The 72,089-nt window shown below is 38.2% G+C and overlaps 2 protein-coding genes across 3 annotated transcripts in view; one reads left to right on the forward strand and one right to left on the reverse strand.

The window, feature by feature from the left end:
* Positions 1-29,194: 29,194 nt before the first annotated feature.
* On the reverse strand, positions 29,195-30,907 carry LOC104113858 (F-box protein At5g07610-like). The gene has a single exon (XM_009624170.4). It carries the CDS (start codon positions 30,800-30,802, stop codon positions 29,585-29,587), a length of 1,218 nt encoding a protein of 405 aa, XP_009622465.1. The 5' UTR covers positions 30,803-30,907; the 3' UTR covers positions 29,195-29,584.
* Positions 30,908-72,043: 41,136 nt separating this feature from the next.
* LOC104117614 (peptide deformylase 1A, chloroplastic) overlaps positions 72,044-72,089 on the forward strand; it is a 3,793-nt gene continuing 3,747 nt past the window's right edge. For both annotated transcript variants that reach the window (XM_009628686.4, XM_009628687.4), the window contains exon 1: positions 72,044-72,089. This exon is cut by the window's right edge and continues 110 nt beyond it. The gene's annotated coding sequence lies outside the window, so the exon portion shown is untranslated.

Below are 72,089 nucleotides of genomic sequence, written 5' to 3' on the forward strand. Positions count from 1 at the left end.
GTGCACCTCAACACATCACAAATAACATGGTTCCCAGGGATAATTGCCCTCAATTCCAAGTTTAGAAATATTACTTACCTCGAACAAGCCAAATTCAATACAGAACAAGCCAAACAATACTCTAGAACACCATCCCGTGTGAATCCACCTCCAAACAGCTCGAAACTACCCAAAACTAACTCAAAACATCAAATAATACTAATGGAAACGAACCCAAATGATAAAAGTCGAATCTTTAATCAAAACTCAAAGTCAACCCAAAACATTCAACTCGGGCCCACAGCTCGAAACCCGACAAAACTCACAAATTCTGCTAACTCTTTCAATTACGAGTCCAATCATACTAATTTCACTCAAATCCGAATCTGAATCAATGTTCAAATCTCAAATATTCACTTTAAAAATATTTAGACAAAACTCACAATTTCTCTTCTAAAATCATCAATCAAATGCTAAAATCGAAGATGGAATCACGGAATATAATCAAAATCGAGTCAAAAATACTTACCCCAATCCAAGTAGTAAAAGTCCCATCCAAAATCGCCCAAAATCGAGCTCCAAAAGCTTTTGAGAAAAAGTAACTAAATTCCGAAATAAGAAAAAAAAAATGCATTAGTTGTCCAAGCTCGAATTAGGTCCTAAATGATCCCGAAATTCATGTTTGATAAGCCCAACATGATTCTTGCGAGATTACACCCAAGATAGCATCTTGAATCACCCAATTTGGCCTTGTGAGGGAGATTTGATGTTCAGGGACATAGCATTTTCGTAATTATTTACACCAGGAAGAAAAACCAACAATAAGAAAATCTATCACCCAAAACTCATTCGAAACCTCCTGGATACAAATCATATATACATTTCAACAATAAAATACAATAAGAACATGCTCGCATACTCAAAATACCGAAAAGAGATCATCTTGACCCGATATTGACCATGGTCAAACTTTAAATCTTTAACTTAACTAGTTTCTCAACTAATGATCCAAAACATAGCCGAGCCCCTCGGAAACCCATCCAATCATGCCAACAAGTATAAATACATCATCCAAACTTATCCAAAGCCACAAACACTAACGGGAATATCACAACAAAGAATCGAGGCTCAAACCGAATAGACTTTCTCTTAAGTTGTTAAATCTTCATTCTTACAAAAGAGTGTATGAATCACACTTAAACACTTCGGATTACTTTCAAACTTCACACACAAGTTCAATTAAACTATATATATCTATTCAAAGTCTCAGAAACCCAATTGGAATCCAATAGCATCAAAGTCAACTCTTGGTCAAACTTATGAACTCTTAAGTTCTTCAAATTGCCAACTTTCAGCAAATTGTGTCGAATTCTTCTAGGAACCTCCGAAACCAAATCCGAACATACATACAATTCCAAAATTATCATACAAACTTATTGGAATAATCAAAACCCGATTCCAAGTCAGTTTACCCCATATTCAAACATCGGTCAACTCTTCCAACTTAAAGCTTCTAAATGAGAATCATTCTTCCAAATCAATACCGAACCGCTCGAAAATCGAAACCAATCATACATTCCAATAATAATACATACTATGAAGCTACTCAAATTCTCAAACCACTGAATGGAATGCTAAAGCTCAAAGCGACCGATCGGATCGTTACGTTCTCCCCCACTTATACATATGTTCCTCCTCGAACTTGCCAAGAGTCATTCCAAAGCTATCAAATCGATGTATAAACTTTCCATACAAATACCCATGAATGATCCCACATCACCTCACCCTATATAAGTCCGACAACATATTCTTACCAAAAATCATTTCCTAAATTGTAGCTCACAACTTTTAGAACATAATCTCCAACTTCTAGAATTCACTCTAATACCATATTCTCATATCTATATGTTGTACAAGTCTGAATCAACCTGCATCAAGCCATAACCATATCCCAAGTATGATCGCATGATATTCCACATACCCCAGATACACATAGCAATAGCTCCTAACCACAATAGCTGCTCAAATAGCAAACCCAGTACTGGTATCTAACCTCTAATCTATAAAAACCTAGTTCCAAATCTTCATACACTGCAAATAATGAAAGAAACTTGAGGACTTGAGGTCGTGGTTCAGACTGCAGCTTAGGCTCGGTGGGTTCGATTGAGTGAGTATGTGCTTTTGGACTCGTATATCCAGTAGTATCCCGACGAATGGGACTGATGTGTTAGTGAGTGGTTGGATCGATATATGATGAGTATGATGTAACTGCGGGATGTGTTCGGATGGCTTTGATGTGATGAGAAGTGTTGCTTGGGAAGCAAAAAGGAATATTGAGTGCTTGATTTCTGTCTTGATGTATTGTACAGTTTCGAGTTATGAGTGTGTAGAGGGATCTTTCATATTGTTCATTTTTGGGATGAAGTAGATTCTTATATTTTGTTGAAGAGTTTAGACTCGAGAAGATTAAGTGATTACATAGTGATTGTCCATGGTAGGGCGTAGGGGGATGCAAGTTTGAGGCTAATAAGGTGGGTTATCACTTGCGGGGTAGTCTACGGATGTGTGATCTCTATGATGTTTTTGCGAAGAGTTTTCTTTTACCAGTGGATTATATGTGTTGTAATTTGAGTTTGGATCTCTCGATGAAATTGGCTTGACTGTCACAAGGATGAATGTGAGTTTCGCAGATTATTTGAGGTATTGTATGATTAGTGCTACATGAATTCATGAAGGATTTGGCTGAATTATGGCTCAAGATCGTGGCATTTATGAAGTAAAGGTATTGTGGGTTATCGGATGATATAATCTATGGCTTTGAGCCAAGTAGGGGAGTCTGCTATCGAGGATCAGATTGCATAGTTATGTGTTGTATTGGTTTCGGTCTGAGACATGTTTGTGGATCAGTTATGACTGGAAGAGGTGGGTCTTATGGATAACTTGAGCAAGGAAATTTCAAGATGGATGATGTATTACACTTTATGAACATATAGAAATTCTGGAATGATTTGGGTTTGTTATTTGTGATGGATGTAATGTGCTAAGAAAATGGAGTCACTCAACTGCGTTTAGGTGAGGTTACTTCTTTGGGTATTGGTGTGCTAATGGAGCAGAAGTCGTTCGGCTTGTTTGGGCAGTGCATTTGAGATTAGAACATGGTGGATGACTCTCAAGAAGGTTCTAATGGGTTCAAGATTCATATGTGGTATGCGAAGAATTTCTGGATTTGTTGATGGCTAAGATATGAGATTTGCATTGGATGGTACCGAGACTCGCGGTATTTCTGTATCATTATTGATTGTACATTTCTGCATTTGAGAGGTTATAGAAACAGTTTCAAATTCATAGAAGGATTCTTCAAAGTGTGCATTTTGGTTGTGGTACTATTAGATACTTAAGAGGGAATATAGCAGCTTACTAGCTTTAAGATGATGTGGTATCATGCTAGGATCTCTTGTGGTGAGTTTTGGTTTGGACCGTGGTGTACTGGCAAAGAGAGGTGTTAACTTGAAGGCAATTCGGAAGGAACTCGAAGAAATGGTTCAGCTTGGTAGTGGTTTGGATCAGTGTAGCAATATAAATGATCGGATATTTTGGTTCTTATGATATGGTGATGTATTATTGGTGTTTTATGGAAACACACTTGGGTTAGACAGCTTGCGTGACTTGGTTGAGTTGGGAAAATTCAATTCTGATGGCTTGGTTATGTGAGGATGGGTTTCTAAGAGTTCTTGTAAGTGTTGACCACTTCTTGAGCCGGATGTCTGTTGCTGGCATAAGGAACATGTTGTGTGTTATGATCTTTTCTCCTATATGGGGACACGAGTTCTAGATAGCAAGGATGATTTCATATGCTTAGAAGGATGGTAGTATTATTTGATACCACCTGAAGAGGATGTGTACATCATAAGGCGCACTATGTTTCGACTTGCGGATGCCTGATTGGTATTACGGTAATTGCCTGATTGATCAACCGCTGATGTTCAGATTTTGCTATGTGGCACGAAGGAATTATGGAAGCATTTCTCGTGTACTGGTCATGTATGATAAATGTGTTAGTCATTTGAGTAGTGTAGTAGGGATCAGATATGGAGATTATGGTATTCTAAGGATCTGAAGACTAAGAAGATTCTCAGAGGCAGATTATTCCTCGGTTGCGGGTGGTGAAGGTATGTTAAGAGGTTGGAGACTGATGTTATGTGCTATAGATATGTTATTGTGGGCTTTTCAGAGGCTATCTAGCTATTTTAGAACGATCAGAATTGATTTGGAGGCCACTGGTAGGCCTAATGAGAATGTGTATTCTATATCGGGTTGAATTTGTTTACCCGGCACAGTTGATGTTAATGATGGTGTCATCGGTTAGAATTGATCTTATTCATTTTTATGTGTTCCGTGTGTTAATCTCCTATGCTATGATGAGTTGTGAAACTGTTGACTATTTGAACATATGATGCGGTACTATTTGGGCCTTGTGGAGGAATTCGAGCGAGGTGGCTCTTGGGGTGTTGCATAGTTGAATGCGCCTTGATTATGTTCTTCTGTTTGTGATATATAGTGATATTTGTTTCTCTGTGGTTATGCTCATGCGCTTCGTGTGTTTGATCTTGATATGCATGCGGTTGTTGATTGTGAGCCTCATGGCTCGACGTATTCCATATGGACCAGTGTCTGGATTTGGTCACGCATCGCAGTGGGGTTATGTTGGGATATGATCCTTGAGCGTATCCAGTATGTTTGTTTCTCCTTTTTTGATAGGTTCACAGCATTGCGCTTAGTGATGGTATCTGTTGAGCTGGCGGGACGGTTCTTCATTTCATTCTCTTTCCATCGTTGGGTATATCTGAGCTATTGTTCGCTGGTGCACGGATTGCATGGTATGTGACTCTAAATAGGATTGGTGTGCCAGGCTGGTAGAGCAGCTTGTACTGGATGGGGTGAGGTTATTCGACCTGGAATGTGTATTATTGGACTTGTTAAGGTATATTGGAAGGATAATGTCACTAGTCAGGGTAGATTTCGGCTAAGGTTCTTGTCGGGCAAGCGAGCTCCATGACTTGTTGATGTGATGGGTGGCTATGAGTTTCTTCATACTGGCCTATCAGCAAAACACAGAAAATGCATCTCGCACCTCATCCATGGAACCACAAGCCAACATCGCGCAACTGACACCGAGTGCTCCACATAACATTCGAATGAGTGGAAAGAATTCAAAAAAATTACGCTTCAAGTTGAATCAATCCGCACGATAAGGAAAGAAAGATAAGAGGTTTATCCTAGATGCCACGTAGCCTCTCGAAGATAGGTATGGATATCATCATACCGATCCGCAAGACTTTACTAGATATTTGTTCATGACCCGTAGAACCTATGAACCTAGAGCTCTGATACCAACTTATCACGATCCAAAATCTATCTATTCGTGATGGCTCCTAACCCAACCCGCTAGGTCAGCCCAGTAATAGTCAACACAACTCAAATGAGAATAATAAAGTAAATGGTTAAAAAAATCAAATTTCTGTACAATCTCTCAAGGATTGGTAATACAAGTCATGAGTTTCTAATACATAGAATTTACAAAGTTGATACAAAATAAATGCATCATCTGGTCAAATTATACATGAATAGATTCGCAGCTATAACCGAAACGCAGGTACATCTTCAATACCAGCTCCTGCCATACACAGTAACATCAGCTCCAAGATCTGCATGGAAGGTGCAGAATTTTAGTATGAGTACAACTGATCCCATGTACTCAATAAGTAACAAACCTAACCTCAGGTTGAAAGCAGTGACGAGCTCAGAAATGGTTAGGGTCCAACAACAATATCCAATATTAACTCATAATAATATAATGAAGGCAATAAAAGCAATAACTCAAAAGATATTATGCTCAGCTCGTTCATAATTACGAAAATGTAGACATGCTTTTCAAGTATAACAGTCAAGTCCAAATCCTACATCGGAAAATCAACTAAACATGAGTTTATCAAAAGAAATGTATTCCCAATTCACAACACTAGACAAGAATTTTCATTTACCAATTAGCATGAGGAAAGTACATCTCTATGCCTATATGTCAATATACATGTTAAGTAACCAATTATCATATACCATCTAGCATGAGAAAAATGCATCTTTACATGTTAAGTATGCATGTCAAATGAATGATTTCACAGTGATATCCTCAGGTACTCTCACTCTCAACATACTCAAGCTGTCTGTCTCAAATTCCCACTTCATCACACATACAAAATCACTCAGCACTATACGAATGTCTGACATCAATGCCCCTCACCAAAGCATATGTATGAATATAACCGTGTCTGCGCTCACTGCTGGTATGTCAGACTTCGGAGGGGCGGATCTTGCTCAAGCGCTAATCAAAAGTCAATAGACCTGCTACGGCATGCAGCCCAATTCACATAATAATAAAGGCAACAGAGCATGTTGCAGTGTGCAGCCCGATCCACAATAACACTCCCAACACGGCTCTAAGGCCCGCTGCAGTCATCAACCTCTTAAGTCTCAAGGGCTCTCAAATCTCATATCACTCAGCCAATAGCTCCACAAATGGAAAACCAATGATAACATGTGATGTAACAATGATGAACAGAGACTGAGATATGATACGCAAATGAAGAATCATGATTGACTGTATAATTAAAGTTAAATCATATAACTCAAAATAACAGAAATAGTCGCATCAGGTCTCAACCAAATAAGCATATAGCCTAAACATGATTTCTAACATGGATCACAGCTCAGGTAATCAATCAGGTAGGGGAAAACACGGATATAACAGGATATGATAGCAGGACAAGTCTCGTATTAGTCTAAAAGTCAACTTGAATAATGATTATCTCGGTGCACGCCCACACGCCAGTCACCTAGCATGTGTGTCACCTCAACACATTACAAATAACATAGTTCCCAGGGATAATTACCCTCATTTTCAAGTTTAGAAATGTTACTTACCTTAAACAAGCCAAATCTAATACCGAGCAAGCCAAACAATACTCTAGAATGTCATCCCGACAAATGGCTTGAAACTAGCCAATCGGCTCGAAACTAGCCAAAACTAACTCAAAAACATCAAATAATGCCAAAGGAAACAAACCCAAGCAATAAAGGTCGAATCTTTAATCAAAACTCAAAGTCAACCCAAAAAAGTCAACTCGGGCTCATACTTCGGAACCCGACAAAACTCACAAATTCTAATAACCCATTAAATTACGAGTTCAACCATACTAATTTCATTCAAATCTGACTCCAAATCGATGTTCAAATCTCAAATATTCACTTTACAAAAATATAGACAAAACCCTCAATTTCTCTTCTAAAGTTATCAATCAAATGCTAAAATCAAAGATGGAATTATGGAATATAACAAAACCGAGTCAGAAATACTTATCCCAATCCAAGTAGTAAAAATCCCCTCCAAAATCGTCCAAAACCGAGCTCCAAAATCTTTTGAAAAAAACAAAGTAACTAAATTCCGAAACAAGAAAAAAATTCAGCAACTGTCCCAACTCGAATCAGGTTCTAGATGATCTCGAAACTCACGTTTGATAAGCCCAACATGATCCTTGCGAGATTACACCCAAGATAGTCTCTTGAATCACCCGTTTTGGTCTTAAAATGAGGGAGATATGATGTTTTGAATTTTTAAAAGAAATCTGAAAATTTCATGGACATAAATGGCCTTTTCGTAATTATTTACACCAGAAAAAAAAAACCACCAAAATGAAAATCTTCGTTTTATCACCCAAAATTCATTAGGAACCTCCCGGATACAAACCATATATGTATTTTAAACATAAAATATGCTACGAACTTGCTCGCGCACTCAAAACACCAAAAAGAGGTCATCTTGACCCGATATAGACCATGGTCAAACTTCAAATCCCTAACTACTTTCTCAACCAATGATCCAAAAAATACCCCAGTCCCACGGGATCCCATTCAATCAGGCTAACAAGTAAAAATACATCATCCAAACTTATCGGCCTCAAAACACCAAGGGGAACATCACAACAAAGAATCGAGGCTCAAACCGAAAAGAATTTCTCTTAGGATTACTTTCAAACTTTGCACACAAGTTCAATTCAACTATATAGACTTATCCAAAGTCTCGGAATACCAATTAGAGTTCAATAATATCAAAGTCAACTCTTGGTCAAGCTTATGAACTCTTAAGTTTTTTAAATTGCCAACTTTCAACAAATAGTATCGAATTCTTCTAGGAACCTCCGAAACCAAATCCGAACATACATACAAGTCTAAAATCATTATATCAACTACCAAAATAATCAAAAGCCGATTCTGAGTCCGTTTACCCCAAAGTCAAACCTCGGTCAACTCTTCCAACTTAAAGCTTCTAAAATGAGAATAATTCTTCCAAATCAATACTGAACCGCTCGAAAACCGAAACCAATCATACATGCAAGTCATAATACATAATATGAAGCTAATCAAGGTCTCAAACCATCGAATAGAATGCTAAATCTCAAAATGATCGGTCGGATCGTTACATCAACCTATGGCTCTGATACCATAGAATAGCAGAAGAAAAATATTTATGGAGACCTTCTCCTAACCTAAGATCGATAACTATGATTGAAATATTAATCTAAAGAATAGGAAGCTTGAAAGGAGAAGAGAGATTTTAGATAGGAGAACTTGTTTAGGAAAAGGCAGCTTTCTTAATTTTTGACTTGGTTACAAATGCCTAAGGCCATACCTATTTATACTTCTCTAGGGATGGTTCTAGATTTTGTTCCAGAAACATGTACAAGGAAGAATCTACTTAACTATATTCTAACAATACTCTAGAACATCTAGATATTTCTTCAAAAACAATATTCAAGGACTACACAGGTCATTCTAGAATCTCTTCTAAATATTTATGATTTTTTACTTTCAAAATATCAACTTTAATTTTTCGCACTTATAAGCCAACACGCTCAAAATTTCCAAATCGCATGGAAGGATGAGCAAATTTTTTCAAAATTATAACTTTAAATTCGCATATATGTTGAAATAATTCATTTCTAGAAACGTCAAAATATTTATAATTTTCAGGATTACATGAAAGTATCTTTGTATTAGTCAATTCAACAAAAGAAAGAGGTCAATGGCTCAATTTTTAGTGATGTCTAATCTTTTACTACACAAAATAAGATCAGAAATCTTAAAACTCTATACGTAACGGAGATTAAGCTCGATCCATTGATGTTTACTACAAAATAAGGTTAAAAAGCAATGAAGCCATATTTATATATATGCAGTGGCAAGGGTTCGAACCCTTGATGTTCAGCGTTTGACTAGCTGGCCAAGCGATGCTTGTTGTCAAGCGGTGTCACTGACAAACTAACAGTACGATGCTTTTTATTTTGTATTTTCTTGGTATATATATTTTATTAAAATATTCAACAAACTGGTATCACGTGACACCGTTTGGATGAATGTAAATCTGCCCCTTGTCTCTATTTCTATTTAATTCTTATTTTACTCGTCACAAGTTGAACTCTTTCATGGTTTTGCAAAAAGATGAACATGTTAGGGGTAAATACTAAAAAACTAAAAGGACACAATGCAAGTAAAAACATAAAGAATTTAAGTAACATACACCATTATCATGTCATTCCAAGGATATCTATAGAAATCTTCTTAAAATGTGAGATCCCTAATCTTGAAATAGATTACGTGCTACGACATATAAAATGACTCGATGGTGTAAAATTTCCTTGGTTATATATAACCTAAACTCAAAAGTAAAACATATGTTAGTGTTGCGACATGCTAACAGTCCAGTATTTGAATATAAGAAAGGGAATCTTACAAAAAATATCACAAATAAGTTCCAACTTACTAACCTCTAGCCTTTAATCATAGACTTCCCAAAACTAGTCAAACACATATAAAAATTAAAAACCCAAATAAATAAGGTTCTTTCTCTCCAAGAATCACACGCAAAAATCTCCTTTCATATTTTTAAGTGTGATCAGCAACATTAGATGCAAGACGGGCAGACAAGGTGATGAAATACGAAAATATATATATATACGAAATTTCAAAAATCTATGAAAAAGGTCCCATTTCAATGGGTATGGATAAATTTTGATAACGTCATGATGAGCCAATATATAAATTTTGAGGAAGATTGGAGGTGATTTGGACTGATTTGATATCAAAATTCGTAGTTAAAATCGAGTAAAGTTCTTCTGCCACACATGTATCAAATATTTATCACGTATGTATCACACGCATAGGTATACATGGATATACATGGATACATATTTGATACGAATATAATATATATGTGATACGCATATGATATACAGTGTGATACACGTATCATGTTTTTCATGTTTCATCTTCTACTTCGTATGTTCAATTCAAACTTCCTCAAAACTTTGCCAAATTATCCAAAATTGAGATTTAAACTCCTTAAAATGTACTCAATCTAGTCTAACAACAGCCACTCAAAAGAAAGTAAAAATTTGACCTTTTTTGTTTTGCTACAAATAGCTAATTGTCTAATATTAGTAATATTTTATGAATTGAATAACTTTTGTAATAAGCTACTTATAAATGGACATAACTGGTAGTTTTTCTGAAATAAATATTAAGACAGACACATTTTATTATAATGCACATCGTGTCCATATTTCAATGGGATAATATATAATTACCCCATTGGTCTTTAACCACTTTGCCAGATACACCCTTTATCTTTGTTGGGGCTCTATGACCCCCTATACATGTTTGAAGTGATACTATAACCCCCAGTTTCACACAAATATGTGAAACACACACACCAACCCAGTGCTGCCATGTTATTTTAAACACTACTTTTTTATTCACTATTTTTTATTTTACCGTTTATGTCTTTTTTCTCTTTTTTTGTAATTGTTTTCTTTTTTCTTCTCATACAACTTCTATGAAAATGTTTCTGCCATAGCACCACCTTTATTGTCGTAGTCGTCACCCCTCCATTTTCTTTGCTTGACTTTATTGATTAGTTTACTGACTCACTCTGCATTTACTTCAAATTATACCCTTTTAGAAATTTGATAGACATTCTCACATTCGGACAAAATTTCTCTGACTATCTAAGGAATTAATTAAGCAAAAGCAAGAATTTATAGTAATATATATGGAGTGGGTAAATCAGTAGCAGCAGCCATCGCAGACTGTAACGACCTGACCTGTCGTTTTGAGCAGTTGCACTTCGCTCGGTAGTTTGAGGGTATGAGTAGCTCTGTATGATGTATTATGACTTGTGTGAGTCGTCGATTTTGATTTTTAGGTTATTCGGAATCGATTTGTAAGAGTGAATTTCATGATTGAAGTTTTAAGATTGGAAGAGTTCACCAAGTTTGACTTTTTAGTATTTGACCTCAGATTGGAGTTTTGATGGTTCCCTTAGATCAGGATGGTGATTTTGGACTGGGGTGTATGCCCGGATTTGCATTTAAATATTTCTAGAAGGTTTCGGCGCTAATTGGCAAAAGTTGAAAATTTAAAGGTTTGGAAAGTTCATAAGTTTGACCGAGAGTTGACTTTTTAGGATATTGGATTCGGATTGTGGTTCCAAGAATTAGAATAGCTTCATTTTGTTATTTGAGACTTGTGTGTAAAATTTGGGCTCATTTCGGGTGGATTTGATATGTTTCGGCACGGGTTTTGGAAGTTTAGAGATTCAAAGTTTATTGTGTTTGATTCGAGGTGTGATTTGTCATTTAGATATTTTTATGTGTTATTTGAGACCTCGAGTAAGTCCATGTTATGATATGGGATTTGTTCGGATGTCTGAACGTGGTCCCGAGGGGCTCGGGCGTGTTTTGGATCAAATTCGGGTCATTTTCCTTCATTTTGGCATTGGTGGTTCTGCTGAGCATCTGGTTTCCTTGTTCTCGATCGTGTAGGGTTACTTGCGATCGCGTAAAGTTATTTGTTGGCTAGGAAAAAGTTGTTCATCACGTTCGCGAGTCCTCAGACACGTTCGCGTAGGTTGGTACAGAGTGAGTATCGCGTTCGCGCTAGTGTACACGCGTTCGCGTAGTGATTTGGACTGAGCTGAACCGAGGCTGGTTTCTTCTTCGCGTTAGCAGTGATTATACTGCGATCACATATTTCAAATGCATGTGTTCATCGTGTTCGCATGGATAGCTACGCGATCACGTATGGTAATTGTTGGGAGGCCGTAATGGTTGTTCTTCGCTTTAGTGAAAGTTGATCCGCGATTGCGGAGAGTAATTATGGCCAGTGCATTTTTATTCTTCGTGATCGCGATGGTATTTCCATGATCGCGATTCACTAATTCGCCCAGTGATTATAAAGTACTCTATTTCGGAGGTTTCGGCCATTTTAGCATATTTGGAGCAATGGAGCTCGGATTGAGGCGATTTTCAAAGCAATTTTCACCACATGGATTGGGGTAAGTGTTATCTAAAACGTTTTGATTTTATTTCATGAATCTATCTTCATTTTTGAAATTTGATTAAGGATTTTATGAGAGAAATTGGGGGTTTTGTCTAAAGTTTTATAGGGTGAATTTTCGAGTTTTGAACATCGATTCGGAGTCGGATTTGAGTGAAACTAGTATGGTTGGACTCATAATTGAATGGGTTATCAGATTTTGTGTGTTTTGTCGGGTTCAGAGGCGCGGGCATGTGTTTGACTTTTTGGTTGACTTCGGGGTTTTGATTAAAGTTTTGACCTTTATCATTTGGAGTTGTTTTCTTTAGCATTATTTGATGTTCTTGAGTTTCTTTTGGCTAGTTTTGAGCCAGTCATTTGGTATGCACGGGATGGCATTTTTGGAGCATCGTATGGCTTGCTTGGCATTGGATTTGGCTTGTTCGAGGTAAGTAACACTTCTAAACTTGGTGTTGAGGGTATGAACTCCCCAAATTACTTGTTATATGATTGATCTTGAGGTGACGCGCATGCTAGGTGATGGCATGTGGGTGTGCAGCGTATGAATTGTGATTTAGTCGATTACATGGAACCGTGTAGATATCTTATCTGAACATTTTTATTGTACTCTATGTGTTAGAGCACCTGAGCTGTAATTTATGCTAGAAATCATGTTTAGGCTATATGTTGGTACTGTTGGAACCCACAGTGGTCGTTCTTTGAGTTATTTGCTTAATTGCAATTATGTACTCTGTTGCATTCATCATTACATATCATATCTCAGTCTCTCTTATCTTATATTATCACATCTCGTATCGTTGATTAGGGTTGCTTAGCATGAGTGTTGTGAGCCCGAGAGACTGGAGAGATTGATGACTGAGTGAGGCCGAGGGCATGTTGTGAGTGATATTTATAGGATCGGGTTGCACGTCGCAGCAGGCTTTATTGATTCATGCCAGGATTTGGCTTATTATAGCACTTGGGCTGGATCAGCCCCTCTGAAGTCTGCACATCCACAGTGGGCACGGTTGATTTTGATTTGTGGGCTTGATCTGCCCTGGATCTATTAATGTTTGGGTTGGATCTGCCATGTACAGTACTGACTGACTGAGAGTGCTGAGTATTTAACATAATGAGTGAGAATACGAGACAGTGAAATTTAGTACTCTGAGAGTGTGAGTACATGAGTCATAACTGAAGTGCATTGCATGTGACATGTGTACTAGAGATACAGGCATAGAGATGCATTTCCTCATGCAGCCTGGTTTTGGTGACATTCATGATTTCACTTGCATATTGACATGTAGGTGTAGAGATGTACTTTCTTCATGCTATCTAAAAATGAAACATCTTAATTATTGTTGAAAGATTTTTGGGGGGAAATTACAGTTTTTAGATATATTCATAACTCTGGTGATTTGCTGAAAAGAACTGAGTCTTACTGACATCTTTGAAAAACATGCCTATTTTTCCGTAACTGTGAACGAGTTGAGCATCGTACCTCTGAATTATTTCTTGTACTATTTTTATAATGTTGTTATGAACTGTTGTTGGCTATTGGTGTTAGACTCCGACCCTTGTTCCAGCTCATCACTACTTTCAACCTAAGGTTAGTTTTGTTACTTATTGAGTACGTGAGGTCGGTTGTACTCATACTACACTACTGCACCTTGCGTGTAGATGTTGGATATCGATGTTGCTGCGTATGACGGGAGATAGATCTAATGAAGTACTTGCGTTCCCATTATGGCTATCACTTGTCCTTGGTTGCATTAGATTCGAATTCTGTTCATTTATACTTTAAACAAATGTTGTAATTATTTTAGTTCAGTCTTGTAAAAAAATCTAAATCTTAGAAACTCATAATTTGTACTACCAGTCCTTGGGAAATTTTTTGTATAAAAGCATTTGTATTATCATTTCTTCTCTTAATAACAACAACAACAACAACAACAACAACAACAACAACAACAACAACAACAACAACAACAACAACAACAACAATAACAACAACAACAATAACAACAATAACAACAACCCAGTATAATCCCACTAGTGGGGTCAGGAGAGGGTAGTGTGTACGCAAACCTTACCCCTACTCTGGGAAGAGAGGCTGTTTCCGATAGACCCTCGGCTCCCTCCCTCCAAGAACTCCCCACCTTGCTCTTGGGGTGACTCGAACTCACAACCTTTTGGTTGGAAGTGGAGGGTGCTCACCACTAGAGCAACCTACTCTTGTCCATTTCTTCTCTTAATAAATCTCATTAAATTTGATAGTTGTTAATTGGCTTACCTAGAGGGTTGGTTTAGGTGTCATCACAACTAGTTGGATTTTGGATCGTGACAAGTTAGTATTAGAGCACTAGGTTCATAGGTTCAAGTCATGAGCAAGTGTCTAGTAGAGTCTTGCGGATCGGTATAGTGAGAATACACGGAAGAAAAATCTTATTAATTGATGTTAATTGTAATACAACGAACCTTATTTATAAGTACACATAATATATAATTTACTTCTATTCTATATGAGACTCGGACTAATTACATATATATTCACAAAGCTATTCTAACACTCCCCCTTAAGCTGGTTCATGCAAATCATATGTACCGAGCTTGTTATATATATAGCTAATACGAGGACCAATGAGAGACTTGGTGAAAAATATTTGCAAGCTGATCATTCGACTTCACAAACTCTTTAGTAATATCTCCTAAGAGTATCTTTTCTCTGACGAAGTGACAATCAATCTCAATATGCTTAGTTCTCTCATGGAACACCGGATTCGATGCAATGAAGGGCAGCTTGATTATCATATACAAGTTCCATTTGGCTGATCACACTAAATTTCCACTCCTTGAGCAACTGTTTGATCCAAACTAGCTCACATGTTGCTATAGCCATTGCTCGATATTCTGCTTCTGCACTAGACCGAGCAACGACATTTTGTTTCTTGCTCTTCCAAGACACCAAGTTACCTCCTACTAAAACACAATATCCAGACGTAGAACGTCTATCAGAAGGTGATCCTGCCCAATCAGCATTTTCCAACGATCTGCTCATAGCCTCGATCCTCAAATAATAGTCCTTTGCCTGGAGCTGATTTTATATACCGAAGAATGCGGACAACTGCATCCCAATGACTATTATAGGGAGAATCCATAAACTGGCTTATAACACTCACATGAAAGGAAATATCAGGTCTAGTCAATGTGAGGTAATTTAATTTACCAACCAGCCGCCTATATCTTGCAGGATCACTAAGAGGCTCCCCCTACACTGGCAGAAGTTTAGAATTCGGATCTATAGTAGTGTCAACAGGTCTACAACCTGTCATACCTGTCTCCTCAAGAATGTCTGAGGCATACTTCTGTTGTGAGATCACAATCCCTGAGCTAGACTGAGCGACCTCAATACCCAGAAAATACTTTAATCTGCCCAGATCCTTAGTCTGAAAGTGCTGAAAGAGATGTTGCTTCAACTTAGTAATACCACCCTGATCATTGTCGGTGATAACAATATCATCAACATAAACCACCAGATAAATACAGAGATTTGAAGCAGAATGCCGATAAAACACAGAGTGATCAGCTTCACTACGAGTCATGCCAAACTCCTGAATAACTATGCTGAACTTATTAAACCAGGCTCGAGGAGACTGCTTAAGACCATAGAGGGATCGGTGCAACCGACACACAAGGCCACTAGACTCCCCCTGAGTAATGGCGAATAACAGCCATGGATAGAAAAAGGCGGACTGATGCTATTTTAGCCACGAGAGATAAAGTATCATTGTAATCGAGCCCAAATATCTGAGTATACCCTTTGGCAACAAGACTAGCCATAAGTTGATCAACCTAACCATCTGGACCAAGTTTGACTGCATACACCCAGCGATAACCAACAGTCGATTTACCCGAAGGAAGAGGAGCAAGATCCCAAGTACCACTTGTATGTAAAGAATACATCTCGCCAATCATAGCTTGTCACCATCCTGGATAAGATAGTGCTTCACATGTATACTTAGGGATAGAAACATAAGACAAAGATGATACAAATGCACAGTGGGGTGATGACAGACGATGGTAACTTAAACCGACATAATGGGGATTAGGATTAAGTGTAGACCGTATACCTTTTCGTAGTGTAATCGGTTGACTAAGAGGAGACAAGTCTGTAGTATTAGCAGGGTCAGGTGTAGGACGTGAATTAGAATGGCCTGATGCTAGGCGTGGAGGACGATGATAAGTCAGGAGTGGTGAAGCTACAGAAGGTTGCATTGGACTAGGTGGTGGAGCTGCAGAAGGTTGAACTGGACTAGGTGGTGGAGCTGCAGCTATATAGGTGGTGGAGCTGCAACTGGAGCTATAGGTGATGAAGCTGGAGTTGTAGAGGAAGATGAATGGGAAATAGTGACTGAACCTCCAAAAGATGGAAATGGTAGTACCTTAGAAATATCTAAGTGATTACCTGTACCTATGAAGTATGATTGAATTTCAAAGAAGGTAACATCAGCGAACATAAGGTACCACTGGAGGTCAAGAGAATAGCATCGATACCTCTTTTGCGTTCTCGAGTAACCCAAAAATATGCACTTAAGAGCACGAGGAGCTAGCTTATTTTTTCCAGGAGTAAGGTTATGAACAAAACACATGCTCCTAAAGACACGGGGTGGAAGAGAGAACAAAGATAAGTGAGGAAATAGGATAGAGAATGGAACTTGATTCTGGATAGCTGAAGATGGCATACGATTAATAAGATAGCAAGATATAAGAACTGCATCCCTCCAAAATGCAACGGAACATGATAATGTATGAGTAGGGTACGAGAAGTTTCAATAAGATGTCTATTCTTTCTTTCAGCTACCCCATTTTGTTGAGATGTGTATGGACAAGATGTTTGATGAATAATCCCATAAGAGTTCATAAACTGCTGAAATGGGAAAGACGAATACTCTGGGGCATTATCACTATGAAATGTGCGGATAGAAACCCCAAAATGTTTTTGAATTTCAGTGTGGAAGGTTTGGAAAATAGAAAACAACTTAGATCGATTTTTCATCAAAAATATCCAAGTGCACCAGGAATAATCATCAATGAACCTGACAAAGTAGCAAAATCCCAAAGTAGAACTGACCCGACTCGGACCTCAAACATCTGAATGGACTAAATTAAAAGGTGACTCTACTCGATTATCAAGCATCGAAGGAAATGGGAGCGGGTATGGTTACCGAGATGACATGACTCACACTTTAGAGTAGAAAAGTGAGATAAGCCAGGTACCATTTTCTGACGTTTTGACAAACTGGGATGTTCCAACCGTTTATGTAATAAATCCGGTGAATCAGTAACAAGACAAGTTCTTGAAGGAAGACAAGATGTGAGTCCATGTGATTTTGCAAGGATAAGGTAATAAAGTCAATCTAATTCACACCCGGTACCAATGATCCCCCCTGTACTGCGTTCCTATATAAAAACAAGGTCATCAAGATATAAAACAGAGCATTTAAGTGATTTGGCTAAGCGAATAATGGTTATGATATTAAAAGGACTACTGAAAACATAAAGAACTAAATTTAGAGGTAATGAAGGAACTAGACTTGTTATTCTAGTTGCCATGTTTTGAGATCCGTTGGCCATTGTGACTGTTGGGAGAGATTGAGAATATAAAATAGTAGTAAAAAGAGATTTGTTACTAGAAATATAATCAGATGCACCTGAATTAATAACCCAAGACTTAGAGGTTGAAGATTGGGAGACACAAGTCACTCTATTGAACAACGAAAGCTATCCCTGAAGATGTCTGTTTACATGCTTTATATTGAAGGAACTCAATATAATCCGATAAAGAAACCATCTGGATTAGATTCAATGCATTGGATCCAACGAATTGTGAGTTAAAGGCTTAAAATATGAATGCCATTATAATGTTGCACCGGAAAAAGCAAAAAATTTCTTGAAATTATTATTCACGCCGGAAAAATCATTGTTCATGCCGGAAATATATAAAAGTGGTCGAAATTTGATTTTAATTGGATGGATAGGCTTAGATTTGTGAGGAAAAGACACTGTCCTGAAGAAGTTTTCCTAGCATCTGGCCGAAAACAACCTTACGCGTCGACGCGCTGGCGTCGGAACTTCGCCAGAGAAATTCTGCCGGACGCACATGGGGGCACGTGCAACTTTTTCTGCCGGAGATATTTTAATGGGTTGGTCGCCGAGCTCTGATCTATTTCCTGGTGGCATTGGTTTTTACACAACACTGACGGATACAATTGTTCTTGCGGACAGACCTATTTTTGCCAGAAAAATCACTTCCGGTTGATTGTTTTAAGTACACATAATATATAACAAACTCTTATTCCATACGGAACTTGGACTAATTACATATATATTCACAAAGTTATTCTAACAGGTATGATGATGTCCATACCTATCTTCAAGAGGCTACAGGGCATGTAGGATAAACTTTTCATCTTTCTTTCCTTATCGTGTGACATTAATTCGGCTTGAAGCGCAATTCTTTAAATTCCTTCCACGCACTTGTATGCGCATGTGAGCGCTCAGGATCAGTTGTAAATTGACGGCTTGTGACTCCATGGATGAGGTGCGAGATGAAATTTCTGTGTGCTGATGATGGGCCAGTCTGGAGGACTTGAGGCCGGGTTTTGACTATGGCTTGAGCATAGGGATTTTAGTGGTGTGAGCACGTGCTTTTGGATTTATAAGTCCGGTAGTGTCCCTATTAATGGAATTTGTGGCTCGATGAGTGGTTGGATGGCTATATGATAAGTAAGAAGTGACTGCGGGAAGTTTCCAGATAGTTTGAATATGATGAGAAGAGCTTGCTTGAGATGTAAAAAGGACTATTGGGTGCTTGATGTCTGTCTTGATGTGACATATAGTCTCGAGTTATGAGTGTTTTGGAGGTTCTTTCATGTTGTTTAACTGTGGAACGAATTAGATTCTTGTGTCTTATTTGATGGGTTCAGACTCAGGAAGATTAAGTGGTTGCATAGTAGTTGTGGTTGTGAAAGGGGAAGGAGAGACGTCAGTTTGAGGCTAAGCAGGTGGGTTATAACCTGCGAGGTAATCTACGGATGGATGATCCTTATGATGTTGTGTGGAGACTTTCTTTTCTACCAATGTGTTATATTTGTACGATTTGAAGTTGGATATGTTGTAATGGTTGACCTGACCATTACATGGATGAATGCGAGCTTAGTAGATGATTTGAGGCATTATATGGTTTGTGTTACCTGAGCTTAGGAAGGATTTGGTTGAATCTCACTAGGGCATTCTAGCAGTAATAGAGTGTGGGCATTGTGAGTTATAGAGTGTTTTGATCTATGGCTTTGAGCCAAGTGGGGGAGTCTACTATCGACGATTGGATTGCATGGTTATCTGTCGTACTGGTTTCGGTTAGAGGCATACTTGTGAATCAGTTATGACTTGAAGAGGTTGAGATCAAAGATGAGTCGAGTAAGGAAATTTCTGAATATGAGTTATATTACACTTTGTGGGTACATGGAAATCATGGAATGACTTAAGTTGTTATTCGTGACAGATATAGTGCGCATGGAGTAGGGATTTGCTCGGTTGCATTCAGGCAGGATTACTTCTTTAGGGTATTGTTGTGCTAATTAAGCCTAGGTCGCCCGACCCGTTTGGGCGGTGCAATTGAGATTTGAGCAAAGTGGATGACTCTCGGGGAGGTTATAAAGAATTTAAGATTCATATATGGAATTTGAGGATTTTCGATTTTGTATATGGCTAGAATCTGGTATTTACATTAGATGGTGTCGAGACTCTCGATATTTTTATATCATTATGGATTCTACATTTTTGTATCAGGAAGGTGAAGGAAACTGTAGTAGATTCACAAAAGGTCTCTTCAGAGTGGGTGTCTCGGTTGTGGTACTTTTAGGGTGCTTAAGAGGGAGTACATCGTCTTATGGACTTTAGGGAGATATGGTTTTATGCTAAGATCCCTTGTGATGAGCTTTGGGTAAGGATCATGTTGTTCTGGCAAGGAGAAGTGTCAACTTGAGGGTAATTCAGAAAGAACTCGGAGAAATAGGACAACTTGGTAGTAAGTTGGATCAACACGGTTATGGATATGATCGATTCTTTGGGTACTTATGTATGGTGAGTCTCTACGGGTATTTTTTGGAAATACTCTTGGGTTTGGTGACCTGCGTGGCTTGGTTGAGTTAAAGCGATTCAGCTCTGATGGCTTAGTTATGTGCAAATGGGTTTTGAAGATTTCTCGATGGTTTCTACCACGGTTTGAGATGGATATTTCCTACCGGCGTGAGGAGCATGTTGCGTATTGTGATTTTTCTTATAGATGGAATCAAGTGAAAGGTTCCTGGCTAATCGAGTATGTATTCTGCTTGTGACCCAGAGTTGATTGTGAGATTCTCGTACTTTTTATATGATGATATGATAGATGCAGTGTGTTGTGTGGTACTGAGGTTTGCATGTGCAAGGTCACAGTTTAGTTCTAAAAGGAGGGTCATGAATTCTTTGGCAACATTGACGCTTTTCGATGTTTCGATAAATTCTATAACTACTTAGTTTTGCCTGGGAAGGGTGCGCATCTCAGAAGGCACACTGTATTTTGACTTAAGGATGCTTCATGGAATTGTGGTACTTGCCTGGTTGATCGACTGTCGGTATTCAGATTCTGCTATGAGGCACGGAAAACTTATAGAAGTATTCCTCGAGGGATGATCGTATTGGAGATATGTGTTAGACATTCGGGCGGTGGAGTTGGGATTAGATATGGTGATTCGTGTGTTCAATGGATTTAAAGACCGGGAGTTCTCAGGAGCAGATCGATTCATGGTTATGGACTATGAAAATGTGACCAAACCTAGCTAGATAATGGTAAGCGTTATGGTTAGGTCATTGTGGACTTTCGGAGGGTTAATTATCTAATTGTGGATGATCGAGTAGATTTGGAGCCCGGACCAATGGGGATGTGTATTCTACACCAGGTTGAATTTGTTGACTCAGAACTATCTGTGTTGAGGGGTGTGGCATTCAATTAAGAGTTGAGCTAGTTCGTGTTCTGATATGTTCTATGAGTTACTCTTCTATAGAGGTTGTGGTTTGTTGGTTATATGCACATATGGTGTGGTTCTATTTGGGCCTTATAGCAGAATTTGAGCGTGATGGGAATTAGGGTGTTGAATGATTGATTGTGCATTGGTTATGTTCTTTCCGGACTGTAGTATTGTGATATTTTCTTCTCCGTGGTTATAGTCATGCACCGTGGATACTTGATGTCGAATTGCGCGCGATTGTTGATTCTGAGCATGGTGCCTTGAGGTATTTCATATGGACCCGTGTGTGAATGGGATCATGTATTGCAACTGGACTATGATACGACAAGATCCTTTGTGTTAGACTCGTGTGTTTTGCTTCTATTATGTGTGATGGATACTTATCATTGCATTGTGGGTGGTACTTGTTGAGCTTGCGGGATGGTTCTCTCATTTGAGTCATTTTCCATTTTTGGGTGCATTTTAATTGTTGCTTATTGGTGCACGGATTGCACAGGTTGTGATTCTAAGTATAATTAGTGTGGCATGTCAATGGAATAGTTCTGCTTGATGAGGTAAGGTCATTGGACCTATGATGGATACTATCGGATTTGATCACGGTATGTTTGGAAGAATAATATTGGAAGTCGGCTTAGGACTTGGCTTTGGTTCCTGTCGGACGAGACAGAGCTCCATGACTTATTGATCTGATGAGTGGTTAAGAGTTTCTGCATGTTTCTTTCATCATTGGCAGTGTACAAAGGTTCAGAACAAGATTTTAGTTGATATGAGGTTTGTTACCGGTATCGAGTTGGTTATCGAGCATCTATTGTGGTCGAAAGTTATTGCTATGAGTATTTGAGTTATGTGGTATATCATGTGATTGTGTCTTGGGTTATGGTTATGGCTTGATGCATCTTGCTCAGACTTATACAATGTGTAGATGCGAGATTCGGGTCTTATAGGAAATTTTAAATGTTGGAAATTGGGTTCCAAGGTTTATGGGCTAAGGTTAAATTAAGAATCTTCAGTTTGGTTGTGTTGCCGGGATTATATGAATTAGGGTGATGTGGGATCACCCCCGGGTATGTGCATGGTAAGGTTACACGGCGGTTTGATGGCTTTGGAACGACTCTCGGCACGTTCGAGGACGAACATATGTTTAAGTGGGGAAGGATGTAACGACCCGGTCGGTCGTTTTGAGCAGTTGCAGTTTGCTTGGTAGTTTGAGGGTATGAGTAGCTCCGTATGATATATTATGACTTGTGTGAATCGTCGGTTTTGGTTTTCAGGTTAGTTGCAATCGATTTGGAAGAATGAATTTCATGATTGATTCTTTAATATTGGAAGAGTTGACCAAGTTTGACTTTTTTAGTGTTTGACCTCGGATTGGATTTTTGATAGTTCCGTTAGGTCCGGATGGTGATTTTGGACTCGAGTATACGTCCGGATTTGCATTTGAATATTTCTAGAAGGCTTCGGCGCTAATTGGCGAAAGTTGAAAATTTGAAGGTTTGGAAAGTTTGACCAAGAGTTGACTTTGAGGATATCGGATTCAGATTGTGGTTCCGGAAATTGGAATAGCTTCATTTTTTCATTTGAGACTTGTGTGCAAAATTTGGGCTCATTCCGGATGGGTTTAATATGTTTCGGCACGAGTTTTGGAAGTTGAGAGATTCAAAGTTCATTGCATTTAATTCAAGGTGCGATTCGTTATTTCAATGTTGTTATGTGTGATTTGAGGACTTGAATAAGTCCATGTTATGATATGGGACTTGTTGGGATGTTCGGACATAGTCCTGAGGGGCTCGGGCATGTTTTGGATCGAATTCGGGTCATTTTCCTTCATTTGGGCATTGTTGGTTCTGCTGAGCATCTAGTTTCCTTAGTCGCCCCCACGTAGGGTTAATCGCAATCGCGTAGAGTTGTTTGGTGGCTGGGGAGAAGTTGTTCATCGCGTTCGCGAGTCCTTAGACGCGTTCGTGTAGGTTGTTGCAGAGTGAGTATCGCGTTTGCGCAAGTGTGCACGCGTTCGTGTAGTGATTTGGGTTGCGCTACTCTGAGGCTGGTTTCTTCTTCGCGTTAGCACTGATTGTGTTGCGATCGCATAGTTCATATGCATATGGTCATCGCGTTCGCATGGATAGTTACATGATGGCGTAGGTTAATTGTTGGGAGGCAGTGATGGTTATTCTCGCGTTAGCGAAGGTTGATCCGTGATCGCAGAGGGTAATTCTGGGCAGTGCATTTTTATTCTTCGCAATTGCGATGGTATTTCCACGATCGCGATTCATTAGTTCTCCTTGTGATTATAAAGCACTCTATTTTGGAGGTTTCGGCCATTTTAGCATATTTGGAGCTATGGAGCTCGAATTGAGGAGATTTTCGAAGAGATTTTCACCACATGGATTGGAGTAGGTGTTTTCTACTTGGTTTTAATTTTATTTCATGAATCTATCTCCGTTGGTATTTGATTAAGGATTTCAAGAGAGAAATTGGGGGTTTTTTGTCTAAAGTTTTCTAGGGTGCATTTTCGTGTTTTAAACATCGATTCGGAGTCGGATTTGAGTGAAACTAGTATGGTTGGACTCGTAATTGAATGGGTTGTCAGATTGTGCATTTCGTCGAGTTCCAAGGTGCGAGCCGGGTTTGACTTTTTGGTTGACTTTGGGGTTTTGATTAGAGATTCGACCTTTATCATTTGAAGTTGTTTCCTTTAGCAATATTTGATGTTCTTGAGTTGCTTTTGGTTAGTTTTGAGCCATTCAGAGGTTGGTAGGCACGAGATGCATTTTGGAGCATCGTTTTGGTTGCTCGGTGTTAGATTTAGCTTGTTCGAGGTAAGTAACACTTCTAAATTTGGTGCTGAGGGTATGAAATCCCGAATTATCTGTTACGTGATTGATGTTGAGGTGACGTGCATGCTAGGTGATAGGCGTGTGAATGTGCACCGTGTGAATTGTGATTTAGTCGATTCTATGGAACGGTGTAGCTACCTTATGTGAACAGTTTTACTCTACTCTATGTGTTAGAGAACCTGAGCTGCAATTTATGCAAGAAATCATGTTTAGGCTATATGCTGGTACTATTGGGACCCGCAATGGTCGTTCTTTATTGTTGAGTTATTTGCTTAGTTGCAGTTATGTACTCAGTCACATTAATCATTAGATATCATATCTCAATATCTGTTATCGTATATTGTCACATCTCGTATCATTGATTAGGGATGCTTAGCACGAGTGTTGTGAACCCGAGAGACTGGATAGATTGATGACTAGGTGAGGCCGAGGGCCTGTTGTGAGTGATATTTATGGATCGGGCTGCACGCCGTAGCAGGCTTTATTGATTCATGATAGGATTTGGCTTATTATAGCGTTTGGACTGGATCGGGCCCTCCGGAGTCTGCACATCCACCGTAGGCGCAGTTGATATTTATTTTTGGGCTGGATCTTCCCTGGATTCATTTGCATTTGGATGGATCTGCCCTGGATCTATTTATGTTTGGGTTGGATCTGCCCTGTACAGTACTGAGTGACTGAGAGTGCTGAGTATTTAGTAGGATGAGTGAGAATACAAGATAGTCAGATTTAGTACTCTGAGAGTGTGAGTACATGAGTCATAACTGAGGTGCATTACATGTGACATGCGTACTTGAGATACAGGCATAGAGATGTATTTCCTCATGCTACCCGATTTTGGTGACATTCATGATTTTACTTGCATATTGACATGTAGGTGTAGAGATGTACTTTCCTCATGCTATCTAAAAATAAAACATCTTAATTATTGTTGAAATATTTTTAGGGAAAAATTACAGTTTTTAGATTTATTCATAACTCTGGTGATTTGGTGAAAAGAACTGAGTTTTACTGACATCTTTGAAAAACATGCTTATTTTCCCGTAACTGTGAACGAGTTGAGCATCGTACCTCTGAATTATTTCTTGTACCATTTTTATCATGTTATTATGAACTATTGTTGGCTATTAGTGTTGGACTTCGACCCTTGTTCCAGCTCGTCACTACTTTCAACCTAAGGTTAGGTTTGTTACTTATTGAGTATATGGGGTCGGTTGTACTCATACAACACTTCTGCATCTTGCGTGCAGATGTTGGATGCTGATGTTGCTGCGTACGGCGAGAGCTGGATCTGAAGATGAACCTACGTTCTAGTTATGGCTATCACTTGTCCTTAGTACCATTAGATTCGAATTATGTTCATTTACATTTCAAACATATGTTGTAATTATTTAAGTTCAGTCTTGTAACGAAATCTAAATCTTAGAAGCTCGTGATTTGTACTACCAGTCCTTGAGAAATTCTTTGTATAAAAGCAGTTGTATTATTATTTTTTCTCTTAATAAATCTCATTAAGTTGGATAGTTGTTAATTGGCTTACCTAGCGGGTTGTATTAGGTGTCATCATGGCTAGTTAGATTTTGGGTCGATACACAGACGGCAAAGGATATCAACGGCGCCGCCGGAGGAGGAGTGATGCGAGAATGAAATGTGGAAAGCCATTGTTGTTCTTCAGGAGTAGTACAGGCCGCTTGTGGAGGAGTACCCGACCATTATATTTAGTTGGAGTTTAATTAAATAGGGAGTTTCAATTGTTACACTTTAGTCCTCTTAAGTTTATAGTTTATGTTTTATAGTATTTGCATTGAGTCTTAATTTCTGTACGATGGGCACTTTTGACCCTCGATAGTACTGTCAGCTGAGGAAGGGTACGACCTTATCTCTTAGTAGTGATCCTAGGGGAATATTTCTCTATATATTTGTAATTCCCTGCATTTTGGCTGAATCATCTATGAAAGTATCTTAGTTTAAACCCTAGAATAGCTTTTAACTTAGCTTTTTATCTCTATTTCCTCCGCCTCTTGTTACTGTTTTATTGCCTTTGGCATCAAGGAAGAGGAGGAGGGATGTTTGTAAAAGTAATGACCGATGAGCAAATGGAAGTCCTTCGTTCTTCCCTAACCTCCTTCTCTAGCGAATCACTCCCATTTCCAGCCCCGTTCTCCTTTTTCTCCAACTAAACCCATCACTGAATCAGTCCCCCTCCCCCCAAATTCGTCAATTTTAGTAAAGTTTTCATCTAATTTTAATACTCCATCATCTAATATGAAGGTGACGGATTGTATGTGGGAGAAGCAAAAGGACGAAAAAGAAAAAAAAATAAAAAAAATTTAAAATAAAGTGAAAAGTAGTATATTTTAATTTTGGAAAAGAAAAGATACGCTTAGATTATGCTCTCATGCGTTACCGTGAAGTGCAGAATATTCTCCATACCACATAAGCATAAAAGGGGGTAATAATATCACTTCAAACATGTATAAGGGGATTATAGGACCTCACAAAGATAAAGGGTGCATCTGGCAATGGTTAAACCTCAATGGGATAATTATGTGTTAGCCCTATTTCAATCTATAAAGAATTTTGTATCTTTCTCTCAAATATTCGAATTTCAAATTGAAATGAAAAAGTAGCAGCAAATGGAAATAAGTTGTCCGGAGCAAGATCTGAATCTACCTAAGAATTTTGTCTTTCTGCCAAATATTCCAACATCAAAGGGAATAAAATGGAAATAACAAATGAAACTTGTAGGGATCCGAATTTGAATCTACAAAAGATTCATTGTCTTTCTCCCAAACACTCCAATATCAAATTGAAATGAGAAATACAACAACAACAATAACAACAACAACAAAAAATTCAATGTATTCCCAACAGGTGAGATTTGGGGAGGATAGTTTGTACGCAGACCAAATTAAAATGAGAAATAGTTCAAAAAATAGAAATAACAAATGTAATTTGTCGGGATCAGGATTTGAATCCGGAGAAGAATTTTGTGTCTTTCTCCCAAACAGTGTTTTAAAAGGCGTATTCGGGGCGAACCCTAGAGCGAGGCGCACCAAAAATACCGTAAGGCGAGTGTGGGGCGAAAGTCTCAAGAGGCGTATGCCCAGGCATTCGGGGCATACGTTCTGGCATTTGAGGCGCATTTTTTTAGTGAGGCGTAAGCCCCAGAGACTTTTTTAAATTAAAACAAAATTTGTTGATTAAATCATTCATATAATACCCAAATTCTCAAAAGTCAGCTTGGTAATTACTCAAAAGTTTTATATGAACTGAAATATATTAAATTTAAAATTCAAGACCTTTTTTATTGATTGAAGCCCTAATTTATGGTCTTTCCCAATTCTTTATCTTATCCGCTAGTCAGCTAATATCTCCTAAAAGCAACGAAAATTTAATTTTTTTTACAAATACAAAGAGAACTACATTCTCCTTTATAGCAACAAGTTCAAAGTTTAAATTGCAGGTTAGTCATCCTTTTTGTTCCTGCATGTAGAAAACTTTATTCTTTTCGACTCAAGTTACCCGTGCTTCTAAGTAGCGTATAAAGATTGTTTTGACTAGTTTTTTATGGGGATGGAGCGCGCGCGCGCACACACAAGCATGCATATATATATATATATATATTCACATATTTATAACTTTCTTCAATTTTTATGCAATTTTACATGTTTATAAAATATTAAAAATTAAATTTTCTATGGGGCTTACGCCCCGTGCCTCGAGACTTACGCCTCGATGAGGCATATGTAAAATCCCTCGCTTTACGTCCACGCCTTTTAAAACTCTACCCCCAAATATCCCAATATCAATTTGATGAAAAATGCTTGGGCGGAGGGGGGAGGATTTGGAAAGAGAAAGTGACAATTGTCTGGAGCAGCATGTGGTAGATGAAATCTAGATCACTCCCCAACCATCATTTATCACCCCTTTTTTAAAAAAAAATATACCATCTCATTCATGCTGAAGCATAGGGTCTGCGTAATAGGGTAAATACCGAATTACCATATTGAAATAGTAAATTTTATGGTATGTATTTTGGTATTTGGTATAATATTTGGTTTTAAGTTTTAAAATAATTTGGTATAAGATATGGTATTTGATATTTAAAAAAATAATATCGAAATACTGATACCGTACCGAAATATATACTAAATCCACATTCCGGATATTATTGATTAGGCTACTTAGGCCAATCTTTTCCTTAAGGTTGCAGCAAATTTCTTAATGTTCCAAGATAATTCATTTATTTGTTAAAAGGAGATGAATCCTTGAGAATATAGAATCTATGGCAAGCTTGGAAATCTTTTTCTCCATTGAACAAGGGCATTGTGGTCAACATTTTTGTCAATATGTTTGGTCGATTCGATAGGTGTACGAGACAGACCTAACGACCATGTTCCTCTACATCACACTGCCTGTGTGACTTGAATAGAATATTTTACCTCTGAACAAGTCAAAGCCAATTCAACTTAATGGTTTCTGCATTTGTGAATAGAAGCTGTATTACCAGATTATATACAGTAGGGTGGATCCCCTGCCAGAAAACGTGAGATCCTACTAAGTCAAAAGTGCTTTTTGGCCAAAATTAAGAGTACATTTCGACATAAGAATTTTTTTATTTTTTTTCGAAATCTGGTCATTCCTTTTAGTGGTTTCTTTAATGGAGATGTAGGCAAGGGAACAGGATCATTCTTCTTTCCCTCTTAAGCCAAAGAAAAAGAAGAAAATTTTCCTCAATATTCTATTCCCCCTTTAATTTATTTCTCTTCTTTATCGCCTGCTTTCTGTTTGGATCACCAGTGACATCATGAAACTTGTGTGGAAATAGATTCATAGTACTCAACAAGTGTAAGAATGCAACCAAAGAAAATAACTCTCAGAATATGCAGCAAGCAAATCATAAATCATATACATCATCCACCTTGAAATTGACAATGTACACCAAGTCATTAACACTTCAACTACATCAGCAGGGAACTAGTAGTTTATCAAACATAGGTACTTTGCAAATGAAGAGAGCAACCACAGCTTTCAAATTATGTTCTTCGCGAAAGAAAACTTAAGACTGCAACAGATACTATTCTCTGATGTGCCGTGCGATGAGGCCATTAAGCAGAAAAAACCCAAGATTTATTTGCAGCAAATAGACCACAAACATCATATGCAGGCGTCTTCAGTGATTAGTGACCACATCATTTGGCATACATGAATGAGGTCCATCTATCACCAGCTCCTTTCTTTAAGTAAACGTATATACAAGAAGCCATAGCAGTATCAGACACAAGCCATTGTCTCAACATATTGGTGGGTGTCATACCATTCAAACACCGAAACATCTTCCCACATGACCGGGATCTTCGCTGTCCCTAAATCAGCAACCTCCTTGATAGTCATACGACGAGCATCATATTCAATAATAACCTCTGGCATGCTTACCAAAAATCTTGATGTCTGTTCCTTGTCATCGACAATAACAGATACAATATTGCACGTTCGACGATTCACATCTAGTAAATCAAGTTCTTCACTCAACATCAGTGGATATGCAATATGCAGAGCACTAAGATCAACACGATACTTCACAAACCACTGACGATAATCACTCCCCAACTCGAGAACTTCAAAATTCATTGAACTAAAATTTTGTACCTCAATAAGATGCAAATGTCCACCAGACTGCCCAAAATACCTTATATTCCTTTTCAACAAGCCATTAAGAATTACAGTGCTAGGCATAGTTTTAAAGCACAAAGAATCCAAATCGAACCTTATAAACAACCCACCTTCACTAACCCAATGCATACAGCCATTCAAGAACACACCCTGAGCTAAAAAGTATTGCTTTATATCCAATATCTCCTTAGAATCTTTCCAAATTCCAGATTGTGATGAATATACATAAAATTCATAAATCCCATTTGATTTCATCACACATACAATTCTATAACTATCAGAAACCATAGGATCAAAAGCCATATTCATTACCATAATCTCACAAGGCTTTGTATCTGGAAGTGGAATCAACCTATGCTGATTTGTACTGGGATTATAAACATAGCATACTTGATTTTCAGCACCCAAGTTGAAGTTAATACAGAACAATCCATTACAAGAATGTAAAGATTGAAGCTTTGAAGTTGTACACGTGGCAAGATTCTTGAATGCTAAAGGAATCATATTCATTTGTGTTTTAGGCATGCCATTGAAAGGGATGAACTCCAAATGGTCATTTCCATAAACCCACCAGCAGAAAAAGAGTCCATCAACTTTTCCGGAACTGTGTTTTCTCTGGCACTGAAGTCGTCGGAAACTTTGGCTTGAAATAAGGGAAAACCAGTATTTACAGACGGTTTGGGATCGCAAAAGGGATTTTGGGGGTAACCGGAGGAGAATCTCTGTCAAAAGATCAGCATTTCCGGTGATTTCGGTGCCTGATGCCGGAAAATCTACCGACCGATCACCGGAGATTCCATTTAAGGAAGTTTCCGACATTCTCCCGCCAGACCCGGCCTTAGGGAATGTGTTCTTGGTACGGTTTTCGGGTGAATCGTATAAATAGAAGGCGGAATTAGAGATTTTACGTATTTAGTCCGTGTGTTTTTAGCTATTTTAGTTGTGGTCCTGCTGTTTTGTTTTTAGCCAAGGTAGATATTTTCACCAACAATTTGAGCAAAGGTGTCAATAGCATTCTTTACCATCCAACTTAGAGAGTAATTTTCCTAAGATTCTTCCTTTGACAAAGTAATAGAAAACTTAGCTAAGTTATGTGTTAGTTTATCTACACTTTCAAGAATATAAACAAAGTAGACATGATCAAACAAAGTCGATAGCTTCCAAATATATTCACAAGTCACTTCTATAAAATTTTGCGTCTCATAAAATCTTCACCTTCTTTCAACCATTTGTAATTGCACGTTCAAGAGTCATTCTTATAACAAGCGCTTCAGCAATCATGACTTTTTCTACAAACTTGATTGAAGATCCATAAGCATGAAGCGGTTTCCAAGGCTATCCCAAACCACAATACCAATACTCACTTGTCTAGCGTCCACATGTAAACCTGCATCATTAAATAATAATATATCATCTTGCAGATTTGTTAATTGAGCCATACACCAATTTTCATTTTGAGAAAAATGTAGATGAGCAAGTAACTAAAATCTCTTTATAGTTATGATAATTAAATAGAGACCTATAAACGATATCATTTAGTTCAAACATATCTTGATTAAAATACAAAGCATTCCTAGCTTTTCAGATTTGCCACATAATATTAACACTTAAATTTATTAATTCTATCGTCTCACGATATTGTCTAGCATCTGCAACCATCTTATACCAAACCAAACCAAACTGAAAAATTATTAATATTTTCTAAATTAGGCCAGTTTATAAGACTTAGTTTTCACACAAGTTGAGAATGAGTATATCTAAATGTCATATGCTCAACATCCTCACCTTCAGTACCGCATATCTTACATATTCTCTCCACTTGATATTCTTTTAGCAAGATTTTATAACTTACAGGAAAGAAATTAAGAATATATTTCTTTAGAAAATGTTTAAGTTTATTTTTGTTGACCTCAGCGGTATAGATTTTGATGATTGACAAAGGAACGCATGCAAGAACCAGATCCATGGACACTATACATAGGGTACGGTCAGAATCAAGCAAAAGGCATGCACGTGTAAGGGATAAGTATAGGTGGTTATTTCTGATAATTCCTAAACGAAAAGATTGCATATTTGATAAGGAGCAGGACTCCTTACTTAAAGAGAACTATATCCAAGATAAGAAAAGAGTTAGAGGTTAAAGTTAACTAAAACTCTTCCACCCAAGGAAGAGTAAAGTATTAGACTTCTAGTTACTCCTTATTCTACTAACTCTATAAATATCAGTGTTATTCTCTTTTACATGTGACACACATGTACTGAAGTAAAAGCATAATTGAGAGAAAAATAGCAAGGCATTTTGTGAGCAATTCCTGTGAGATTCAAGAGTACGATCCTGAAGCTATATGAACCAAATTGAAGAATCAATTTCATAAAGAGTTTTATGTATCTGTCTTTATTTCTAGTTTAAAGTATAGTAGACGTTTTGAATTGTACCTTTCAGCTCTCTTTAGAAGCAAATTATACTAAGTACTCGAGTTGCATTATTCAAGTTAGAGTTAACTTTCAGTATTCGCAAAAGTCTGTGGCGTGTTGCTACAAGGATTAGAGTTTAATCCTTAGGTTTGCAACAGATTTGTAAACTTTATTGTTTGGGTCGGAGTTATAGTGAAGTGTTTGAGAAAATCGTACTGGAAAGTGGGTCGTGATTTTTTCACCTTTTGAGCTGGGTATTTTCGACGTAAAAATACTTATGTTCTTTACTGCGTTACTTATTCCGCAAAGGAACACATAAAAGAACCAGGTCCTTCTATAATCTAGTGCACGCAAAAATTGGACACCACACAAATCATCCCCATCCCCCTCTTGTGTGGTATTAAAGTATAAAACATCAATTGGCATCAGAGCAGGTTATCCTTGAAGAGGCTAACACCTTAGGAAAAGATCAAGATGAGTGTACTACCTGAAAACTGTAAAGAGCAATCCACTACTAGGCCACCACTATCCAATGCTCATTGCTATTCTTGGTGGAAGGAAAGAATATGAGATCACTCGCAGATAACTGATGGATGCTTCAAATGTAGTAAACAGTACCACATGATCAAGAACTGTCCTATGTGGGAAGTCGAATGGAAAAATGAGAGATCTAAAAGAAGGAACAAGTTCATGAAAAGAAGAACTACAATAAAGGGCCATCTAAAGCAATTATTGCTACTTAGGAAGATAATTTAAATGAGTACACTGATGATGGTGATGCTAAACGAGCTCTTATGGCAATTGGAGAATGTAAAGATGAACCTGATGAAGAATCTAAGATAAGTTTTCTGAACCTAAAGGATAAAAATTCCTTTCTAAAGAAAGACTATTAGAACGGTTGCTAATTATAGTTGATGAATCTAAGAATATAAGTTCTGAAAAAGAACAGTTTTCAAAAGAGTGTAACTTTTTAAAAGCAGAATGCAAAAACTTGGAAATAAAAGCTTGTAAAACTGAAAAGGAAAATACTGCTTTGAAGAACCACGTTCATGTACTTGATACAACCATTTTAGAACATAGATCTGAAAATCTGATGTTAAAGTTAGGAACATGTAAAGGAATAGCCAGTGATGAACAACTCGAACTAGAGGATGACTTAAGAAAGTTTAAAGATGAGTGATAAGTGTGGATTTTAATTACTTATTAGTACCTTCGTGCTTTAGTTTTCAGTCCGAAAGTAGTAATTTTTGTTTTCGAATCTAATGAAAATGTGTGAATTGCAGGCATGCCAGAGGATATAAGCTCAACGAAGAAATCTAACTCAAAAAGGAGACGTCCCAACTCAAATAGCCAAAGAGGAGAAATGCAAAGAATTGTGCGGTCCACAGAACTTTCTGCGGTCGCAGATGCAAGTTCGACCCGCAAAAAGAATAGTGCGGCCGTAGAGTAACCACTAAAGCTTTAAAGGCGCTTAGTAGCAGCGCGGTCCGCACACCAAATTGTGCAGCTGCAGAAGCTGCTCGCACTGACAAACTTGAAAAGATGAAATAAGATGCAAAAGACCAAGTCTGAAGCCTCGTTGAAGTGTGGTCCACAACCAAATTGTGCGACTGCACAAGCTGAAGTGCGCCGCAAAAGTTATCGTGCGGTTGCAAAATCCCAACTACTGCAAGAGCACCAGATGAAAGTGCGGACCGCAGTTGAAATATGCGGCCGCAGAACCTCCCGGATGGCATTTTTGTTAGTGAATTTTAGAGCACTATAAATAGATGAGAAACACTTTTTTATGGCAACTTTTGTACTGTAGCAGCTGGTAACGGTTAGACTTAGCAATTTTGGGAAATTTGTTATTAGAATTAGAGAAAACCCATTACTTTTACTCGTTAATTTTATCTTTATGTCTTCAATTAATTCTTCTTTTTTTATTTTCCATATCTTTGATTATGAATAACTAGATTTTATCTAGGGTTGTGACCCAACCCTAGTGTGTAAAACTTATGGGTATTTAATATTAATGCTTATTATTGATTGAGTATATGTTATTTAGCCTTGTTTATACTTTATATCGAGAATTAATGGTTGCAAACATTGATTCATTCCTGTTTGATTTAGTTCTTACTTGACAAAGAGGAACCCAGTCTAGGAAATCTTAGCTAATAAGAAATTAAACTAGTTGAAGTTTTGATTAGTTTAATTAAAGGATTTGAACTAGAGATAGGTATAATCCCACTTGGACTCATATCAATTGTTTAAATTACTACCCATTTGGTCTTAAGAAAGACAATTTGAGCATAATCACGCTTTGACTGAGAGGTATTGAGTGGGTACTTGAGAATTAAGAGTCATAACACGCCCCGATCTACCAAACAAGCATAGATTTACTCAAAAGTTTATAATTTAACTATTAGAATAATTACTCAACCCAAATTGGAAGATTCCTAAATTTCATCCTCAGACCCACATTCCCGGATTCCGAAAATATTTATAAATAAATGTTACCCATAACCTCACGAACACAAATATATAATTTTTACTCAATTTCATAATCATTTTCGTAGTCTAATCCCATTTTTATCAAAACCTAGGTTTTTCAATAAAATACTAAAATTTCTACAATTTCCATGTTAAAACCTACCCATAATCTATGTATTAAACTCACATTATGTAGAATACACTTACCTCAAGATGCTAGGTAAAATTTCCTCTCTAAAGAGCTCCAAAATCGGCCAAGAGATGTCTGGAAATGAAAGAAATGGCCCAATTCCCGATTTAAATTAAAACACTGCCCAGGCCTGCCTTCTACGCGATCGCGAACAAAATCTCACGATCGTGAAAGCAAAACTGTCCTAGCCCCTGAAAACCTCTTACGCGATCGTGAGAAAGCCTCCGTGAACGCAAAACACAAGCCCTGCCAACCTAAGCGAACGCAGCCAGCCCTTCGCGAACGCGAATGGCATTTAACCTGCCAGCCCCCAGGCTAAGCCTTCTTCACGAACGCGCGCGAACGCGATGGCTAGTGGCCTAGAGCCTTCGCGATTGCGAGCTCCTTTTCATAAATGCGTAGAAAAAAATCTCCCATGCCCAATTTCTTCATTGCGAACGTGAAGCCTTTTCCCTGTTCGCGAAGAAGGAAACCGGAACAGCAGATATCAGAAATTTGAACTTAACTCTGGGTGGTCCGAAACTCACGCGAGCCACCCGGGACCCCGTCCTATTGCACCAACAAGTTCATAAATATAATACGGACGTGATCAAACCCTCGGAAGGCATAAAACAACATCAAAACTAAGACTCACACCCCAAAACCAAATTGAATCAACTTTTGAACTTCAAACTTTTAAACTAGCTCCGAACGCGTCGAATCTTACTTAGACAACTCGGAATGACATCAAATTTTGTGTACAAGTCATAAATTACTATACAGACCTATTCCCGTGCTCGAAATCCCAAACGGACCTCGATAACATTGAAGTCTACTTCAAAACAAATTTGAAGAACTTGAAAATCATCAATGTGCCAACTTTCAATATTAAGCGCCAAAATGCTCCCGGATCACCCGAAATGCGACCCGAATACACACCCAAGTCTAAAATCATCATACGAACCTATTGGAACCATCAAATTCCGGTTCCGAGGTCGTTTACTTAAAATATTGACTCAAGTCAAACTTGGCCATCTTAGGCCACTATTAAGGAACCAAGTGTTCCGATTTCAACCTGAACCCTTCCAAACTCAAACCGACCATCCCCGCAAGTCATAAAACAGTAAAGGTATATACTAGGAGTCTTAATTAGAGAAACGAGGATCTAGAAAATAAAATAACCGGTCGGGTCATTACAGGCACATTATTTTGGCTCATGTCCTGTATCTTGGGCCACCAAAAAGCAAACTTTTGTGGCCTTATCTACTGCTGAAGCCGAATATATGATTGATGTCTCATGTTGTACTCAATTGATGTGGATTTAGCAGTGATTAATGGATTTTAGAATTGATGTAGGTTGTATCCCTATCTTTTGTGATAATACAAGTGCAATCAGTATGACCAAGAACTCGGTCCATCACAAAAGAACTATGCATGTAGATGTTAAGCATCATGTTCTAAGGGATAATTTTGAGAAGAGTTTGATTACTGTGGAATTCTATGCTACTAATAAGAAAATTGATGACATCTTCCCAAAAGCCTTGAGTAGGGATCACTTTGAAAAGAATAAGTTAGAATTAGGGATGATTAAGATCACCTAAAAGAAACCAGTTCTAACTCAATGATTGGTTAGATTATTTGTAAATTTTGTAAATAATTATATTAGATATTGCTCAATCTCATACTTTTATTAGTATACTCTTGTGCCATGTACTAAAATATTTTACTTATGTCTAATGATATTACCCTTACTTTCTTAAAAATGCGGTCTTACACAAGAGAACTTTCATTGAAGAACCTAGTTCATCGAGCTTATGAGGTATGTATTCTATACTCCGCATAAGTTGAAATAACTGCATATGAATCATGATCTGAAAAAGAGTCCACTTTATCCCAAACTCTTTTTAAACCAATCTATTATAAATGAACCAGTTTTACCCCAAGACCCACATGCCATAATTGCCAAAACTTTTGGGGAAGAGTCCAATGTCACTTTATACTGACACTCCCAAGGCGAAAAGACTTCTAACCTCCAAAAGTTATCATTATACACTCAAACTATTCTCATTTTAAATTGATTCGACTTTCTCTTCTTCTTTTATCCAAACCTTTAAAAGATCAAAACAACAAAACCCTAAATCTATCTCAAATTCTTTGAACCTTCTAAATAGATCGGATGGAAAACACAATTGAAAATACCAAGAATTCTCAAAATCCTTCTTCACCACCCAAAAAACATTCATCCACACCTTCAACCACCCAAACCCCCAATAAAAATATGTTAAAATGATGGCTCACAAAAGAGTAGCAAGCAGAGAACAAGCCAAGAAGTTGAATGAGAAATTGAAGGCTAGTCAAGCAGAAGAAGCACAAAACTCTAATAATTCTTTCTAGTATGCGACTGAGGGGGGAAGAACCAGTTTCATCTGAAACTGAACATGTAACTTCTGGATTAAAATCTTCTGTTGTTGCTTCTAAAATTGCAGAAAATCTTGAAACTAGGTTTGTGTTGATTGATTCTATTGCTGGCGTAGAAACTGTTGGTACTGAAAAAATTGGTGGTAAAAATAAATAAAAAAAAGAAAAATTGAGTGAGGGTATTGAAGCATATGTGAGGAGAAGGGAAGAAAAAAAAGTTACTGGATCTACTTCACCCACTCTTGTTTGTTTGAATGAAGAAACATGGGCAATGGTGTTATAGAGTGAAGAGAGCACTGATGAGGAAGGAATTGTTGGAAGAATATGAGGTAGTGGATCTAGTGATACCAATGCATTTGAAGTGTTGGTCAGGCTGAGGAAACGGTTTTAAGAGCCTATTCCTTCTAGGAAAGAACCACTTCATAACTTACTGTAGAAAGTGTGTGATAGCTACAACACTAAGAAGAAGAAAAGTTCTGGTGCTAAAACACCTGGAAAGGATATGGATGGCAAGAAAAGAAATGCTGCCTCTTCTATCCCTGTAGAGACTCCTCCTACAAGATCAAGAACTACAAGGAGCTAGAGGAAGCAGAGTGAGGCCAACTAGAAAAAGTCCTTAGCTGAGAGTGCCAAGAAGGCTACTGTAAAAGGGAAGAAGAAAGTTGGAGAAACGAGTGAGGAAATTCAGATAAAGGAGATGGACATGGTCCTTCAGGATGAGGATGAGGCAGAGGTGGTGGAGGTACTCACTCCCAGTGATAAGAAAAGAAATACTTATCAGAAGAAGTCTCAAGAAAAGGCTTATGACGTAGAAAACTCTATTTTGTAAAAAAAAAATAGGTTTGCTAGAAAAGCTAAGAATGTTCAAGTAGTGGATGAAGAAAGTGAAGAAGATACTAATGAGAAGGAAGATATGCAAGTGAAATTCCAGAAAAGAACTATTCTGATGGGTAGTCTTCTTCGAGATATGGAGGAAAAAGGAATGGTCTTGCTGCTGGAAAAATTGGAGTTACAAGGATTGAAGGATATGGTCCTTCAGTTGGAAGGAAGGTTGGCGAGGGATGAAATTGTGGAATTTTTGCCAACTGTGACATTGAAAATGGAAGGGTCACCAGTGAGGTAAAAGTAGTGAAAATAAGCTCTGATGACAAAGAGCTCGAGAAGATTCTAGGCATACCTGTTGAGGGGTATAATGACTACACAAAGTTGAAATGGCCTGGTCTAGATGATCTTCCCACCTCACTGGTTATCACCAAGAAGTTTGTTGATAGTGACTTGGAGAAAGAACCTAGAGTTGGGTACAAATATGAAATAAAGCTCTCTCACAAGGTGCTTTTTGAGTTTGTGAATAAGGTGGTTCTGCCCAAGAAGGAAAGAAGGCATGTGGCTACCTTCATGGACCTAGTTCTTGTGGAATTCTTCGATAGTGGGAAACAGATTAACTGGTCAGAGTTTATAATCCAACTCCTTCATAGGGTTGTTTGTGGCACCAAGACTCATGCCATCCCATATGGCTTTATCCTAACTGTCGTGCTTGCCTCCTTTAAGGTTCTCCTCAAGAAATGGGATGTTTGTACAAGTAAAGATTACTTTGGGGCCAGAACTTTGACTGATTGTGACTACCAAGTCCAAAATTTGCCCAAATAACCTGGTTCATCCAAGAGGGTACCTAAGAACAACAAGGTTAGAGAAATAGAGCAGGAGAGTGGGGCTAAGGATGCTAAGATTGAAAGGCTAAAGAAAAGGTTGACTAAAGTAGAAGATGAGAGAGACTCCCTCAAGTCTGATCTTGCAAAGGAGAAAGAGAAGCATGAGGGTACTCTTCAAGATATGTTGAAATTGCTTCAAGCCAAGAACCAAGAACTTGGTCCTTCCGAGTCCTAAACTCTTCCTAACCTAGTTTGTAACCAGTGACCCAAGTGGGATTTTTCTATTTTTTGCTCATGGTTGTATATTTTTATTTTGTCTTATGCTTTGTGGTAGGATCTTATCAATCAATGAAATTCACTGTTGTTGCTCTAATTGTTTGTTGATATTTCTTAGATGGCTAATATACTTAGATTAAAAAAGAGAAAATTAAGTATGTGATTGCATTTGAAGTAGCCACAGTGGCCATGAGTAATATCTGTTAAAATCTGGTTTACTTGACTTAATTATGCAACTTTTCGATGATGCCAAAAGGGGGAAGACAAGGTGTGCTTTTGCTTTGGACTGTAATGTTTATAACCTAATAAACCCAGTTCTTGATGATTTGTGACTTTAAATGGAAAGTATTCTGACATTATGTTTGATATTGAGCTAAGTTGAAACAAGTTCCATACTTCTAAAAAGCACAGATTGCTTCATCATAAAAAAATGGGGAAATTATTGACCTGAGTGGTATAGGTTTTGATGATTGACAAAGGAACGCGTGCATGAACCAGGGTCGTGGACACTGTACATAGGGTATGGTCAGAATCAAGCAAAATGAATGCACGTACAAGGGATAAGTATAAGTGATTATTTCTAATAATACCTGAACAAAAAGATTATATATTTGATAAGGAACATGACTCCTTACTTAAAGAGAACTCTATCCAAGATAAGGAAAGAGTTAGAGGTTAAAGTTAACTAGAAATCTTCTATCAAGGAAGAGTAAATCATTAGACTTCTAGTTACTCCTTATTTTACTAACTCTATAAATATCAGTGATGTTCTCTTCTACACACGATGCACATGTATGAAGTAAAATCAGAATTGATAGCAAAATAGCAAGGCATTTTGTGAGCAATTCCTGTGAGATTCAATAGTACGATCCTGAAGCTATATGAACCAGATTGAAGAACCAGTTTCATAAAGATTTTTATGTGTCTATCTTTATTTCTAGTTCAAAGTGTAGTAGACGTTTTGAATTGTACCTTTCAGCTTTTTTTAGAAGCAAATTGTACTAGGTACTCGAGTTGTATTATTCAAGTTAGAGTTAACTTGAAGTAGCCGCAACAGCCTGTGGCGTGTTGCTACAAGGATTATAGTTTAATCCTTAGGTTTGCAACAGATTTGTAAACTTGTGTTTGGGTCAGAGTTATAGTGAAGTGTTTGGGAAAATCCTACTGGAAAGTAGGTTGTGGTTTTTTCACCTTTTGAGCAGGGTATTTTTCACGTAAATATATTTGTGTTCTTTACTTTCTGTGTTATTTATTCCGCAAAGGAACGCACATAAGAGCCAGATCCTTTTATAATTTAGTGCACGCAAAAATTGAACACCACACAAATCACCCGTATGGTATTGAAGTATAGAACATCAACTTTTCACTTTCAACTTTCATAGTGAGTACCAAAACGATTTATGAAAGGAATGACATCTTGATTGCGCATCTGACGACTATTGAATTTTTCACTAAATATCTGCTTTGCTAAATGGTATTCTAATTTAACTTGATAATTTTTAAATTTATTATATTGTCATATTAATTTATCTACTGCTCCCGTGGTGGAAGTAGGAATAGATAATATACTATAAGTCATCTTACTCAAAATTTGTGAGGTGATCTTGTATTTTTCATGTAGACCCATCTTCATCAATTAAATAAGAAACTTTTAAATCTATATTCCTATTCACTTGGATAGGTTTTGGGATAAATCCATTATTATTCATGAATCCACGTGTCATTTTATACTCCTAAGTTCCTTCCTTCTAAAACTCTCTCCCCTTGATCAGTAAATCATGACCCCATAAAGTACTCCGCCATATCCAAGATATAGTAGAGGATGATGTCACAATAAGAAAGCGAAATCTAAAACATATTTACTTTTAAGCACTATCAAAAGTAGAAAATCCGGATGCATTAAAAATTTCTAGGCTTGTTCAGGTAATAAAGCTATATTAAAAGCTTTTTTTATCCCTAAAGCCTAATCCTCTCTAGATTTAGCATCACATTAACTGCTGATAGAGCTAGTTTTTTATATGCACTTGAACTTGCAAATTGCAATGTAGGCATCTTTATAAATTTGAAATTTAGTTTCCAACGTTCTTGGAGGAGGGGCTCTTCCTTTATCATATACCGCAAATGTGGTTCCGTATCTCTTGCCTCATATTTGCTAATTTTGTTTGAAATTTTTGTTCTATCATAAATGATAAGATTTTGCAACCACACAAATAATATGACATGTTTAATTCCACAAGGTTTCATGAGTGTTTCTTTCTTTGTAAGCTCTACGCTCAATTAAATTAAATTAAATTAAATTATATTAAATAAATTAAAATTGAAAAATATTTTATTTCTTAGCAAAATCATAATACAACTCATTTGTGAGGTGTAATGTATGCACTCTTTCTAATAAGCTCCTTATTGTTTGTTAAATATTTGTCTCTCTTGATATTAGTTTTTTTTTTTGCGAAATCATTAAAGTCTTTTAGCGAATCAAATTTAATTGACGATGTTGGAAAAATGTATGATAATATTGACCAGAAAAAAGAGAAACAAAAATAATTTATTGGATTAACGCTGCGTTGTGGCGTAAGCTACTGTCTTAAAAGCAACTTCGGCCCAATTAGTGTGTAAGTCATTCAAATCGGTCACTCCCTGAAGTTTGATAGCACTCCCAAATATATATGCACTCGTGGCTGAAATTTGGAGTTTGCACAAATATAATAGCGCATAAAATAATAGAAAAGAAAAAGAGAAAGAGAGGAATATTTTTTGTTTGGTTGTATGATAATTCACAAAGAGATTGTTTATATAGGCCAAGTTGTTGGACAATTATAGGAAAAAAAATTAAACCAGAGCAATTAAGTGTGTACTTGAATAGTTTTCTAGTAGGACGAATGTATCAAAATGTTGTAGCAAAATTATATTAACATTAGGCCTCATGTATATTTCTCCGCACAAATGCAATTATTGCCAAAAAATGATAGAGAAGAACTAGAGAAAGAGAGAATTTTTTTGTATGTACGATAATCCACGAAGAGGTTGCTTGTATAAGTCAAGTTGATGGACTGTTACTGTCACGATCCAACTCCCATAATAGATCGTGATAGCGCCCAACGATGTTGTTAGGCAAGCCAATGTACAGACCTCCAATTTAATTATCCATTTTAACTTTTAAAAACCAAGAATTTCATTAAATAGATGGAATTAAATCTCAAACTCATGGAATACATACGTTTCCAATTACCAAATTTATCGAGTATGAAGAATACATAAGACGAAATGATAATAAAATTAGGTATAACTGCAAACATTCACTAGAAACTCCCCAAAATCAAGTGTCACAAATGCACGAGGATCTACTAGAAACAATACAACACTACTATAACATCTGTCTTAAATAGAAATAGACAGAATATAGTACATGACTAGGACGGGGACTCCGTGTGCTGCCGATCGTAAAATAGAAGGCAGCTCACCACAAAGTCTCCTCAGCAGTTGCGCCTATGCGCCCAATTGACCATCAAATGTACCTTTCTCATTACCTGCACAATCAGTGAAGAAGTAATCAATGCATAACTAGTAAGTATCAAGCCTAACCCCGAAGAAGTAGTGACGAGGGGTTGACATCGACACTTTTTAGTGGTCCAATAAATCAGGTATAATAAAAGTAAGCAGGTATGAGGCATAGCAGGTAAAAGCAACGAAACAGATATATATGTATAACACGATCCTCAACAGAAGATTAAATACGAAGTCTTTAATAATTGGATACTAACTTGAATGGAATCATAATGGTCAATACCAGATAAAATATCACATCTCAAGTTAGAAAAACTCATAGGTACGCTGACTCCGTACTAAAAATTACGCTCGATTCTGCCGAGGCGAATACCCCGATCTCATAAGAGTAATGGCACGATATCCTGCCGTGGCGTACGACCCGATCCCATAAGAATATGTACTCTGCCGAGGCGAATGGACCAATCTCATAAAAATATGTACTCTGCCTAAGCGAATGGCCCGACCCCATAAGAATGTGTTACGTGATACTGCCGAGGCGAACGACTCGATCCTATAAGAATGTGTTACATGATACTACCGAGACGAACGAGCCGATCCCATAAGAATATGAAACTTTGACAGGTCACTGGACCCACTCACGAATATACGTGTGAGTTATAAAATTCAAGAAAACTTTCGAATAAATACACATAATGCGGAAGAAATCCGTAAAAATGAAGTATATTGTCCACCACAAATGAAATAGCTCGCCAAGTATCTAAAATAGCAAGTCCGATAATTACATAAGTCTAGTCTCAGGCCAAAATGAAATTAAGGCATATAAACAGGCAAGAATAACTCAAATAGTATAATTAAAGCATGGTGTGAGTCTAAGTCTACCTGGACATAATCAGGAATTCTAGCATATGCATGGACACTCGTCACCTCATATGTGCGTAGCTCCCATAACACATAGAACATAGAAAATATAGCACCTACAAGGAAATTTATCTCTCACAAGATTAGACAGGAGACTTACTTCGCTCCGAAATCCGATAACCTACACCAACGCCTCTCTAACACCTCAAGCCAATGCCAAATGATCTGAAACTAGTCAACGAACATGCAAACAATTCAAATATATGCAAAACTCGTAATTTCATCAATTATAAATAATTCTCAACTCTACATGAAAAGTCAACCCTCGGGCCCACGTGCCCGTATTTTAAAAATTCTCAAAGATAAATATTACTCATAACTCCACGAATTCAAATAAATAATTTACTCCCAATTCCATGTTCAATTTCGTGGTCAAAATCGAAAAATACCATTTCTAGGTTTTCTTTCAAAATTTCATAATTTTTACCAAATTAAAATCCACATATAATCCATGTATTTAACTCACAACAAGTCGGGATTATTTACCTCATGATAGATGATGAAAATGGCTCGTCCAAATCGCCCCAAAATCGGCTCCAGTGTGAGAAATGAGATTAAATGAGCCAAGACCCGATTTGAAATTCTTATACACTGCCCATGCGTTGTCCATCACGGTCGTAGTCAAAAGCCTCGCGATCGCAAAGCAAAACACCCCATGCTGGCCAAAATGACATACGTGATCGCGACCGACCTCCCATAATTGCGAAACACGAACAACCTCTCCAACGCGAATGCAGGACCTCTTCGCGTGAAGACCAACTCCTCCAGCCCGGCTTCAACCCTTTGCGAATGCGTACCTCCACACACGAACACAGTGACTTGGACCAGGACACTACGCGATCGCGGAGCCATACCCGCGAACGGGAAGAACAGTAGGTCCCCAGCTTCAGGTTACTCTTCGCGACCCGACTCACCATCCGCGATCGCGAAACATACCAAGGACAGTAGAAACCAGTAGCTGTAAACCAAAGGGAAATGGTCTGAAACCATCCCGAAAAACACCCGAGGCCACCGGGACCCCGTCCAATCACACTAACAAGTCTCAATACCTTATCCAAACTTATCCAACGGCTCGAAATGCCACGAATAACACCGAAGTCATAAATCGTCATCAAAATCATTCTTTTAACTTTCAACTTTCAAATTTCGTCAAACGCGTCTGAGTCACCCTTAGATATTCCGGATTACGACCAAACTTCACACACAAGTTCCAACCAATAAAATAAACCTATCCAAGGTCCGGAACACCGCCCGAAGTCCAATAATACCAAAGTCTACTCTAAGTCAAACTTAGCAAATTTCAAAACCTTCAAAATACAAACTTTTGATAATAAGCGCCGAAATACTCCCGAACCACCTAATACTCAACCCGAACATAAGCCCAAGTCTAAAATCATCTTACAACCTATGTGAAGCTTCAAATCCTGATTCCGAGGTCGTTTACTCAAAAGTCAAACCTTTGTCAACTTTTCCAACTTAAAGCTTCTGAAACGAGAGTTATTCTTCCAAATCAACTTCGAACTCCTAAAAAATCAAAAACAACTATACGTGCAAGTCATAATACATAAAGTGAAGCTATCGAGGTCTCAAACTGCTGAACGACATGCTAGAGCTCAAAACAACCAGTCGGGTCGTTACATTCTTCCCCATTTAAATATATGTTCGTCCTTGAACGTGCCAACAATAGTTCTAAAGTTGCCAAAATCACTATATATCTCCTCGTGCACCAGTCTGTGCCACCACAATCCATATGAGCACAATAGCTCGACCCAGACTGAAAATCCTTCCTGCTACCTTAGTCCACAAGCCTTAGAACCAAATTCTAACATCTAAAATTTCCTATAATATCCAATTCCTTGCATACATACACAGTATCAATCTCCACGTGCTATACCAAATCATACATATACACCCAAGTCGTAACCACACAATGCACCGCATAATTTATATGACCATAATAATATCTTCTAACCACACTAGCTGCAATTTTTGAACCCGGTACCGGTAATATACCTCATGACACATAAAAATCTTGTTCCAAAGTAACCACCCGTAAAATCAATAAATCAAGGGGTTCTTCCATTCGACAAGAATCATTGCCGCATTCTGAGCTAATTAATGGTATTCTCCCTCCAAACATACATTATATAAATTCAGTTGCGCTGATCCCAGGTCAAAGAACCTCGTCTCACCCAGTATAAGCTGCTCAAGCAATAAGCCACATCAAACACCCTCTAAAATCTCATACGACGTCATCAATGCACCAACAAGCCACAACTCGAATATGACTAATAAGCAAAGGAAACCCAGGTATAGAACTATCCCACATGCGTGACATATATAACCACCAAACAAAATACTATAAATCTATCCCACAGAGGAGAAGTAAAATAGTATAAGGAATCATACACAATATTCCACCATTGCGGTGTGCAACCCGATCCACACATCATACCTTTGGTGGCGTGCCACCTGATCTACACATAATCAATCTGCATAGGAATACCCATCAAGAAAAAAATGCTCATACTCACTAGACATAAGTATAACAACCACACGTACGCCAAGTGCATAAACATAACTCAGTGGAGACGGATATCGTCATACACTACAAAGGGCCAAGCACGACTAAGGTGCCATAAACAAAATAGCATCTCGAGAGCCATCTCGCTCTTATAACATCACAAGACTACACAGGATCACAACACACGTGTGAATAATCAAGTCGCTTTACAACCCGCATGGCGTAAAAGAGTAACACATGACATAAACTACGACAGGAATAACATCCCCACGCCCGAAGACTCATCCATAGACAAATGTTGTGTTGTATAAACATATCTAATCTAGTTTATAATATACATTCACATTAGGCCTATCAATGGACCTCAAAGGCGTTTCCGATCATCCCAAAATAGGTCAATAACCTTCCAAAGATCCACAATTACTCTATCCATGACACATATGATCAATCATCAAATTCAAAACAAACTTCCACAGTCCGCAACCAAAGGAATAATGCATCTCTCAGATATAAACTCTCCAATCTGCGACAGTACCAGAATCTCCATACTCGATTTTAATCTCTACTACATAAATGGCTGACACATCACACCTACAAGATCATCCCATAGGAGATACTCCCACAACCTTCCGCTCCAAGTAACAAAATTTGAACATCAATGGCCACCGACCATGCTATTTCCATAGTGCTAGTCAAGCATCCGCAACTCAATACACAATGCTTCTTCCACAAAATTTTATCATAACTCTTGATCTACCAATAGAATAAACACTTCATCAGTTAGGAACCTTTCACTTAACTCATTTCAGGAGAAAATTGTAGCACGCAACCAACAACCCATAACTGCAGAAGTCACAAACCTCAAGTCCTGGCCTAAGTCGCCATAACTCTTTTGGGACTCATTTTCACAAAACCAAACCATCAGAATTGAATCCCTCCAAATCAACCAAATTACGGATACTGTCAAGCCGGCAAGTATAGCCACAAAACACATGTATAGCCTTATCGCACCAAAGGAACCGATTATTTCCTTTACCATACCAATTCAAACCACTACTAAACCGACTTAACTCCTCAATTTCCTCTTGACATACCTTCAGAATTAATACCTCTCTTTTCCAGCAAACAATGGACCTCCATCAACACTCATCCCGAGTGACCCTAAATCACAATAACACGTCGTCTTGCTACCCATAAGCTATTTTATACTCTCCTCATACACTCAACAGTATCTCCAACTGACACGCCCATTCTAAAAAGATCTACTGCGAATCTGAAGCTATTTCTCCCATCTTTCTAACACCGCACCGCAGACTCGGTGATATTCATAGAAATACTCCAAGTCACTTTCACACTCCGCTGCAAAACTAAATCCTTAGCCACACGATGAACCCGAAAATTCTTAGGCACCACACTATAATTCTTGAACCCACTAGAACCATTGTTGAGAGTCGTCCCCTCTGAGCTAGTCATGAATATATAACCAAACGACTAGTGCTCCGTTAGCACACGTACACTACAAAAGAAGCTATCGAAGGAATCCTTTCTCTTACACATCGCATCCACAAAGAAATATCCAATCTGAGTCGTTCCACAACCTTCACGCATCAATAAGGTGAAATGTAGCATACATCCATCAAATTCCTTGCTCGAATTACCCCGAATGTTCTCTTTCCTTAGTCATAACTAATCCACCAACGTATCGATAACCAGAAACTGCAAGGCACATAACCACGTGACCCAATCATCAATGGTAGGGTTCCCCACTTGGATTTAAGCCCCAATCACAAAATCTAAACAACGTACCGATAACCAGAAATCGCAAGGCACATAACCACATGACCCAATCGTCGATGGTAGGCTCCCCCACTTAGATTTAAGCTCAGTCGCAAAATATAAGGACCTACAATGACATACCCTCCTAAATTCCATGATCTCACACCGTTACTCAGAAAAATTTCTCACAGGCTCTTGTTACACTAATCATAACACATCACGAATTATCAACCACAAACGCACACTCGACCTCCTGACAGTCACACCATCTTCTTCAAGCGATCCAAGCCCACATCATAGTATATGTATCCCATTGGATAAAAGGTATAACTCTTTATAGAAACTTCACGAAAAGTCACGCAATCCCTAACCTTCTCACAAGAGATAGCCCACCTGCGTAACCTCACATCGACATCCCCCAGTGGCATTACCACATTTACATCCATTATGAAGTCAGTTAATTCTCCTGGGTCCGCACTCATCAGCCATCCGTAAGAATCTATTCATTCCATTAACATCAATTGAAAGTCCAGCAATACGTTTACAACTCGAAGCCATATTGCATCTCAAAACGATAACCAAGCATTCGCATTCCTCTATATTCCAAACAAACTCTTTTATTCACATTCAAACTTCCTAAGTATAGAAGCAACCCCAAGTATCATCTCCCTCGAACCATCAACATTGGAAACACCGATTCAACCCCAAAGTCGCAACACACCGTCCGCTCCAATGGCCACTTCTTAGGTACCACTTCACAACACCATCCCCCAAGGGCGACAAATGGAGACCATCATACTGATGAGCCTTAATGCATTTGGACAAGGACGACGACATCACAACACAAACAAGAATTCCACCAAGTCCGGAGTTATCAAATCTCGCTACTCTGTCAATCAAGGCTTGAACATCCATAGCCCAATCGCCTCTCATGCTCTGGGAATAAATACCGAATCTTCCAATAATGAACCGAATAACCCTTTTTCCTAAATCATTCACTGCCGTAAAACATGAGTAAACACCCTATTGTTAACGCAAATATTGTGCGATAACAACGCGAGAAACATCACAATGCACTATTTATAGCCCCGAAACCATGGGCAACACCAACACCGGCTGAAATGATTGAACACCCTTCCACGGGGCAATGATAGAAATCTGCCCTCATAATGCAGGGAAAGAAATCATGCACCCCACTTGTAGCACCACCACAACTCTTCGACGCCCAACCAATATCAAGTGTTCCACATCGTGTTCAAATGAGTAGGAAGGAACTGAAGACATAAGCTTCAACAAAATCAAATCGTACGACTAGGAATCAAGAAATGGAAGTTCTCCTAATAGACCAACATCCTCTCAAAGATAAGTACTGACGTCTCTGTACCGATCCGAAAAACTCTACTAGGCATGCTCATGACTCGTGAGACCCAAGTGAACCTAGTGCGCTGATACCAAGCTGTAATGACCCAAATCCCATAATAGGTCGTGATGGCGCCTAACGATGTTGTTAGGCAAGCCAATGCATAAACCTACAATTTAATTATCCATTTTAACTTTTAAAAATCATGAATTTCATTAAATAGATGGAATTAAATATCGAACTCATGGAAAACATATGTTCCTCTTTACCAAATCTATCGAGTATAAATAATACATAAGACAAAGTGATAGTAAAATTAGGTACAACTGTAAACATCCACTAGAAAATCCCCAAAGGCTGGTGTCACAAGTGCATGAGCATCTACTAGAAACAACACAATTCTACTACAACATCTTTCTGAAATAGAAATAGACATAATATAGTAAATGACTAGGACGGGGACTCCGTGTGCTGTGGATCATAACATGGAAGACATCTCACCACAAAGTCTCCTCAGCAGTTGCGCCTATGCGCCCAAATGACCACCAAATGTACATATTTCAGTACGTGCACAATCAGTGCAGAAGTGTAGTATGAGTACGTAAATCAACGCATACCAGTGAGTATCTAGCCTAACCCCGAAGAAGTAGTGACAAGGGGTCGATATCAACACTTACTAGTGGTCCAATAAATCAAGTATAATAAAAGTAAGCAGGTATAAGGCATAGCAGGTAAAAGCAACGAAATAGATATATATGCATAACACGATCCTCAACAGAAGATTAAATACGAAGTCCTAAATAACTGGATACTACCTCGAATGGAATACATAATGGTCAACACCGGATAAAATGCCGCATCTCAAGTCAGAAAAACTCATAGTTACACTGACTCCTTATTAAATATTACGCATGAATCTGCTGAGGCAAACGACCGATCCCATAAAAGTATTGGCACGATATCCTGTCGTGGCGTACGACTCGATCCCATAAGAATATGTACTCTGCTGAGGCGAACGGCCCGATCACATAAAAATATGTACTCTTTCGAGGCGAACGACCCGATCACATAAGAATGTGTTACATGATACTATCGAGGCGAATGATCCGATCCCATAAGAATGTATTATATGATACCACTGAGGCGAACGATCCCATAAGAATGTGAATCTTTGACGGGTCACTTGCCCCACTCACGAATATACGTATGAGTTATAAATTCAAGAAAACGTTTGGACGAATACACACAACGCGGAAGAAATCCGTAAAATGGAAGTATAATGTACACCACAAATCAAATAGCTCGCCAAGTATCTAAAATAGCAAGTCCGATAATTACACAAGTCTAGTCTCATGCCAAAATGTAATTAAGGCATTTAAACACGCAAGAATAACTCAAATAGTATAATTAATCAAGAATTCTAGCATACGCATGGACACTCGTCACCTCATATGTGCGTAGCTCCCATAACGCGTAGCACATAACAAATGTAGCACCTACAGTATAATTTCTCTCTCACAAGGTTAGACATGAGACTTACTTCGCTCCAAAATTTGATAACCGCCTCCAATGCCTCTGTAACACCTCAAGCCAAAGCCAAACGATCTGAAACTAATCAAAGAATGTACAAACCAATCAAAATATACCCAAAACTCATAATTTCATATTTTATAAATAATTCTCAACTCTACACAAAAAGTCAACAAAGTCAAACCCCGGGGCCACGTGTCCGAATTCCAAAAATTCTCGAAGATAAATATTACCCATAGCACCACAAAATCAAATATATAATTTATTCTCTATTTCATGTCCAATTTCGTGGTCAAAATCCAAAAATATCATTTTAGGTTGTCTTCCAAAATCCAACAATTTCTACCAAATTTCATGTTAAAATCCATATATAATTCATGTAATTAACTCATAATGGGAATCACTTACCTCATGATAGATGATGAAAATGTATTTTCATAATCGCCCCAAGATCGACTCTAGTGTGAGAAATGAGATAAAATGAGCCAAGACCCAATTTGAAAATTTTACACACTGTCTATGAGTTACCCATCACGATCGCGGTCTAAAGCCTCGCGATCGCGAAGAAAAACACCCCTTGCTGACCAAAATGACCTACACGATCGCGATCGACCTCCCGCGATCATGAAACACAAACCACCTCTCCAACGCGAACGCGGGACCTCTTCGCGTTCCTAAAAACCAACTTCTCCAGTCCAGCTTCAACCCTTCGTGAACACGTACCTCCACATGCGAATGCGGTGACCCAGCCCAGGACACTACACGATCACGGAGCCATACCCGCGAACATGAAGAACAGCAAGTCCCCAGCTCTAGGTTACTCTTCACGATCGCGACTCACCATCCGCAATCGCGATACTTACCAAGGACACCAGAAACCAGCAGCTATAAACCAAAGGAAAATGGTCTGAAACTATCATCAAACACACCTGTGGCCCCTGAGACCCCGTTCAATCACACCAGAAAGTCCCAATACCTTATCCAAACTTATTCAATGGCTCGAAACACCACGAATAACATCGAAATCACGAATCATCGATCAAAATCCTTCTTTTAACTTTTAACCTTTAAACTTCGCCAAACGCATCTGAATCACACTTAGACATTTTGGATTACGACCAAACTTCACACACAAGTTCCAACCAACAAAATAAGCCTATCCAAGGTCCCGGGACATTGTCCGGAGTTCGATAACACCAAAGTACACTCTAAATCAAACTTAGCAAATTTTAAAACCTTTCAAAATGTAAACTTTCGATAATAAGCGCAAAGATACTCTAGGACCACCCGTTACTCAACCCGAACATACGCTCAAGTCCAAATCATCTTATGGACCTACGGGAACCTTCAAATCCTGATTCCAAGGTCGTAACTTAAAAGTTAAATATTGGTCAACTCTTTCAACTTAAAGATTCTGAATTGAGAATTATTCTTCCAAATCAACTCCAAACTCCTCAAAAATCAAAACTAACTACACGCACAAGTCATAATACATGAAGTGAAGCTACTCAAGGTCTCAAACCGCCTGAAATGACCCGACCGATCATTTTAAGTATTTGCACTTTGCTCGGTAGTTTACGGGCGTGAGTAGCTCCGTATGATAAATTATGACTTATGTGAATCGTCGATTTTGGTATTTAGGTTATTCAAAATCTGATTTGGAAGAATGATTCTCAACTAGGGAGCTTTAAATTTGAAAGAGTTGACTAACTTTGACTTTTTAGTATTTGACCTCATATTGGAATTTTGATGGTTCCGGTAGGTCCGTTGGGTAATTTTGGACTTGGGAACATGTCCGGATTGTGATTTGGAGGTCCGTAGTGGAATTTGGCTTGAAATGGCGAAAGTTGGATTTTTTGAAAGTTTGACCGGGAGTGGACTTTTTGATATCGGGGTAGGATTCTGATTCCAAAAGTTGGAGCAGGTCCGTAACGTCGAATGTGACTTGTATGTAAAATTTGAGGTCAATCGGACGTGATTTGATATGTTTCGGCATCGGTTGTGGAATTTTGAAGTTTTAAAGTTTATTGATTTCGAGTTGAGGTGTGATTCGTCGTTTTGATATTGTTATGTGTGATTTGAGGCCTCGAGTAGGTCCGTGTTATGTTATTGGACTTGTTGATATATTCGGACGGGGTCCTGAGTGGCTCGGGTGAGTTTCGGACGAGGTTCAGATCATTTCATTGCATTTTAGATATTTGCTAAGATGCTGGTTCAAGTGTTTCGCACCTGCGACTGGTATTGCGCAGGTGTGATGGTCGCAGAAGCGTTAGTGGAGTCGTAGAAGCGAGAAGAGGCTGGGTGAGGAAGATCGCATAAGCGGATTTTTGTAGCGCACCTGCGTGCGCGCAGATGCGAGATTGGAAGCGCAGGTGCAAAAATCTTCGCAGAAGCAGAATTTGATATCCGCAGGTGCGGGAGTTGCTGGGAAAGGCTATTTTTGCAGAAGTAAAGTTTTTACCGCAGAAGCGGTGGTCGCAGATGCGACAAATTGTGCGCAAATGCGGAATCGCTGGGGCAGAAGCTATATTATCGAGGGTTTTGGTTCTTTCTTCATTTTGGGAGCTATGGAGCTCGATTTAGGTGATTCTTGAGGCATTTTTCACCATATGAATTGGGTTTTGATCCATTTGGAGGTCGGAATGCACAGGATGGCATTTTAGAGCATCGCTTGGCTTGCTCGATATTGGAATTGGCTTGTTCGAGGTAAGTAACTCTTCTAAACTTAGTGCTGAGGGTATGAAACCCCGAAATACGTGTTACGTGATCGGTATTGAGGTGACGCACATGCTAGGTGAAGGGCGTGTGGGCGTGCACCAAGTGAATTGGGACTCTGTTGTTTCCATGGCACTGTATAGTAGTCATATTTTGTTAATATCCGTGTTTTACCATGCGATAAAGTAAATGAGATGTCAATCATGCTAGATATCATGTTTAGGATTTAGCCCGATACTGTTGGGACCCATACTGGTCATTTCTTGCTTTCATTTCATTGGTATTTCGTACTCGGTCATATTCATGCATTCTTATCATATCTCAGTCTCAGTTGTTATTTATTAATATATCATATCATGGTTGTCGGGCTAGTTTCATGACATTGTGAGCCCGTGAGTGAGATTGGAGAGATTGATGACTGAGTGAGGTCGGGGGCCTGTTTGTGAGGATATTGATACTATAGCACGTGAGTTTTCCGTGCAGCACGTGAGTTGTCCGTGCGGATTATAGCGCTTGGGCTATAGGAGCCCCTCCGGAGTCTGCACACCCCTAGTGAGTGCGGTTGATTATATTGAGAGGTGGATCTTCCCTGGACATAGATCTTGTCTGAAGAATTTATATACCTGGAGATGTATCTTCTCCATCAGGACGGATTGGCCTTCGTCGGTACTGAGTGACTGATGGACAATGATGTATATATTCTGGGATGGATCTTCCCTGGACCGTATGGGCCATATATAGTACCGAGTGGTTGAGCATGATGAGTGAAAAGTGTGGGACAGTGAGATTGAGTACTCTAAGAGTGTGACTACATGATTCATCTCTGAGGTACATGGCATTGGCATGCACACATGACATACAGGCATAGAGATGCATTTTTTCTCATGCTGTACGGTATCACGTCATTCATGACTTTTTACACATATTGATATGTGGGCATAGAGAGGTACTTCACACTTGCTATCTGGAAAGAAAATGAAACTTATTATTTATTGTGGAAAGGATATTTGGAAAAATTATAATTTTCAAACTTACTCGTATTTTTGGCATTTTCGGTAAAAGATTTGGGTTTTCACTAAGATACTTGAAAAGCATGTCTATTTTTCTGGAACTGTGAACGAGCTGAGCATTTTACTTTTGAGATACATCTTTTATTACTTGTATGATGTTGTTATGAACTGTTGTGGGATATTGGTATTGGACCCGACCTTGTGTTAGCTCGTCATTACTTTCAACCTAAGGTTAGGTTTATTACTTATTCCGTTCATGGGGTCGGTTGTACTCATACTACACTTCTGCACCTTGCGTGCAAATGTTGGTTGTTGATGTTGCTGTGTTCGATGGGAGCTGGATTGAAGATGTACCTGCGTCCCGGTTGTAGCTGCCTCTTGTTCGTGGTAGCTTTAGATCTATAAAACTGTGTTTATGTACTTTTCAAACAGACTATGTATTTATTTCATTTTGGCTTCGTAAACTCTATTCTTAGAAGCTCATGATTTGTACTACCGGTCCTTGGAAAATATATAAGATTCAGATATTTCTTTACTTAGTCGCTTTATTAATTGTTATTGGAACTGGTTAGTGGTTAATTAGCTTACCTAGCGGGTTGGATTAGGTGCCATCATGACTAATGGATTTAGGGTTGTGACACTGCCGAACGAGTCATGAGCAAGTGTCTAGTAGAGTCTTGCGGATCGGTATGATGGCATCCATACCTATCTTTGAGAGGCTACAAGACATTTAGGATATATTTCCCATCTTTCTTTCCTTATTGTGTGGCATTGATTCAGCTTGAAGCGTAACTCTTTGAATTCCTTCCACGCATTCGTATGCACACAAGAGCGCTCAGTATCAGTTGTGCATTCGCCGGCTTGTGATTCTATGAACGGGGTGCGAGATGTGATTTCAGTATGCTGATAATGGGACAGTCTGGAGGACTTGAGGCCGGGTTTTGACTGTGGCTTGAGCACAGAGATGTTGATTGTGTAAGCACATGCTTTTGGATATATATGTCTGGTATTGTCCCTATTAGTGGAATTTATGGCTGGATGGTACGTGATGAGTATGATGTGACTGCGAGATGTGTTCATATGGTTTGAATGTGACGAGAAGAGTTTACTTGAGATGTAGCAAGAACTATTGGGTGTTTGATTTCTGTATTGGCATATGGCCTCGAGTTATGGGTGTGTTGAAGGACCTCTCATGTTGTTTAGTTATGGAGTGCAGTAGATTTCATGTCGTGTTATGAGTTCAGACTCAGGAAGATTAAGTGATTGCGTAATAGTTATGATTGTGGAAGAGTATAGAGAGATGTCATCTTGAGGCAAAGCAGTTGGGTTATAACCTGCGAGGTAATCTACGGATGTGTGATTTTATAATGTTGTGTGGAGGCTTTCTTTTCTACCAGTTGGTTATATTTGTGCGATTTGAGGTATTATATGGTTTGCGTTCCATGAGCTTATGAAGGATTTAGTTGAATCCTATTGCGGTATTATGCCAGTATGGGGGTGGCTATTGTAAGTTATTAGATGCTTTATTCCCTGGCTTTGAGCCAAGTGGGGGAGTCCGCTATTGATAAGTTGATTGCACGGCTATGTGTTGTATTGGTTTCTGTTTGAGGTATACTGGTGAATCAACTATGACTGCAGGGGTTGAAATTGAGGATGACTCAAGTAAGGGAATTTCTGGATACTGGTTGTATTACACACTATAGGTATATGGGAATTATGAAATGATTGAGTGGTTAGTCGTGAAAGATGTAGTGTGCATGGAGTAGGAATTTGCTTGGTCGCGTTAAGGTGGGGTTACTCCTTTGGGTGTCATCGTGCCAATGGGGCACCAGTTGTTTGGCCCGTTTGGGGCGGTGCAATTGAGATTTGAGCAGAGTGGATGACTCTCGAGAATGGTTTTAATGGATTCAAAAATTATATGTAGCGATTTGGAATTTTCGATGTATATGGTTAGAAACTGAGAGTTACATTGGACGGTGTCGAGACGTGTGGCATTTTTATATCATTGTGGATTATGCATTTCAGTATCAAGAATGTGAAGGAAACAATTTTAGGTTCACATAAGGTCTTTTTAGAGTGGGTGTCGCGGTTGTGGTGCTTTGGGGTGCTTAAGAGAGAAGTCAGCGGCTTATAGGCCTTAGGGCAATGTGGTTTTATACTAGGGTCTCTTGTGTGGTGAAATTTGGTTAAGGATCGTGGTGTTCTACCAAGGAGAAGTATCAATTTGAAGGCAATTTGGAAAGGACTTGGAGAAATAGGACAACTTGGTAGTAAGTTGGGTTAGCACAGTAATGGATATAATCGGTTCTTTGGGTACTTATGATGTGGCTAGTCTCTACAGGTGTTTCGTGGCAATGCTCTTGGGTTTTGGCAATCTGAGTGGCTGAGTTGAGTTAGAGAGATTTGGTTCTGATAGCATGGTTATATGCAAAAATGGACTTCAAAGGGTTCTCAATGGTTTCTACCACGGTTCAAGGAGTATATTTCCTACTGGTGTGAGGAGCATGTTGTGATTAGTGACTTTCTCCTGGATGGAATCAAATGGAAGGTCCTTGGCTAATTGAATATGTAGTTGCTTGTGACTCGGAGTGGATTATGAAGTTCTCATATTTTTCATATGATGGCATGGTATATGTGGTGTGTTGTGTGGGATTGAGATTTGCCTGAGCGAGGTCACGATTCAGTTTTGATATTAGGCAGCATGGACGGTTTCAGATGACTAGGTAAATGATATTACTATTTGGTATGGCTTGATGAGAGTGTACATTTCCGTAGGGGCAATGTGTTTTGATTTATGGATACTTAATTGGTATTGCGACACTCTCCTGGTTGATTGACTACTGATATTCAAATTTTGCTATGTGGAATGGAAGAATTTTAGAAGTATTCCTCGTAGGATGATCGTATATGAGAGATATGTTAGACATTCTGGCGGTGGAGTTGGGATAAGCTATAGTGATTCATGTGTTCTATGGATTTGGAGATTGGGAGTTCTCAGGAGCGGATTATTTCATGGTTGTGGACTGTGAAGTCATGGTCGAAGCTAGCCAGATGATAGTATGTGTTATGATTCAGTCATTGTGGGCTTTCAGAGGGTTATTTATCTATTTGTGGGTACCCGGAGTTGATTGGGGGTCCATTGGTAGGCCCAATTAGGACGTGTATTCTACACTGAGCCAGATTGGTTGGCTCCATACTGCTATTGTTGAGGGATGTGCCATTCGGTTGGTGTTGAGCTTACTCGTGTTCTGATATGTTCTGTGAGTTACTCTTCTATGCCACGAGGAGTTGTGATTCATTGGTTTTAGGCACACATGGTGCGGTTCTATTGTGGTCTTATAGCGGAATCTGAGCGAGATGAGTAGTTGGGTATTGCATGATTGAGGGCGTATTGGTTATGTTCTTTCGGGTTTTGTGTGGCATTGTATCATCTGCTTCTCCATGGTTATGGTAATGTACTTTGGGTACTTGATGTCGAATTTCGCGTGGCTATTGATTTTGAGCATGGTGGCTCGAGGTGTCTCATATGAGCCAGTGTTTAGATGGGGTCGCACATTGCGGCAGAGTTATGTTGAGACATGATCTTTCGTGTTAGATTCGTGTGTTTTGGTTCTATGGTGTGTGATAGGTTCTTAGCATTGTGTTGTGGTGGTACTTATTGAGCTTGCAGGACAATTCTCTCGTCTGAGTCATTTTTTTCCATGATTGAGTATATTTGGAATGTTGCTTACTGGTGCATGGATTGCACGGGTTATGGATTTAGATTGTATTGATGTGTCATGTTACTAGAGTGGTCGTGTTGGACGAGATGAGGTCATTGGACCTAGAATGGATACTATCGGAATAGATTGCAGCATGGTTAGAAGAATAATATCGAAAGTCGGCTTAGATATTTGCTATAGTTCTTGTCGAAGGAGAAGGAGTTCCATGACTGGTTTATCTGATGAATGGTTATGAGTTTCTGCGTGTTCCTTTCATCATCGGTAGTGTACGAAAGTTTCAGAATGGAGTCTTGTTTGATATGAGGTTTATTACCTGTATTGGGTTGTTTTGAGCAGCTACTGTGATTAGAAATCATTGCTTTGAGTATCTGTGTAATGTCTTATATCATGCGATTGTATCTTGAGTTATGGTTGTGGCTTGGTACAGTTGGTTCAGACTTATACAGGGTGTAGGATGCGAGATTCTGATCTTATAAGAAATTTCGGATGTTGGAAATTGGATTCTAAGGTTTATGGGTTAGGTTGAATTAAGAAACTACAGTTATGTTGTGTTGTCGGGCCTGTGTGGGATAGGGTGACATGAGATAACACCCGGGTATGTGCATGGCAAGGTTATACAGCGATTTGATGGCTTTGAGAACAACTCTGGACACGTTCGAGGACGAACGTATGTTTAAGTGGGGGAGAATGTAACAACCCGACCGGTCGTTTTGAGCATATGCACTTTGCTCGGTAGTTTTCGGTCGTGAGTAGATCCGTATGATGAATTATGACTTATGTGAGTCTTCGATTTTGGTTTTCATGTTATTCGGAATCTGATTTGGAAGAATGATTCTCAACTAGGGAGCTTTAAATTTGAAAGAGTTGACCAAGTTTGACTTTTTAGCATTTGACCTCGGATTGGAATTTTGATGGTTCCGGTAGGTCTGTTGGGTGATTTTGGACTTAGGAGCGCGTCCGGATTCTGATTTGGAGGTCCGTAGTAGATTTTTGCTTGAAATGGCGAAAGTAGGATTTTTGAAAAGTTTGACCAGGAGATATCGTTGGAACAGGTCCGTAACATCGAATGTGACTTGTGTGCAAAATTTGAGGTCAATCGGACGTGATTTGTTAGGTTTCGGCATCGGTTGTGGAAGTTTAAAGTTTCAAAATTTATTGATTTCAAGTTGAGGTGTGATTCGCCGTTTTGATGTTATTATGTGTGATTTGAGGCCTCGAGTAGGTCCGTGTTATGTTATTGGACTTGTTGATATATTCGAACGGGGTCCCGAGTGGCTCGGGTGAGTTTCAGACGAGGTTCAGATCATTTCATTGCATTTTGGAGTTTTGCTAAGCTGTTAGTTCTGGTGTTCCGCACCTGCGACTGGTATTGCGCAGGTGCATTGGTCGCAGAAGCATTAGTGGAGTCGCAGAAGCGAGAAGAGGCTGAGTGAGGAAGACCGCAGAAGCGGATTTTTGTAGTGCACCTGCATGCGCGCAGATGCAAGATTGGAAGTGCATGCATGAAAATCTTCGCAGAAGCGAAATTTGATATCCGCAGGTGCGGGGGTTGCTGGGCAAGGCTATTTTCGCAGAAGCGAAGTTTTTACCGCAGAACGGTGGTCGCAGATGCGACGAATTGTCTGCAAATGCGGAATCGCTGGGGCAGAAGCTATATTATTGAGGGTTTTGGTTCTTTCTTTATTTTGGGAGCTATGGAGCTCGGATTGAGGCAATTCTTGAGGCAATTTTCACCATATGAATTCGATTTTGAGCCGTTTGGAGGTCGGAACGCGCGGGATGGAATTTTGGAGCATCGCTTGGCTTGCTCGGTGTTTTAATTGGCTTGTTCGAGGTAAGTAACTCTTCTAAACTTAGTGTTGAGGGTATAAAACCCCGAAATACGCATTGCGTGATTGGTATTGAGGTGACGCACATGCAAGGTGACGGGCATGTGGGCGTGCACCAAGTGAATTGGGACTCTGTTGTTTCCATGGCACTGTATAGTAGTCCTATTTTGTTAATATACGTGTCTTCACCATGCGATAAAGTAAATGAGTTGTCAATCATGCTAGATATCATGTTTAGGCTTTATGTCGATACTGTTGGGACCCATAGTGGTCGTGTTTTGCTGTTATTTCATTGATTTTATTGGTATTTCGTACTCAGTCATATTCATGCCTTCTTATCATGTCTCAGTTGTTATTTATTGATACATTATATCATTGTTGTCGGGCTAGTTTCATGACATTGTGATCCCGTGAGTGAGACTGGAGAGATTGATGACCGAGTGAGGCCGGGGGCCTGTTTGTGAGGATATTGATACTATAGCACGTGAGTTGTCCCTGCGGATCCAGATATTAATATTATAGCACGTGAGTTATCCGTGCAACATGTGGGTTGTCCGTGCGGATTATAACGCTTAGGCTGTAGGAGCCCCTCCGGAGTCTGCACACCCCTAGTGAGCGCGATTGATTATATTGAGGGATGGATCTTCCCTGGACATGGATCTTGTCCGAAGCATTTATATACCTGGAGATGGATCTTCTCCATGGGGACGAATTGGCCTTCCTCGGTACGGAGTGACTGATGGTTAGTGATGTATATATTTTGGGATGGATCTTCCCTGGGCCGTATGGGCTATATACAGTACCGAGTGGTTGAGCATGATGAGTGAAAAGTGTGAGACAGTGAGATTGAGTACTCTGAGAGTGTGAGTACATGATTCATCTCTGAGATACATGGCATTGGCATGCACACATGACATATAGGCATAGATATGCATTTTTTCTCATGCTGTACGGTATCACGTCATTCATGAATTTTTACACACATTGATATGTAGGCATAGAGAGGTATTTCACACTTGCTATCTGGAAATAAAATGAAACATCTTAGTTATTGTGGAAAGGATATTTGGAAAAATTATAATTTTCAAACTTACTCATATTTTTGGCATTTTCGGTAAAAGATTTGGGTTTTCACTAAGATACTTGAAAAGCATGACTAATTTTCTTGGAACTGTGAACGAGCTGAGCATTTTACTTCTGAGATACATCTTTTATTACTTGTATTATGCTGTTATGAACTGTTGTGGAATATTGGTATTGGACCCGACCTTGTGTTAGCTCGTCACTACTTTCAACCTAAGGTTAGGTTTGTTACTTATTGCGTTCAGGGGTCGGTTGTACTCATACTACACTTCTGCACCTTGCGTGCAAATGTTGGTTGTTGATGTTGGTGTGTTCGATGGGAGCTGGATTGAAGATGTACCTGCATCCCGGTTGTAGCTGCCTCTTGTTCGTGGTAGCTTTAGATCTATAATACTCTGTTTATGTACTTTTCAAACATACTACGTATTTATTTCATTTCAGCTCTGTAAACTCTATTCTTAGAAGCTCCTGATTTGTACTACCAGTCTTTGGGAAATGTATAAGATTCAGATATTTCTTTACTCAATCGCTTTATTAATTATTATTGGAACTGATTATTGGTTAATTGGCTTACCTAGCGGGTTGGGTTAGGTGCCATCACGACTAGTGGATTTAGGGTCGTGACACCGCCGAACGACATGCTAGAGCTCAAAACGACCGGTCGGATCGTTATAGTTATTGAAAAAGAATTTAACCCTGAGCAGTTACATAAACTAATTGTTACAAAATTTAAATGTATTTAGACTAGATTTGGATTAGGCCTCACATATATCAGTGCACGGGGAGGCAAATTGACTAATTTTGCCTTTAGGCCTATTTTTTTTATGTATGCGACTCACTCCCTTTCGCTAGCTCTTTACAAGTACAACAAAGAACAATTTAATATAAAGAGAAATAGAGAGCTCTTCCTAATCTATGAGTCACTTATCTTACACATAATACAAAAAGTAAAATAGAAAAAAAAAACTCATAAAGGAATCTTTAACTTTGTATTACCAAATAAAATTTACCAAAAGATGGGACTTAACTGAATTTATTACGTGGATTGACTTAATAATATATGATTTTTTTTGTTTTACGTTATCAAAAACCTACATTTTATTTAATTTAAATTTGCGTCAAATAATTCCATAAAAAGGGTAATGCGCTCTTTATATGAAAAATAAATCGACATGATTAACATGGTGAACTTTAATACATATTACCACTCCCAACTTTACCCACCAACAACTAACAGTACATGCATCTTCTTGACCTTACCTGTTAGTCTGTTAGCCATAAGCCAGTGAATCGACAAATGTAGATTTAGGTCATTGTCATGAATTAATTGATATGACCACATAGCATTAATATAGTGCTAGATTTTTATTGAAGAAAATTTTCGAGCTGGTGGTTGAAAGTTAATATCATCTAACAACACGCTTTTTATTTCACGTCATTTTCAATTTCGTAACCTCTCATATATTATAACGTTAACAGTTTCTATACCATGAAAAGTAAATATGTCTAATTTCCATGCCTATATTTATCGGAAATGAAATTAATCCTTCTAAAGGGCTGGGTGAGGACAGTCTTAGACAGTGAAAACCTTTTTTGTCTTTCTTTTCCAATTAATCTAATTGTTTATCGGCTTAAAAAATATAAAATTATAATGTCAGGGGAGCCAAATCTAGAGTCCGGAACCAAAATATGGTTCTTTTGGACTCAAAGAACCAAAATGTATAGAAAAAATAACTGGTGACTATAATATATATATAACGCCCTTTAAAGGGCGCTATACCTTAACGGTTGTTTGCCCAGTTAAGTATAACGCCCTTTTAAAAGGCGCTATATTTGAACCTTAAAAGAGCGGGAAGGTATAGCGCCTTATATTAAGACGCTATAGTATAGCCTCTTAATATAAGGCGCTATACCCACACAAAAAGTAGTCCAGTCCCCTTCCCCACCAAACCAGTCTCGTCCCCCCCCCCCCCCCCCCCCCAACAAATACAAACAACGGTCCCCCATTGTTGACGAAACAAAGCTCGAGTGAAGCCCACCGGTCCCACAAAAAGTATAGATTCTCGGTCCCACGTCCTAGCTAAGGCGTTATCTCGTAGTGGGTTGCTCGTTTCGGCTCCAAATCACCAAATCTTTAACTTTCCAAAAATTTTAAATCGAGGTATTACGACTTAGTTTTTGTTAAAACTCGTATAAAAAATACATATTAGTTATTTTTAATGTGCTCTATGTTATTTTATGATTGTTTTGCGATTTAACTAATTTGTTATTTTTTATCCGGACTATAGTTAAAGTGTGCTAAAAAAATTAGTAAAATAGAGAAATTGTTACTAGTTCTTAAAAAAAAATGGTAATTAGTTACTTTTTACTGTGGTATATGTATTTACGTGATTATTTTGTGATTAAATTTATTTATTATTTTTATCCGGTTTAGAATATTTATTTGCTAAAAGACTAGTAAAATAGATAAATTGTTAGTTTAGTTCCCTGTAGTGGTATCTTGTGGCCTAATGTAGTGTTCGTATTTGTAATGTAGTGCCATTTTAGCATAGTAAAATGTAGTGCCCTTTAGCATAGTAAAATGTAGTGCCCTTTAGCGTAATATCCTTGTAGTTATCGAAATTAATCATTTAAGTATCTCTTAAACCCAAAAATACGTCAAAAAAGCTGATAGTTCAAACACAAACTCTCTCCAATTCTAGTCAACAAATGTAAGAAAATAACATGGAAAAACAACAATATTTGTCAAACTAAGTATTGTTATATGAATATTTAATAATTAAATCTTGTATAGTTATGAAAATTAATTATTTAATTTTATTATTGTCAAAAATAAGTGAGTAACAAACAAACATATAAAATAATAAAACTAACATATAAAATAATAAACTAACATATAAAATAACAAACCTGTTGAGTGATAAATCGAGAAAATTTTCTCATCATGAACACAAGAATTCAGGATACTTTGGTGCTACTGGGCCTCAAATATTGAGTCCGAAAACAAAATGTAAATATTTAATAATAAAATCTTCTATAATTATAAAAATTAATTATTTAATTTTATTATAGTAAAAAATAGGTGAGTAACAAACAAACATATAAAATAATTAAACTAAATAAAATAATAAAACTAACATATTAAAGTAACATATAAAATATAAAATTTTAATATTGAAAATATATCAACCTAATTAACAATATAGTAAAAATATCGAATAAAATTTAATATTAAAAGTATTGCAATATATTTAAGCAATGAAAAAGAAAAATAATGTAATTAATATTGTTCAATTTACAGTAGTCGTCATGGAGGTTCCGCCTTTGCATCCCGGACCTGCCTCGCTAGAGCTACTGTTGCTACAGGCCGAGCATAGGTCTTCCTACATACGGGAGGGACAGTTATTGGCCCAGACGTTCCGCGCCACAAGAGTAGACGATATGTGAGACTTTCTTAGGGCACACTATCTCCATCCCCATATAGTCAGACGCCTTCAGGATACGGGTTTTTATAGGATTGTTGAGATCGGTCGGGTGCAGCTGGATTGGTCGTTGATCACGGCTTTGATAGAGCGGTGGCGACCGGAGACACACACATTCCATTTGCCCATTGGCGAGGCCACTATCACGCTTCAGGACATGGAGGTTCTGTATGGGCTGCCGGTTGATGGACATCATGTTGTTTTGCCACATGCCATCAGAGAGTATACAAGTTTGTAGTACTTGGAGATGTTGCAACGGCTCACCGGGTTCCAGCCAGCGGATGAGGCTGCATTGGTTGGGGCTAGTCGTCTGCAGTCGACGCCCGTCCGGCTGCATCTGGAGGCGATGCATGCTGACATTACGGATGATACACCGGAGCTTCATATTAACCGGTACACGAGGTTGCTATTGTTGCTTATGTTTGGAGGGGTATTGTTCCCGAACACTTTGGGAAACCTAGTCAGCATGAGATTTCTTCATCATCTTGAGCAACTAGATGATTTACATAATTACTGGGGTGCTGCTGTTCTTGGTTACTTATACAGGCAGATGTGTCGGGCGAGCATGGGCACCCAGCGAGACGTTGCCGGATTTTTGCCACTGTTGCAGGTGAAAACATAGTCAAATACTCTCTTCATTATAACATACCTAGTAAAAATATACCTTAAATTTTACGTCCACATTGTATATTAGGTTTGGGCCTAGGAGCGGTTCCTGCAGTTGCAGCCACCTCTACCAACCTTCGCTCCGGATGCACCACCTTCGTTTCTCCCTTTAGCTAAGAGGTGGGTTGATAGGCGAGGATATGGACGCGAGTACGAGACTCGACATAATCTCCTCTATTGCAGGGATTTGTTAGATTTGGTAGAGGACGCACAGGTAAATGTATACTTAAGTTTACTTGACCTGGCTTTATATGTATTGCGTATACTCACGGTTCCTGTTTTTACTTAATAGTTCATTTGGAGGCCATACAACGACGATCTAATAGTTGGTTTGTCTAATTATTGCTCGACTTGCCGAATTTTGTGGAGCTCTTCCGCCCCATTGATGTGTCTTGATATTGTCGAGTATCATGCCACCGAGTGAGTCCTTCGCCAGTTTGGTCGACCGCAGCTTGTACCTCCACCGCCCGCTTGGTATATGACACATTACCAGCGGGATGATCATTCCAGGGTGGACCAGACATATGTGGCATGGCTAGAGGCGCATATTGATACTTGGGGCCAGTGGCATGACCTGATTCCGCCCCCCTCCACCTGACCGGACATATAGTGAGCATGAGTATATGGGCTGGTACCGCAGCGTTACCCGACTTTTTGTCGGGATTCCCTTTCATCGCGTTGGCGGTCGGTACGTTCCATATGCCGGGAGGCATGAGGCACTGGTATGTTATTTTTGTATACTTACTTATAGCGTTAACCTAGCATTCCGTAATTAATATTTTACATGTTGTGCAGGCTATTGGCCTACATCTATTCTACCAGTTGGGATTGCATACCGACGAGGGAGCAGCCGCTTTGCACGAGTATGGACGGCAGGTTATAGATCTAGCTTCCCGGATATTGTGGCGAGCCCGAGATGATGAGCGCTTAGGGTACAAGGCTAATTATGTGGCGCCAGAGCGGTACCATCATGGGCCAATAGTGGAGCCGGAACGTGGTCGACATGGCAGGCGTGCCCAGAGAGGTAGGGGTGTCCCACGAGGTCGTGGAGGTCGGCGAGAAGATGGTCCCTAGCAAGGGGGCATTGAGGCACCTGTTAAGGATGTTGGAGTTGATCGGGTGACCACCATGAGCCAGACCATGCACATAATGATATGCCGTCATTCAGCCTTCAGCTTACTCCAGGGACTTCGCAGGTGACCCCGTCAGCTCCATTGTTGATCGCGGGCACGACCATTACGCGACAGGAGTTGGATCAGTATTTTCCTGGTCCTCCAGAGCGATCGATGGTTGCTAATAATCGTCCAACACGAGATGTGGATAGTGGGCACTGACTGAGTTATGGCTCATCATCGGGGGATGTTGAGGATCTTTCACAGGTACAAGTTTGTTTGTATTACTATTATTTATATTTGTTTTTATCTCATTGATTAGTCATAAATATCTAAAGCCTTTTTTTTGAAGGCATCATCCTCGCCCGTTACGGAGGCCACTTTGTGCGATACTGACATGGCTGAGACAGATGATTATATTCAGGAGCCCGCCGAGACCATGGTAAGACAATTTAAATTTTTGTGACTTAACACGTACATTACTAATATATATTTCATATACTAAAATATCTTATTATTCTGTAGGTTACTGCTCGACTGACGGCCCCTTCTACCGAGCCTGCCAGCCCTACTGACGATCATGTTGCAGCACATCCTCCGATAAAGAGGCGACGTGATGAGGATGATCCTGATAGTGTAGCCGGGCGGGATGGGATGCGCCTCAGGCCAACGGCTGCTTTAAAGCATACAGGATGTGTGACACATTGACTTTTTTTGATTTTATGTACATATGATATTCAGTAAATAATAGCAACAATTTTTATTGTTTACGTCATATATGTGCATTATATTTTTATTTCTCGGGTTCTTTGTTATTTTAATACTACAACACAAACACAATTATTTGAGGTATAACGCCTTAAATATGGGCGCTATACCAGTTGAATTATTGTTATGTCAGTTAAGCCCAGAAGAATTATTGGTGAACCCACATAATATATATATATATATATATATATATATAACGCCTTTCAAAGGGGCTTTATATATATAGCACATTTTAAAAAGGCGTTATACTTAACTGGGCAAACAACCGTTAAGGTATAGTGCCCTTTAAAAGGGCTTTATATATATATATATATATATATATATATATATATATATATATATATTATTATTATTATCACCAGTTTTTCCCCACATATTTTGGTTCTTTGAGTCCTAAAGAACCACATTTTGGTTCCGGACTCATAAACATAGTAGGTGACATGTTAGACTTAGGCAGTTACCACTTACCACCAAGTGATTAACCAGTCATGACTTAGATTTTTCGAATAGGAATTATCCCCATAGGTGGCGAGTGGCCACAACGAATAATGCCATGTACACCATAATTCTTTTTCCAAGCCTTTCATTTGTTACGTTCCCCTCCAGGGGCGCACGCACCTTGTACGAAGGGGTTCAATTGAATCCGGTAAATTAATTATTTTTATTTGTGAATTTCAATAAAAAAAACATGAAATGAATAAATACTAGAGCCTTGAACTCATTTGACACAAATAGACATTGCAGAGCAACAGTCAAGTGAGTTCAAAACAAGTCAAGGGTTTCCAGTTCGAATCTCTACTGAAGCACTGAATTGTTCCTTTTCTTGTCCTTATTTTTCTACTTCTTTATAAACTTCATTTTAGTTCAAAATTTTTCAAAGTTTTCTACAAAGTGAATTTTGGTTCTCTTTGTCATAAGTATTGCTAAACGAATGAGTGCTTTAATGAAATTATTTGTAATATTTTAGTTTAATTTAATTTAATTTATATTGAAATTGTTAATTTGTGTTATACGCAAAATTTTAGTTTGGCGTACAATATCTTTTTCTTTAATCATTTTGGATTAACTAGTTTAGTTTAAAACTCTTGTTTGCCGTATTTTGTTTGTAACTTTGTACATTATATTTCTTAGAGTTATAATACGATTTAAAGTTGGTTAAACACTTTTTGGTTAAAATTGTTAAATTTTCTGAAATAAAATTTGTTAATTTATATAGATAAATTTTAAACATTTAAATTAAATAGATAAAAATAAAATAAAAAATTTCACAACTTTTTTAAAAAAATATATGACTTCATTTTGAAGTCGTGTTGAAAATAAAAAGAGCATTGCACAAATGGTGTTTAATGGTACACTTATACAATTGACTATCGTGATCTCTCACTAACCCGCTTATACAAAATCTAGGTCTGCCACGGCTCCCCTCTCTTACCTTTTGTTATCCAATTGTCGATCATCGTGAGCGGATATGATGGGATAGTCATGACTCATGATTTCAGCATCATTTTAAGGATTTCATTTTCGTGCCCTAAGAATAAAGAATCTTTTTACCTTTTTAGTGAACTACTCAATAAAAATTTAAATTAATCAAATCAGTAAACTCATGCTCTACGGCAAGTATTCTGTATACCTGATGCCTAAAGCACATATAAAACATTGTCAAGTATTTGGGTTTTTGAAAAATATTTCTGTCCAGAAGAGAAAAAAGATAAAAGTTTCTGTACAAACGTATTATTTTGATTCTATTTTTGATAATCTATTCTTGGAATAAATACTTTAAAATTTTTCCATTGAAAACATTATTCCAATTTAATTTCAAGATTCAATTTCTTTTCCTATATACATAAGCAATCGATTTTGTACTTACTTACCAAAAAACAAAAAAAGAAATCGACTTTGTACTTACAAAATACACATATCTACAATATAGGGGAAGTGCACGGTTAGCCACTAATTAGAAATGTCTTTACTCTTTAGCCACCGTTTAAAATGTATTTACTTTTTAGCCAGTGCTTAATTTTTTTTTACCCGCCCGGACAAAAATACCCCTGTGCTAATATTAAGGACATCATATCCTTAACTTCATATGTTTAGTGTAAATGTTAAGGACACGACGTCCTTAACTTCATGTGTGCAGTATAAATGTTAAGGACATAATGTCCTTAACTTGTATTTGCACCTTTTGTTGTTAAACTTTAGGACCTCATGTCCTTAACTTCATATGTGTAGTGTAAATATTAAAGACACGGTGTCCTTAACTTCATGTGTGCAGTGTAAATGTTAAGGACATAGTGTCCTTAACTTTATGAGTGTTGTGTAAATATTAAGGACATGATGTCCTTAACTTCATAAATACTGTGTAAATATTAAGGACAAAGCGTCTTGTATTTGCACATTCCGTTGTTAAACTTTAGGACATCATGTCCTTAACTTCATATGTTCAGTGTAAATGTTAAGGACACGACGTCCTTAACTTCGTGTGTGCAGTGTAAATGTTAAGGACATAATGTCCTTAACTTGTATTTGCACCTTCTGTTGTTAAACTTTAGGATCTCATGTCCTTAACTTCATATGTATAGTGTAAATGTTAAGGACATAGTGTCTTTAACTTTATGAGTGTTGTGTAAATATTAAGGGCATGATGTCCTTAACTTCATAAATACTGTATAAATATTAAGGACAAAGTATCTTGTATTTGCACCTTCCGTTGTTAAACTTTAGGACATCATGTCCTTAACTTCATATGTTCAGTGTAAATGTTAAGGACACGACGTCCTTAACTTCATGTGTGTAGTGTAAATGTTAAGGACATAATGTCCTTAACTTATATTTGCACCTTCTATTGTAAAACTTTAGGACCTCATGTCCTTAACTTCATATGTGTATTGTAAATGTTAAGGACATGGTGTCCTTAACTTCATGTGTGCAGTGTAAATATTAAGGACATAATGTCCTTAACTTTATGAGTGCTATGTAAATATTAAGGACATGATGTCCTTAACTTCATAAATACTATGTAAATATTAAGGACAAAGTGTCTTGTATTTGCACATTCCGTTGTTAAATTTTAGGACATCATGTCCTTAACTTCAAATGTTCAGTGTAAATGTTAAGGACACGACGTCCTTAACTTCATGTATGCAGTGTAAATGTTAAGGACATAATGTCCTTAGCTTGTATTTGCACCTTCTGTTGTTAAACTTTAGGATCTCATGTCCTTAACTTCATATGTATAGTGTAAATGTTAAGGACATATTATCCTTAACTTTATGAGTGTTGTGTAAATATTAAGGGCATGATGTCCTTAACTTCATATGTGTAGTGTAAATGTTAAGGACACGGCGTCCTTAACTTCATGTGTGCAGTGTAAATGTTAAGGACACTATGTCCTTAATATTTACACAACACTCATGAAGAAAGGGTAACAACGTCTTTTCGTATTAATTTTAATAGAGTAGTGACTATTTATGCTCAACATTAAAAATACTGGATAAAAACTAAATACCATGTTAAAAAGTGGTTATCCCACGCCATTTCTTCTACAATATATGGTGAAGTATAAAATTAGTCCATTATTTTCTGGGCTTGACCCTCGACCATGAGGGGCTTTTGCATCTATACCCGGTTTTGGGGTCACAATTGAACCTATACCCACTTTGCAAAAAAGTTTGCAAGCCTACCAATTTTACGATCAATTTCAGACTTATCGGGTCTGAAGTTAAAAATAAATTAGTCTGAAGTGAAAAAAGTACTTCAGATGCACTTAAAGCTAAATAGGTCTGAATTGCAACCAGTGATTTCATATACTTAAGGGCAAATAAATCTGAAGTGCAATCAATAGTTTCATGCACTTAAGGCCAATAAGTCTAAAGTGAAAAATTGCACTTCAGATGCACTTAAGACCAAAAAATCTGAAGTGCAACAAACGTTTTCCTACACTTAAGACCAATAAGTCTGAAGTCGTGAAAAAATGCACTTCAGATGCACTTAAGGCCAAAAGGTCTGAAGTGCAACAAACATTTTCCTACACTTAAGGCCAATAAGTCTGAAGTGAAAAATTGCACTTCAGATGCACTTAAGGCCAAAAGGTCTGAAGTGCAACAAACATTTTCATGCACTTAAGATCAAAAAGGCTTGAAGTGCAAATTGCCCAGAAATAAAAATTTGTTCTTCGAATTATAACAATCTAATATACAATTTAATACCTAAATCTACTCCAAACGAGCTCAAATTTGAAACATAACCTCCAAATATATTCAAGAACAAACTCCAATCATCAATTTGTCAAAACAATAATAAATCTAACGAAACCCATTTTGTAATTAAGAAAAAGAAGAAGAAGAAATCCTAAGCAATAGTAAAAAATAAAGCGCCTCACCACTGTAAAATATTATAAACTACCTTAAAATATGTTCACAAACACCATATAAAATCACTGTCACCTGAAGAAGGAGAAGAAAGAGGAAAAAAAGGCATGAAATTATTTATAAAGTAGGTACAAGTTAAATATTTTTTAAAAAGTAGATATAAATTAAATGGGGCGTGCAATTTTCACGAGCATGACCGCTACTTAAGCCCAGACCACAACAATTAAAATGAATAAGCCCAACCCAAGATGCAATTCCATATATCATCTTCTCTATCTATATCTATATATTCCTCTGCTTTCCATTTGTGTTGGCAAAGATCAAATCATTTCCCAATT

This window comes from Nicotiana tomentosiformis, chromosome 11, assembly GCF_000390325.3.
Source record: "Nicotiana tomentosiformis chromosome 11, ASM39032v3, whole genome shotgun sequence".
NCBI classification, from domain to species: domain Eukaryota; kingdom Viridiplantae; phylum Streptophyta; class Magnoliopsida; order Solanales; family Solanaceae; genus Nicotiana; species Nicotiana tomentosiformis.

Bases quoted from the DNA above. Each gene is read 5' to 3' on its own strand.
- LOC104113858 (XM_009624170.4), bottom strand. From the start codon at position 30,802: ATGTCGGAAACTTCCTTAAATGGAATCTCCGGTGATCGGTCGGTAGAT.